The sequence below is a fragment of the Leptonotus elevatus genome, chromosome 18 (assembly GCF_054856555.1).
Source record: "Leptonotus elevatus isolate MCC_2025b chromosome 18, RoL_Lele_1.0, whole genome shotgun sequence".
NCBI lineage: Eukaryota > Metazoa > Chordata > Actinopteri > Syngnathiformes > Syngnathidae > Leptonotus > Leptonotus elevatus.
In genome coordinates this window covers 10,113,456-10,183,593 of record NC_141256.1, presented here as the reverse complement: position 1 = coordinate 10,183,593, position 70,138 = coordinate 10,113,456, and the positions used below count along the sequence as shown (strand labels likewise).

The 70,138-nt window shown below is 40.5% G+C and overlaps 5 protein-coding genes and 1 long non-coding RNA gene across 13 annotated transcripts in view; 2 read left to right on the top strand and 4 right to left on the bottom strand.

The window, feature by feature from the left end:
- gpcpd1 (glycerophosphocholine phosphodiesterase 1) overlaps window positions 1-13,679 on the bottom strand; it is a 15,699-nt gene extending 2,020 nt beyond the window's left edge. Inside the window, exons 1-19 of one of the 7 annotated variants that reach the window (XM_086061276.1) lie at window positions 13,575-13,679; window positions 10,648-10,713; window positions 10,369-10,459; window positions 10,189-10,273; window positions 8,937-9,024; window positions 8,266-8,307; window positions 7,949-8,072; window positions 7,025-7,268; window positions 6,793-6,955; window positions 6,589-6,721; window positions 5,549-5,603; window positions 5,369-5,470; window positions 5,118-5,192; window positions 4,148-4,187; window positions 3,990-4,051; window positions 3,848-3,913; window positions 3,632-3,768; window positions 2,340-2,475; window positions 2,105-2,265 (exon numbers count right to left, since the gene is read on the bottom strand). In XM_086061276.1, coding sequence (XP_085917402.1) covers window positions 2,105-2,265; window positions 2,340-2,475; window positions 3,632-3,768; window positions 3,848-3,913; window positions 3,990-4,051; window positions 4,148-4,187; window positions 5,118-5,192; window positions 5,369-5,470; window positions 5,549-5,603; window positions 6,589-6,721; window positions 6,793-6,955; window positions 7,025-7,268; window positions 7,949-8,072; window positions 8,266-8,307; window positions 8,937-9,024; window positions 10,189-10,273; window positions 10,369-10,459; window positions 10,648-10,696 — 1,853 coding nt within the window. In that variant the 5' untranslated portion in view covers window positions 10,697-10,713; window positions 13,575-13,679. Of the gene's footprint in view, window positions 1-2,104; window positions 2,266-2,339; window positions 2,476-3,631; window positions 3,769-3,847; window positions 3,914-3,989; window positions 4,052-4,147; window positions 4,188-5,117; window positions 5,193-5,368; window positions 5,471-5,548; window positions 5,604-6,588; window positions 6,722-6,792; window positions 6,956-7,024; window positions 7,269-7,948; window positions 8,073-8,265; window positions 8,308-8,936; window positions 9,025-10,188; window positions 10,274-10,368; window positions 10,460-10,647; window positions 10,714-11,917; window positions 12,203-12,394; window positions 12,469-13,574 lie in introns of those variants that run through there. The other 6 variants (XM_086061277.1, XM_086061275.1, XM_086061278.1 and 3 more) reach the window with 6 other exon arrangements.
- A 2,446-nt stretch (window positions 13,680-16,125) lies between these two features.
- Window positions 16,126-22,385, bottom strand: LOC147158541 (solute carrier family 23 member 2-like). The gene is made up of 10 exons (XM_086061774.1): window positions 22,258-22,385; window positions 19,759-19,908; window positions 19,524-19,681; window positions 19,188-19,347; window positions 18,958-19,119; window positions 18,622-18,927; window positions 18,209-18,373; window positions 18,032-18,140; window positions 17,541-17,636; window positions 16,126-17,469 (listed from the first exon to the last, which is right to left on the bottom strand). Exons 1-10 carry the CDS (start codon window positions 22,381-22,383, stop codon window positions 17,276-17,278), a joined length of 1,626 nt encoding a protein of 541 aa, XP_085917900.1. The 5' UTR covers window positions 22,384-22,385; the 3' UTR covers window positions 16,126-17,275.
- Window positions 22,386-26,070: 3,685 nt separating this feature from the next.
- On the top strand, window positions 26,071-32,521 carry chgb (chromogranin B). Its single transcript, XM_086061003.1, has 7 exons — window positions 26,071-26,208; window positions 26,333-26,379; window positions 27,780-27,870; window positions 27,948-29,736; window positions 29,841-29,937; window positions 30,036-30,137; window positions 32,158-32,521. Exons 1-7 carry the CDS (start codon window positions 26,160-26,162, stop codon window positions 32,233-32,235), a joined length of 2,253 nt encoding a protein of 750 aa, XP_085917129.1. The 5' UTR covers window positions 26,071-26,159; the 3' UTR covers window positions 32,236-32,521.
- Window positions 32,522-33,235: 714 nt separating this feature from the next.
- trmt6 (tRNA methyltransferase 6 non-catalytic subunit) lies at window positions 33,236-38,933 on the bottom strand. 2 transcript variants are annotated; one of them, XM_086061004.1, is made up of 12 exons: window positions 38,660-38,933; window positions 38,290-38,423; window positions 38,031-38,140; window positions 37,570-37,661; window positions 37,396-37,479; window positions 37,195-37,319; window positions 36,743-36,913; window positions 35,860-36,002; window positions 35,710-35,795; window positions 34,704-34,806; window positions 33,787-33,873; window positions 33,236-33,705 (listed from the first exon to the last, which is right to left on the bottom strand). In XM_086061004.1, the coding sequence occupies exons 1-12, from the start codon at window positions 38,764-38,766 to the stop codon at window positions 33,559-33,561; spliced, it is 1,389 nt and encodes a 462-aa protein (XP_085917130.1). In that variant the 5' UTR covers window positions 38,767-38,933; the 3' UTR covers window positions 33,236-33,558. The 2 variants fall into 2 exon arrangements, with proteins under 2 accessions (XP_085917130.1, XP_085917131.1); XM_086061005.1 differs by having other exon boundaries at window positions 33,237-33,705; window positions 36,749-36,913.
- A 320-nt stretch (window positions 38,934-39,253) lies between these two features.
- fermt1 (FERM domain containing kindlin 1) lies at window positions 39,254-48,988 on the bottom strand. Its single transcript, XM_086060957.1, has 16 exons — window positions 48,907-48,988; window positions 47,471-47,625; window positions 47,048-47,145; window positions 45,748-45,883; window positions 45,528-45,665; window positions 44,468-44,651; window positions 44,288-44,390; window positions 43,495-43,602; window positions 42,782-42,913; window positions 42,622-42,671; window positions 42,294-42,418; window positions 42,116-42,222; window positions 41,140-41,364; window positions 40,940-41,064; window positions 40,721-40,862; window positions 39,254-39,707 (listed from the first exon to the last, which is right to left on the bottom strand). The coding sequence occupies exons 2-16, from the start codon at window positions 47,619-47,621 to the stop codon at window positions 39,522-39,524; spliced, it is 2,010 nt and encodes a 669-aa protein (XP_085917083.1). The 5' UTR covers window positions 47,622-47,625; window positions 48,907-48,988; the 3' UTR covers window positions 39,254-39,521.
- Window positions 48,989-49,037: 49 nt separating this feature from the next.
- Window positions 49,038-55,064, top strand: LOC147158537 (uncharacterized). Its single transcript, XR_015090786.1, has 3 exons — window positions 49,038-49,192; window positions 49,328-49,388; window positions 54,525-55,064. It is a non-coding gene; the product is annotated as an uncharacterized LOC147158537 (long non-coding RNA).
- Window positions 55,065-70,138: the final 15,074 nt, after the last annotated feature.

The window sequence follows — 70,138 nt, the reverse complement described above, 5'->3', positions numbered from 1 at the left end:
AAACTATTTCCATTAGTTTAACATTTTTCCACTTTTGTTAACAACAGTATGAAAACCTAGAAAAAAAAGTTGTTATTGTACATTTATAACAGATATAAAATGTGTGATTAATTGTGAGTTAACTATTGAAGTCATGTGATTTATTACAATGAAAAAATGTAATCGCCTGACGACCTAATTTTAAATAATCTTTTCTTTTTTTATAATAATAATAAGATTATTAAAAATTAGGGCGTCAGGCGATTCAATTTGTTTAATTGTAATTAATCGCATGACTTCAACAGTTAACTCACGATTAATCACAAATTTTATATGTGGTCTAAATGTACAAAAAAAAATCCCTTAGGTTTTCATACACTTGTTAACAAAAGTGGGGGAAAAAAAGTTAAACTAATAAAAATAGTTCAAATGAAATTTTGACGTCTATGGCCGTCAATGGCAGTGAATGACTTAAAAAAACGTATTTACACGTTTTAGGGTTTGAATGAGTTAAGCTTGGGCTATTTACATTTACTGAACTGCAGACACTAGGGTTTATTTGAAGAGTCTATTTCGGAGTCCATTTCATCACTAACTCCAGCCCGAAATAAACTCCACCCTTAACCAAAAACCTAATCCTAATCCCAACCTAACCGGAACCGAAACACAATTGGGATTTTTTTTTTCTGCATGAATAGCACCAACGGAATGGCAGGTAGGATCAGAGGTCAGAATGGTGCTTATGTGCCCGAAAACTGCAGCAATTTTGTGTCTAAATAGATTAGGATATACAAGTGAACTGTATCGAGATGCGTATTTTATATCTTGGTTTATTTTTATTTTTTATTGTGACAGCTAAGTATCCCAAATGGTGAGGCCTTCTCAGAAGGCTGGTGAGCTTTTAAGCTTTCAAAGTAAAGCGAGGCTGTAATCACCTTTAAGGACTATCATGTTTAACCCCGCAGGATCACATGTTGCAGAGATCAAAGCTCAGTGTTATATATATATATATATTCATATATATATATATATATATATATATATATATATATATATATATATATATATATATATATATATTCATATATATACATATATATATATATATTCATATATATATATATATATATATATATATATATATATATATATATATATATATATACATATATATATATATATATATATATATATATATATATATATATATATATATATATATATATATATTCATATATATATATATATATATATATATATATATATATATATATATATATATATATATATATATATTCATATATATATATATATATATATATATATATATATATATATATATATATATATATATATATATATATATATATATATATATATATATATATATATATATATATATATATATATATATATATATATATATATATATGTATATATATATATATATATATATATATATATATATAGTATATATATATATATATATATATATATATATATATATATATATATATATATATATATATATGACTACTATGCATTTCAAGTTAGCGCTGGGAACTTGGAACGTTTGACAAGACTCATTCGGACGATGCAGTAACAGCTGTCTTAAAGCTTGGCATGGGTTTTAGTGGAAAACGCATTCAACACACCAAGTGCCTCATGCAAAAGCCATTCATTGACATTTGAAGCAACCCAGCCCGCAGGGAGGTTATGCCACCGTCCATAAGGCCTCGGGAAATGATAAGTCAAGGCAGTTGACCCAATATTTGATCTTCTATTGAGGGTTAACAAGTAGTGTATGACATGTCAACTGTCTTGCGTTATCATTGAGGGACACCCAAGCACTAAAATGCCAGAGAGACTTTACAGCAATCTGGCGGACTCGACTCAGGATTTGGCAGGGAGACGTCTGTAATTCTAGGGGAGGGGGGGGTGGGAAAAAAGAAGAGTTAACATGAGGCAATGCTGGATTGAAGTGGAATGTGGAAGGAGGAGTGGAGGAAAGGTCGCCCGAGGTTGCTTACAAAACAAACTTGTGAGCCTTGAAAACAGTTTCAGACATGGAGGTGAGCACTGAAAATCAGGTGCTGTTAAAAAAAAAAAAAGGGGGGGGTCGCACCTGTCATAGATGAGTCCGTTGATGCCCCACTCTCTCAACTTCCTCCTATTCTCGTGCTCGTTGTTGTCGTCTCCCCAGCTGAACACCACCAGGCCTTTGTCCTGCGCCTCCCCAATGAAGTTCACGTTGGTCAGCAGCTCCTCAGAGTGAGCGCTGATGCCCTGGGTGGGACATTTGTTGTTATCCAGATCCTGGAATAGCGCTAATTTTAAAAAGGGGGACGAGGGGCTCGTACTAGGATGTCCTCGCTCTGAGCGAAGCTCATGGCGATCTCGGTGGTCTGGCAGCGGATGTCCATCAGCTCTGGATACTTTTTAGAGATGCCCTGCGTCAGGAAAAGGATGGGGTACCTGTTTTGCTTGCGGCGCACCCTGAGGGACACGCACAGGAAGAAATATTGATATGGATCTACTGTACAAGACATCCAGCGGTTATTTAGTTAGGACATGGGTAGTCTGTGCAAGTTAAGTAGTTCATTGGGGTTAGGTTTAGTTGCAACATATAAGATAGTTAGCATTTAGTTAAGGCAGGAAGGGTGGTGACCAACCCTGTTAGTTGGGGAGTTAAATTAGTTGGGTCATACAAGTTAGATGAAGATGGGACAAATTAGTGCTGTCACTATTGAATATTTTTAGAATCGATTATTCAATTGATTAATCGGATTCATTTTAATTTTGCATTAAAGTGTATTACAAAAGCATTTTGGGAAAAAAAAGGGATTGATGTTGTACTATGTTACCGGTTCGATCATTGTTTTCCAAAGTAAAAACAGATGTTTGTGAATGTCTTACTTTGATTAAACACAAAAGATAATCCGTCTTCTTTTATGAAGGACTACAGAAATCAGTAAACAATTACTGTTAATATGGTGAAATCAGAAGATTTGGACAATTTGAAATTCCCCCCAAAAATTCCAAACGATTACTCGATTATTAAAATAGTCGTCAATTAATTTGATAATCGATTTCTTGTCGATTAATCTGGACAGCTATGAGTCAAATCCAAATAAAACTGTTAAATCAGTTGACTAGTTAAATTAATTTAAGTTAAATTAGTAAGCTAAAATACACAAAGGAACATTAAGATAGTTAACTGAAAAGTTACTATTTAACTTGTTAGTTGCTAGTTAATAGTTGCTGCTTAAAATTTTGATAAGTTCGTTAAAAAAATACTGCTGTTAAGTTTAATTTAACATGTAATTGTTTCGGTAAGATTAATGCATTGTAGTTAAGTTAGTAAATTAGTCATGCTAAATTTGAGCTAGTTTGTTACTTGGATGAAGGCGACTAAATTTAGACCAGTTAACATTAAATCAGTTGAATGAGTTGACGTTAAGCAAGTTAACTTCATGCTGGCTTAATTCATGTTTGGTTAAATAGTATAATTTTGTTTAAATTATTTGGAAGTTAGTTAACCTAAACCTAGTCACATTTAAATGTTTGCCAATTGAGTATTTCAGTAAAGTTTGTTTGTCAGTTTGACTAATCAAGCCGTTCTGTTATAGATTGAACCGCTATACGAGCTTACATGGAGCAGATATCGGGGTCGAAGCAAGAGAAGACGATACGTCGTTTGCCTCCTTCTCGCAGAACGCAGGACAAAATGATGTCTATGAACTTGTTCATATTGAAATAGGATGACATGTTGCCTTCCCATGAACCATCCTGTCGGAACAAACGAACGATTAACACTTTCCTGTACATTTAGGTTTTCGTTTCTCAGTTGTTTTTTTTAACATGCCACCTTCATCTGGCAGATCCATTTGAGCTCAATGTTGAAGCCCACTTGCTCCGGGAGAGCGTGGAAGATCTGTGGCGGGACGGAGAGGAAGGATTTCAATCAATGGAGAAGTCAAAACGAGTGATTGATGCGCACTTTTCGATACCTGCGAAAGCGACGGGAAGGGCTGATGCTCGTCAACCTCGTCAACCTCGTCCTCCATCACGTCTGAAACAAAAAAAACACTGCTCCGTCAGCTGCGTTCCGTTCATTCCGTGTCACGTGTGAATCAGCTTTTGAAAAAACAAAAACAAAAAAACAGACCTTTGAGATCGCTTTCCTTCATGGCGGTGACGTGAGCCAGCTGAGTAAACAACACAAACACACACGCACTAAACTGAAAAGCCTTGAAAACGCCACAGCAATCTCACAAGTGTGCACTAACACAGTTTTAACCATTGTGCTCCATATTATAACTGTCAACAATAAAAAATTATTAGGGCCCGACCGATATGCATTTGAGGCCGATACCGATTTTTGGCAGGAAAAAATACCGATTACAGATTAATCGGCCGATTATTTAAATATATAAAATGCTGACCTGAAAAAAACAAATACTGACTGTTTGTGAGTTTTGGCCTCTTGGGGGGGGCAGTGTGGTGCCGTGTATCTATGGTGTACACAAAGTTACGATTCAATTCTATTAAAATAATTAGTTTTTCACACATTGGGAAGAATTTGTGCCTTTGTGTAGTGTTATCTTACTTGTGTGTATGTGTTACCACAGCATTTGTGTGTGAATATTCGTTATTTGAGGGGGAAAAAAAACTCTCGAGGTTGATGCTAAGTTCCGGTTAGCATTTGAATGGGATCCTCCCTTCGCTTTTAGCATTAGAGCCACAGGCTAGCGAGGTTTTAAAAACAAAGCATGTTGTGTATTTAAATATACAGTGGGGATGTCATTAAACATCTTAAAGAACGCTTGGGGGGGGGGGGGGGGCAACAGAATAATCAGAAAACCATACGCTACACACTTGCTAGCTGCTAATGCTACGCGAGCAAAATGGTGCGTTCAGGGTACTTTCACAGCGTCGGAAACTTTGGGTTTCGTCGATAACGTTTATACAATTTTATGGGGAAAATAATCGGCCATTTGGCCCAATTGGCAGATGTTTGAAGGGCAATAATCAGCTGATTATAATCGCCGGCCAATTAATCAGTCGGGCCCTAAAAATTATTGCTATGAAAAATACATACATAAATAAAAAAATCATCTGAGGTGTGTGGTGTTTACCTTCAGAAGCTGCAGCTGATCAAATGTCAAATCTTTCACAGGCACCTCAATTAGCTCGAGAGTCTGGTCATTTTTCTGAAAAAACAAAAAAAAGACGCACAACGGACATCCAAGTCAAGCTAAAGGATTGTTTTTCACATTTGGCATGCGTATAATTCTACATGACCAAGGCTGCTTGTACGTAGAGATAGCGAATAGCTAACCTCCACCCATGCTGAATGTTACCGTGTCAAATTTATAAGCGCAATTACCTTTACCTTCTTCTTGGTAGCGATGCAGCACGTCAGGTCGTGGTACACGATGGGCACGGCGTCCTTGGAGAGGTGGACGTCGAACTCCACGTAGGCGGCCCCCTGCGTGTCCAAACACAGCGTGTGGTTTTCAACATTGCACTGTACAAAAGGTCGCGCTGCCTTGGTCATGAGACATACGTGCTTGGCGGCGCTCTTAAACGAAGCGATGGTGTTCTCTCGCACTCTGTGATGCCTGAAAGACATAAATAGCTCATTTTGAGAAGCTGGCGAATATACCTAATATGCTCTCAAAACAGTCTCCCGGTAATATACATTTCAAACACATCTTAGAGACAAGGTAAGGTGCATAACTTCAATAGACTTCCTTGACACCAATTGCCAGCTCTCTGGCGGCACCTTAAGGTGGGATAGTTATGGAGGACCAAAAATGCCAAAATAAAGAATAAATAAATAAATAAAAGTGAAAATAAAAAACGGATACAAAAATATTATTCTATATTAAAATATAAAAAAAATATATATAAATGGAAATAAAAATGGCAAAAATATATACATTTTTTTAATGGCATTTGAAAAACTACAAATATAAACAAAAATATGGAAATAAATTCCAAATTAAATATATAAATACATTTAAACGTCAATCAATAAGCAAAAACGCTCTGCTCTCGTATTTATTTATTTCATGCTGCGTACGCTGTCAGCATCAAATGCGTACTGAAATGTCATTCAAATGAGGGCTTGTCCACTGTCACCGAACTCGACAACTTCACACAAGTTCCTGTAAGCAACAACAAGGTCCATTGTTTCTTTCGTGTGTGTGTAAGTTCTCCCTTGCTGTGAGCCCCACATAGACTGAAATGTCGGTCAACCGATAGGCGAATAGTTCAACCCAGGACAAACTTAGGACCGCCCCCACATTTAAATAACAATTCCTTACACATTTAATGCTAATAGTGTCTGCAGCATGAAATACATATGAGAGCAGAGCGTTTTTATTTATTGATTGACATTTAAATCTATTTGTGTATTTATTTTTATTTTTTGAATCTCGTTTTTTTATTTTTCCATTTATATTAATTTTTTTATATTTAATGTTTTAATTATATTTGTTATATCCGTTTTTATTTTCACTTTTATTTATTTTTTATTTTGCCATTTTTTTATCTTCCAGAACAGTGAGGAACGACGACGAGGCGGGGGTTTGTTGTACATACTTGGCGGCGGTGTGCGTGCTGCCGGCTCCCCGGTGGCCCACATTCAGGGACCTTCCTTTCTTCCAGTACTTGGTGAAGGTGGCGCTCATGTCACACTGCAACCCCGGGATAGGCCTGATCACCAGGTAGTCCACTGCAATGCAACAAATGGTTAAGGCTTCTTCCTCATTGCCGTCTCATCCGCCATCTTTTCAGATTCCTTACCTCGCACTTTGCCGATGGTCTGCCTGGAGTTGCGCCCCATGATGGGCAGCGTGACCAGGCCGTGGTCCCTGCCGCTCTCCAGGAAGGTGGAGGAGAGGAGGCAGGCGGTGCCCACGTGCCCCGGGAGAACGTCGCCCTGGACCACGTGCTCGCCCAGATCCTCCTGCAAGTGGCACTATTAGGAGAAGCCTTTCAAAGTCTTCGTCACATCGACCCAGGCGGGTTTTCTTGCCTCAAAGAACTCAAAGGTGAGCTCCAGGTTGTCGGGGTCCATGCTGTGGATGCTGTACTCGGTCCACTGCGAGGGCGCCAGGGCGTAGCCGCACTCGGGTTGCGAGTGGCGGGACTTATAGCATTTGGGGCTGATCATGCTGGTCTCCAGGGTGGTGGGCACCTTGTGCGGGGATGTCGGGCTGTGTGAGTTCTCAGCCTCCTCATCATCTTCCTCCTCAACGCCCTCCAGCGTCAGTTTGATCCTGAAAAGATACAAGCTATGTTACAAGTCAGTTCTCATTTGGTTTATTTCCAGACCTTTTAACTCATGTGCTCCCAAAAAACGTATAAATACGTTCTATTTTAAATATTGGCATGGTCTCAAAAACATATTTATATGTTTTTTATGCTATAGCATAGAGCATTGTTGCAGCTTCTGGCCTGAAGAGGTCGCTTAAAGCAATGGTAGTTATTACAACAACAAAAAACGGCCAGCAGGTGGCAGCAGAGTATAAGAGATCAGCCAGGGCCATGTTGCAAAAAGCTCTTTGTGAATAATGATGAAACTTAGCTATATTCTAATGCTAACTGCTGCAAAACGATACAAATATAATACTTTTAGGTGACATGTTTTTATAGCAATAGAACACAATATTCTGTGGACCTTGCAAAATCAGTCACAATCCAGTAAAACAGCCGGGAGCAAAGGGGGTTGCTTCAGTGAAAATGGCTGGGAGTGAATGAGTTAAAAACAAAGCCAACTCCTGGGCATGATGTAAAACACATATATGCTCCATCAAGGGAGACAAACATTTCAGCCTCGGCGGGGGAACGCCTGCTCGGTGTTTGTGTTTATTACAAATGAAGGAGGAGTCGTCATGTTGTCGCTCTAGGCTGAAAATGTTCTCCCAAGAGTGTGTTGGAAATGTAAGCTTAGGCCTACCTGAAACGGGACTTCTTGAATTTCTTCTTGGTGATGGACACCGGAGACGTCTTGGAATAGTGCAGACGCAATCGAATCTCCGTCTGGCACGTGAGCCAGCCGATGTCGACACTCTTGACCCCATCTAGGGCGCGGGCGGACACAGTAAATAAGTGTGGCCACATTTGTCTGCGGCGGTTGCTGACAACGAAGATTATCGGATGGGGCTTTTTGAAATGAGGAAGGACATCTTTTATGCTTAATTTCAGTTGTCCAACATGGATGTTATATTTTCGAGCTATTTGATGACATTTTGTTATTTTGACCATTCGACTTACTGTGAATTCCAAACTGCCCGTTGTTGACACTCAGGTGAGATGCTGTAAATGAAGTAGAACAGCATTAGAAGAAGCAGAGAAAAAAATGGGCTTTTGAAAAAAACAAAAAAAAAAAAAAAACAAGTAAAACCTCTCAAACCAGAACAGCTTTCATACTGCCAAGATTTTTTCCTCCCATTTCAAACTCTGGTCACAACAAAGTTTGCTTTCCTGAAAATAGTAGTTTGTGTTGAACTGACACTACATAACTAGACTTTTCATAAGCATCAGTTGAACAGTGCACATTCCAGCATAATGGCTGTGTAGCAGCTGCATTTACATATGATGGCTGGCTGTTAAGACAACAATTGCTTAATTGCCAAAAGGCCCCGGACCAGAGTTTGAGCAGGGAAAGTAATATCGGCTCGGCAGTATAAGTGTTAATAGTTACTAACTTTATAATAATAATAATACAATTAGAATGTTAGTTAACATTGAATTGCAACTATTAAAAGGACATGCTCTGAACATGATGCCCCAAGCAACTACTGCGGCGTTTACTGTGTGACAAAGCTCGTTCCGGAAAGAATCCCTAGCTCATCGCTTTCATAAGCCAACAAGTGACTATTTTTTTTTAAGCTCTACAAGGAGTTTATTAACACGCTTAGCCCCAAGACAAGCACATGGTGCACCTGTTGTAATACCTGTCGGGCTCACGGTGCGGGGATGATGATGGCTCTCCCACACATTGACTATCACCTGACAAGGCGCGGCCGCACTCTGCAAGTACAATGTTTGTTGTTGGGGGTTTTTTCCCACAATTTTAATGCACACAGCATGAGTAAAATGCTCCTCAAGTCATCTCTGGCTCAGACCAGACCATCAGTCAGTCACCTTGGGCGGAGGGTGCATATCTGAAAAGTGGGGTTTGTTAGAGAAGATGAAAACATGGAAATACTATCCTCCCCTCAGCCCTCGCACCCCTTTTCCGCCACAGATAAAGCATTTTGACAACATTCAAATTTTGAAGTACCATCACTTATTTGTGCAAAAAAAGAAAAGAAAAGAAAAGAAGTTTATAAAAAAATATATTAATAAATACACAAAAATATGTTATCAACAGTTTAGTTTACCTGTGCACATAGTGAAACACAGCATTAGCTTATTGTGTTATTTATGGTAGTAAAGTTCACGCGGGCAGCAAAAATAGATTCCCCGAGATAATTATTCTCAGACTTCATAGGAAGAGAAGGTCAATAATTTAAAAAAAAATTGCTTTGGAGAATGATTCAGTGATTCACAGTCACAACAGGAAAAACAAGATTGCTCCTGTTTTGGAGAATGATTCAGTGATTCACAGTCACAACAGAAAAAACAAGATTGCTCCTGGGCCTGCCAAAAGACATACATGGCATCAGTTAGACAGTGCTTGGACTTGTCACAAGATGGAAAACAAGTATGCTTAGCCATGTTGGCAGAACTAAATCTTTGCTCTAGGCAAGGAACAGGGAAGGGCTGTTTACGGCATTCAAAGGCAACAGTGAATTCTTGTATTTGTCTGTAGGAACTATCAGAAATGGAAATTTGTATTACCATTCTTTCATCTGCTGCATAATAAAACGATATAAAACTACCATACTCGGCCGTTGATGACACATTGTTGGCATTGCGAAACGTTTCATTGTCCACACAGAGGCTTGGGAATTTTTTTTATGTGACTGGCAGGAGGAGTCTCTCAACAAAAAACATCACCGACATTCCTTTCCTTTCCTGTTCTAAGAGGTATACAGTAAGTACACTTTTAGACTTAACATCGCAACTTTTCCACACATTTTCTTGAAAATGTGTGACAAAAGTCTCCTTTGTGTTCACACCTGATTACAACTTCACTATGACGTGACATTTGACTTAAGGGAATCAGTGCATTAACAGAAAACAACTCACTTTTGCCTCTAGGAAGAAGCCCTTGAAGTAGCGGTACTTGACCTCGAGTCCCCTTGGAATAGCGACAGTTGTCGTCCATGTATTCCTGAAGAAGTAACGTTGCAGTCACGATGAAAATCAAAACAAACATGATCTTTTCAACCTTTGTGGAATTGTAGAACAAATCAATTTTACACAAACCCTTCATCGCTCAGGGCGTTCAAGACCACCGCTTTTTGGTGGCTCCAGCTGCCGAGGGATTCACAGCTCCCAACCACGGCAATCACCTCGCCTGAAAAAACATTCAGGAGTGTAAATTTTGAAAAATAAAGATGACACAGCGCAAAAAACAGCAGTCAACCGCCCTCGCTGTAGCAAATATATTTGGTTAAAACCCGAAATGAGAGTAGGCGATTTTGCAAATCTGACAGGGTTGAGTGTATTTGTGCTTTTGTGTTGAGTCGACCGGGTTGCACAAACCTGGACACGTTTCTCCTCTGACAGTCAAGGTCACTTGGGAGTCCTCCATTGTTGACAGTCTGACAACTGGCACACGCCAACGAGGGAAAATACAGCACATTATTTCGTGTACATACGTCACTCAAATAGTCACATGCAATGTAAATGTTGTCAATAGCACACATTTAGAAATTACGGTGACGAGGTTATTTGAAACAAATACATTTGACCCAAATGAACTCTATGCACAAATAGCCGTGACATATTTCCAGGAAAATCTCATAAGCACCGCCTTTTCCGGTAATGCCATCTCAGTTGGTTTTCCTTCAGAGAACCTCGACCAGTTGTCAGCGTTTTGGAGTATTTTTTCGTCATTTTTTAGACAGTTTGTTGTAACTTGTTAACATTCTTAGGGATAACTAGTTGTCGACCACACGGGCACCGTTTGTTAACAACAGAGCTGTATTTTGAAGCTTTAACTTTGATGTGTTGTTACTCTGTTTACAAAATTTTCTAAGGTTTTCTGCCTTTCTGGCGTTTTGACTTTTCATGTGCCCGTGTGTATATTATTCATATGCTGCCATTTGATTGTATTAAAAAACATGGAAATATTTATATGAGTCATTCTTGCACCGCTGACAACGTCGAATTTCAAAGCAACCGCTTTTCAGCAAGGCATTAAGAGAAATGTCACCATGGGCTGACATAAAACAAAAAAACAGTAAAAGGCATTACATCTGCTTCGAAATATTGACGAGGCAGAGATCGTCGGACTCAGAGCTCAAGCCGTTAAATTTACGCCTCTGGGTGATCTAATTAGTAGTTTTAAAATTTTGATAGACATAGTGTTAAAGCAAGGAGCGACTCCTGTTCTTCGTGGGTTAAAGATGTCGGCTTAGAGTTTTACATCACAACAACAGTACACGCCGCACTGCACCGGAAGGTTGGGAGCACTCATACGTAAATGCGGAAGTGATTTGTGCATATAGTCCATTCCCGTTTGCACTGAAAGTCATTTTAAAGTGCTATACCGTTACTCTGGACAGGTTATTGAATAACGGGACATGTTCATTATTTCGAGTAAGTGTGTACATCATGTAAATGCTATCGAAAACACGCATTTACATCAATGCTGATCGGATTTTTTTTTTGTAAATAAAATGCCAACGTGTATTAATGTCACGCAAATCCCCGGATGTATGGTCGGTGACCGGTATAACAAATGGACAAATTGCACATTATTTCCAGTACAGTACTTACAACGTGTAAACCTAGTATGATCCTTAATTACCTTCTTAAGCGGCGATGGAAAGGTTCAGGATGGAGGCGAGGACAGTTGGTTAGGTTACAAAGGCATCTTTATGCGCGGTCACGAACCTCGCCACGAGCCTTCCTTCCGCAAGCCATTACCGTCCAGGCGACCACCACCGAACAATACCGCCGACATTAACTCGGATTAATCAAAATTATTAAAAATAAAAATAAAAAAAAGAAACGCCGTAACGCCCAGGGCGTGATACAAACCGCAGCGAAGTGAACAAATCGAACAACAGTGCAGCAGAGTGAGCAGACGAGACGAAAGAGACAATATAACGGATATGCTTTCAAAGTAAAATATATGCCACGTTGAAATGGATATTTTATGTAATTTATTGTCAAAACTCTTGACATTACAAGTACACTATTTTAATCAAAAATAATAAACTTGACTTTTTAATCATTTTCTCTTGCAAACAACACATCTGTGTCTTTTATTTTGATAGCCCACCTTGTCGTTAGTTGCTTTGTTTTTTCCGGTTCCCCCTCGCCACCCCATCTGTAAACAAGCTGCAACCGCCTCGCGCTGGATAGCAGTTCATCATCTATAGTTTCGATAACAAGGCCGGGCCACAACTTTTGCGTTTTAGTACTCGTGCTCACGTGTTTAGCGGGGCAAAGTCTCGTGTTTTCTCTCAAGTGTCAAACAAATCGCAGTGACTGTGATGCGTTTGGGTTTTTCTGTGGTGATCGTAAAACAGTTTCATTTCGTCCGAATCAAAAGAGTGATCACACTTTGAACTTAGTTAACGTAATAATGCTGAGTTGGCTTTAGCCACGCAACAAGTAATCGTTATCACGGCTAAAAGTGAACCTGAGACTCAGCTTTCCAGGGATACTTTAAAGATGAACGAGTCCTTGAGGTTTTAAACCAGTTTCAGTTAGCAATTTGACAACTTTATTCTACCAATAAGTACCTTGGATTTGTGGAAAAAAGGGACACCTGATCAAGGGACTTAAGAGTCAAGCCTGACATCACTCATACCCCCGGCAAAATTTGAATATGTGGACATTTTAGCATGACAAAATCCCAAAACACATTGTAAAAGTGTGGTTAAGAAGTGGTTTGCGGACAATAATATTAACGTTTTGCAGTGGCCCAGACAGTCCAGACTTGAATTCAGTTGAAAATCTGTGGAGGGAACTAATGATCAGAGTGATAAGAAGAGCTCATCGCTAAAGATGAATAGCAATATCAGCCGAGTCATGCAAAAAGCTGCTCAGCAACTATAGGATGTGTTTTATTTCCTGTAATAGCCAATAAAGGCTTTTCTATAGATTTTTTTAGGCGAAAAGGTATGAATAATTTTGGACGTACCACTTTTTGTTCAAACGTATATAAAAGGTGAGATTGTTTTTATACAGAGAGAGAGAAAGAGACTGTAATGCAATGCATGTCCCTCATCACAAAACAAACTGAACTTAGTGTAATGTTCATTATTCAGCTAGTCACACACACTGTGAACTACAAACAGACATACACTCTAAAAAACAATAAGATACAAACAAGACGTGGCAACATGTAACTATTCTAGTAAAACGTCACCCACAATTACATACGTACTGCAAAGTTACAGACTTGCTAGGTTACATAAAAAGCCACCATGTGATACAAGTGCCGATGTACATACCTTCTTGTTAAATTTTTTTGTTCAATTTCATGTAGAAATGTCTAAAAATCTCGCTGTTTTTCTCTGCACTTTTTCGTCGTGATTTACTGACTTCCATGACTAAAATTACCGTAATGGCAGTAATGTGCTTTCTGTAAAGCACAAGGGTTTAGCTTTCAGACACTATTGGAATTTTTCACAACACAAACTGTGCCGGAGTTACGGTAATCCAAAGTGCGTTTATGGAAGTGTGCCGGCGGTGGCACGCTTTGTAACAAAGCGTTCCACAGTAGCGCAGGGGACATTTTTAGACTACAGAATTAAGGAAATCAAATTAGCTTTTGGAATTCTTCCTAAAATACGGGACAAATTGTGTCCTGGGAGAGATTTATATTTTCCTGTGAACAAACGGCCCCGCGTTGGGGGTGGTCCCTATCAACTTGTGATGGCCCAAGGTATGAGATAACAGGAAATAATAGTCACACCCAAAAAAAGTAACAAAAAAAAAACATCCCGAGGAGTGGACCTCTCGGCCTAAGAGATTTTATTGTGTATTGTATTGTATTGTGTAAGTTTATTGTGATTTTATTGTGTAAGCCGGTTTCATTTAGCAACTTTAATTTTGTAGACATGTCCTCCATGAGTAGACCCACGAAAAAAATCTCAATATACAACATCTGGCATTTTGGTTCCAAGTGGACATTTTAGAGTCGCTTCCAGGGGTCCTTCACAAACTCGTTCAAGAAATGTTGTTCGATTGCGACACTAAAACCAAACTAAGGTATTTTACGTCATCTAGTGTTGAAAAATAATACTGCAACATCCTTCATGCTGGCTACACCTGCATGCCCGCCTGCAAGCCTCGTTAATTCTAATTAGGAATTGAGGCTCGATAAAACAATTATTTAATTTTAGAGGGGGCAGGTTTTTTTTCAACTCCATACTCGAGTACAAGTCTGTTAATGACCACTGACTGGATTTAAGTGTGCTGTCGTGTTATCCTTAGGGGGAAGGCATGGATTTGTAATGTACTAAAATATGGACTCCTGTTGCATTGGTGTGTGTAAAGAGAAATACAGAAAGAAAGTCAAAGAAGTAGGATCGGAGGGGAGTGAGAAGACTGCAGCATGCATATGAATATTTGAGTATATTTCTCAAGTTCTGACACCAGGGAGCTCTTACACTTGTTACAACCCTACACTTTAACATGTGCAGAAAAAAATGAGATTAGGTGATCTTCTGTGGATTCATCGAATGAGCTGGTCTGCTTCTGTAATGCCCGCCAAAGCCTAAAATAATTTTTCTTATGATAATAATTTTTGCGTGCTTGTATTTGTCATGTTATTTCCGTGAAATGGAGCAGCAGACTTTCCAGCATCATAATAGTATGGCTTTAAAAAATAATAATAATATAGAACCGAAGAAGCTCATACATCAATATGCCAACAGCAACGTGTTGTGAAAATGTCAAGTCACATACTTAGGAGAAATATGTGGCATGTTCACGCATTCCGTCCCGACTGATAACATTAGGCGTGTTGTAGCGATAATCAAAAGATGGCAATTTGTCTTCTCCCTCGCACACATTTTCCATCTGAGTTCACGCATTTTGTCTCTTAACTTCATTTTCGTTAATGTTGACATGCCAAAGAAAAACTCGCCGTTAGAAAGCTTCCAGGAGGACCCGTAGATCTTACGAATGGCTCAATATAGCCGTGTGATGAAATGTAGATTTGGAAATAAAAGAGGATTTGTCGAGCCCATGGACGCCCATAATTTACAGAGAATTGATGTGCAATCATGACCTTTGTTTCAAATTAGGGTTTCAAGCCAGCGTTAAATTACAAGCCTGGGTTAAGGGTAAACTATAGATTTAAGTCTAGGGTGGAATTTAAAACAAAAAGTTAGGGCTTCAAGCTAATGTTATGAGTAGGGAGGTCCGATACCACTTTTTTCACACAGATACCAGTGCAAGTACTCAACTCTTGAGTAGTCACAGATACTAAGTCCCAATACCATTTGTACTTTTGATATATATAATTCCCCTCCAAAAAGCAATGATAGATGATTTTTAACGAATTATCTATATATCCCAATAAAGCATTTGGGGGTTTCAAATTAGGGTTGAGGTTTCAAAATAGGATGCCATGCCTTGTTATGGTTTCAAATAACTGTTTTTAATTAAGGGTTCAAGCCAAGGTTAGGGTTTAACAAAATGGTTTCAAGCTAGGGCTATGGTTTGCATTTCCGATTCAGTTACGAAATTTGGATTAGGATTTCAAATTAGGGATTCAAGTTAGGGTTAACTTAACCTCCGAGTTAGTGTTTAAGTCCTTAGTTAGGTTTTCAAAGTCACGTTATAGATACAGCCACTGGACCTTGTGAGCATAGCAAACAATCAAGAAGGTTCATCCTGGGTCACTCCTAAATGTGTTTCCAATTTACGCATTACTCTGTTAGAATCTGACAACATTCTGAGTTATTTCCTTTCACACAGACTGTTATCGCTCAAGGAATCATAACCAGGCAATAGAATAAAGATTGAGTTAATGCAGTGATAATTTTTTTATTGCTAGCCACATATTCTGTTGCCCAGTACAGACAAATAGATGGATGGTTATGTAAAAGAAGCACCAATAGTACAAAGGGACAAAAAAAGTACATTCCCAATATGCAAAAGTGTCAGGTACAAAAGTGGGACTTGTCTCCATATTTGTTGAACTCCAAGGTTACAGTTTCCAGGACCAAATAAAAGGTACCAGTATGTTACAAAAGGGATTGAAAGCAGAAACGTTGAGGGTAGCGCCGCAAACCCACCACCCTAGTGACAAGCCATGGTAACCAAACAGTATTTATCGTCTTCTGGTTACATGTATATGCCCACCTTGGTAAAGTATTTAAACCTCTAGAGTTTGTTGTTGGACTTAAGTGTTTATGCCTCTTCCAGGACCAAAAAAGGTACTGTTATAGTTATGTTCCAAAGAAAGGTCAAAGGTAGAACATCATACCCTTGTTTGTACCTTTTCCACTGCCAAATGGTACAGACATGTTCCAAAGAAGAGAGAAAATCGTAGTTCTTGTATGCTCTGAAGAAAAGTCAAGCGTAGATATATACAGAAGCTTTCAGGGTATAATTTTTGAAAACCAAACAGTTACAGGTATGTTAAAAAAAAAACAGTCTATGATAGAACCGTAACACTTTGAGTACCACCCAATGTCTGTACCTTTTTCCGGGGTTAAAATGGTCCAGGTATGTTCCAAAAGAGGCAATGACGGAACCACCCTGGTGACAAACCATAGGTACGCTTATTCCGAGTTAAGGTTGTCCCCTTAACTCTTCAGCGAAACCTTTAAGAGTAACAGTCTATTTTTGTACCTCTTCCAGAGACAAAAAGGTACAGGTATGGTCTAAAGGAGAATATAAGTTAAAGCAGTAGAACCAATGTAGGTACCAGCCTAACAACCGGGCATGTTAATAGCCCTTTTCCTGCGAGTGATAAGGGGTAGAGGCATGTTGCACGCACAACATTTGAGGCCACATCCCCGTTTTTGCAGCTTTTCCAAGATCAAAAAGGAACAGGCTAAACTGTAGAAGTCAAGTCAAGGGTACAAAAGCAGAACCCTTAAAGGTACCGCCAGCCTCACTGACAAGTATCTCGAAAAGTACTGCACATGATGGCAAACCCGAAGGTGAAAGTCCAAGAAGTTCTTGTTCTTGTCTTCTACACCGTGCCTTTGCCTGACTTGCGCCGACACTCTTGCCCCGGGCAGAACGGGATGTAGCGAACCCAAGGCAAGGACGACAGCCACTTTGTAATACCAAAGGGGAGGTTGTAAATGTCCTCAGTTTCCAAAGTACCAGAGGCCTCCAGGTGCGTTTCATCCTGGGTGAACAGTCCCCGCTCGCGTTCGGAACCTGTATCCCAAGAAAAACTCTTTAGAAGACGAGCAAGATGATAGCTGAGGCTAAAATAGCCTAAAACCTACCAGGGATGGTGTTGTCCAAGACAAACCCCAGGAAGCCTCCGACAAACATGTGAGTTGTAAAAAGGATTTGCAACACTGCGTCCACCTCACTTCGACCTACGGAAAAACGTTTAGAGATATTTTTATAAGGTTATTAGGTCTGGGGTTCTCAGAATGGGGTCTGGGTACTAAATGTGCACTAGGACTATGAATGAGTCCTTGGAAAAGGACAGAACCAATACGTTTGAGAACTCATGGCTTAAGCCAGAGGTGGGCAATCTCGGTCCTCGAGGGCCGGAGTCCTGCAGGTTTTGGAGGTCTCTCACTTCCAACACAAGCTGATTCCAATCAACAGGATCGTTATCAGGTTTATGCAGAGCTTGCTGATGAGCTGATCATATATCAGCTGTGTTGGAGAAGGGCAACATGCAAAACCTGCAGGACTCCGGCCCTTGATGCCCACCTCTGCCTTAAGCTGTAGTTTCATGGCAGCAGAAACATGTAACTCATACCTGTGACCAATATATTCGGGTTCTTGGCAACCCAATTGGGAATGACCAACCCAGAAAACAAGGAGAAACCAAAAACAAAGATGTTTCTGGAGGAATTCATATCTGTTGACTAAAAAACAAAAAAGTAAGGTCATGACTACAGGATAAAAAAGAAAAGTCACTCCGGTTTCGGTTCACCTGCAGGGTAGAGATGCCCGTCGCAGCGATGACCCCGAACATGATCAGGAACATCCCTCCGATCACGGGGTTGGGGATGGTGGAGAAGATGGCTCCGATTTTACCCAGGACCCCCATCAGTAACATGACGACTCCGCTGAGAAGAATTACCATGCGACTTCCCACCTGTATCACGGACACACCACCACACGTTCAAGAAGTTGGAGATCCTTGAACAAAAGGACATCTATGTTCCCAAGATGCTAAAGTCTCAGAACCATCATGTCAACTGTCAAATTCTGCGCTGGTCTGACGCAGCTTTGCTTCTTCAGGACCTGGACAACTTCCGACGGTTCGTGCTCTTAAACACAAGCGCTCTTGGTCATAAGGAGGGACAATAACCCGAAAAATAGCAAGTACGCTCTCATTCAAACCTTGGTGATGCCCAGGGCGGCCACGTTCTCGCTGAACGAAGTGGTGCCGTTACCGGTGCCGAAGGCCCCCGCCAACATGCTGCCAATCCCTTCCATGCCGATTCCCCGGTTGATGGCGTGCTTGGGCGGAGGCGGCGCACCCGACAGCTTTGCGCATGCGTGGTAGTCGCCCACCGATTCGGCCATGGAGCACACGATCCCCGCCATCATGCCGATAACGCCTGCCAGGCTCACTGTCGGGGTGCCCCACTGGCCTGCAGAAAAAGACGGTTCTCGATTAGGAGTTCTCAAACTCGGGTCGGGGGTCTGTGATCCTTACCTTGGGTGTCCCTCGACCCAAAAGTTTGAAAATTCTAGATGAACTGATTCAATTTGAGGACCAACAGAAATCGTCGGCGCGATGGTGAGAGGGCCGACGAAGCGCATGAGGAAGCCAACCAGGCCGGAGAACCCCACCAGGATCTGCAGGAGGGAGGCCACCATGATGGAGCCCTGCAGCTAGGGGCAGGAGAATAGAACCTGATAGATTTATGCCACCAAATTTGAGAATGTTTGCAACGGCTTACAGTTCTCAGTCTGGTCTGCCACACTTCGATGAAGAAGGGTGAGGATGTGTTCACCACGCTCGCGTTTTGGATCCAAGAGGGACACTGGAATTCGGGTACGGATAACATGGCCAATGCCGGGGTGAGTAAGGCAAACGTACCCCCCTGCAGGATGGGCAGCCTAACAAGAACAGGAACCAATGGTCATAATTTTTGGCTACAAATTTAACATTATTTTGTGAGTTTTTTTCCCCTTGTCATTTCATTCTTAAAATGACTAATTAGCATTAGCTTAAATCACAGTAAGGATTTTCCTTTGATGCAAATGTTACAGCCCTCTTTTTAGCATGCTCACACCTGATGCCGAAAGTGACCTGCAAAATGGTGCACAGCCCCGAAACGAAGAAGATAGTGTTGATGAGGTGACTTTGGGTCAAGCTGTCGTGCTGCAAACACAGGCCATCCGCTAAGATAAGCGGGATGGCTATGTTGCTGCCAAACGCCGTCAGGTAATGCTGCGGAGCGGAGGAGACGCGGTGGTTAATTAGACGGGGGCGTCGCAATAAGACACTGGGACAAGTTTTTAAGTCACCTGAAAGGCCAGGAAGACTGACAGGTACCAGGGTGGTGTCTCTGTCACACTGTACACTGTCACACGGTTGTTACGGTCCACTTCACTACCGCTTTCACCAATGAACGGCTCAAGGGGCTCTCCCCTGGGCTGCACTTTGTCCTCATCCATCTAAATGTGTGTACAAATACATGCAAAGAGCACTCAGAAAGACAAAAAAAAAAACATTCCCCAAGGTATCACTTACTTAGTCCCTAATCTTGACATCAAAACGCTTACTAAATGGTAATTACACAGTTGTTACCTGGTAATAACATGGGGTGAGGAAGTAACATTTATCATGAATTATATACAAAATTGAAAAAGGTCACTACTTTTTCCAGTGTTATATGGGAATAGTAATCACATGTTTCTGTCTGAAAGTCACATATATAAGTATTTGAGTATTTGTATATTTTTATTATAACAACAATAGTGTGCAACTATGTGGCTCAACACTCAGCTGATTTATGGTCTCCAGACGCCTCTTTGCATAATAACACGTATAGGCTGCTGGGCCGCTAATGATTTTTCGGGTTTAATTTTTCATGTTGGGAGATTAGAGAGGCAATTCGTGCATAAAGCCTTTTTATTATGAGAGGAAAAATACCCCGACAGTCTCACATACTTGTATAAGAACTCGTAACTGTTCTTTGTTGTTTCAGCATGTGCCTGATGTGGCTAAGAAAATACAGGTGTGACTAAATATAGCCAAAAGGTTTTTAATGTCAAGTGTATTATTGTGTTACCTTGCATAGCCCTGTATTGGTGCGTCTTATTACCTTGGATGAAACTGATTTTATTACAATCGATTAGCATGCAGTGGAACGGTGATTTACAAATGTCAAATTAACGACCTAACTAGCAAACTATCTAATGCTCTAACCATCTAACCAAGAAACTAGAAAACTTATCAACAGACTTGATAATTGACTAGCTCACTAATCAACAGACTTGATAATTGACTAGCTCACTAACCAACATACTAGCCAACTAGAAAACTAACCTACCCAACTAACTAACTTGATCAATGTGGAGCAGTTTGAAAGTCTTTTCTAGTGTGATATAAACAAAATTGCATTTACTTATTTATATTGTATGTATATAACTAACAAAATAATTATCTACCAAAATAACTAACATAAGAATTATTATGAACCAATAAATAAGATGTACAACTAGCTAAGTAACCAAAATACCAATTCCCTAACTAGTAGCTAATCAACAAACCAACTACCTAACTAATTATTAACTAGTAAACATGAAACGTTGTATACATTCGTTATTTAGTTTTTGTGACTAAAATACTAACTTAAAACTAAAACTAACAACTACAAACTACGGAAACTAATGAGCCAACAACTCTAGAAAATCAGATGTAACTTTGCAATGTCCTTTCCTCCCCTGTGTAATTATACTAACCAACTAGATAACTGACAACAAGCTAACTAACAACTTACTAGTCAGCTGCTAAATTACCACCTTACATACCAACACATAAACGACCTCATCTGTCTAGCAAGGTAACTAAATAACTTACTAAATAAAATTGCACGGAATAAGTTATGTTGCTTTCCTTCGCATAATCTTACTAACAAGTTAACTTATTTATTAACAAAGTAACTAACTAACCGACTAAAAAACTCCATAATTTCTAGCTTAATAACCAACAAGCATAGCTTATATATTGATAATTAACTACAAACACATCCCTAACTAGCCAACCAACCAACCAACCAACTAACTAATTAACTAACTAACTAGCTGAGTATAGAAATAAGATCTGTCTTTCAAAACACATTATCATCAAAAAAATAAAGTGCCCATTTTGATCAGGGTTTTGAATATACAAAGGAAAAAAAAGTTTTTAAAAAAGTACAAAAAATTCAGCACACTCAGTCCTAATCTAGTTTAATAATTGATCTAAACAACAAGATTATCCATTGAAATAAAGGTCGATGCCCTCGTTTATTGAACATCAGCAATAAGAACAGACCTGGATTTGATTGACACCTGTCACCTGAGGCCGAACACGATCGAAAATAATTTGATCGCATCTTGCTGACCTTCCGTCCGTGTGACAATTAGCATGTTGCATTCAGCAAAAAGGTTACAAAATGGAGGACAGATTAAAGAAGTCACATAAAATGACTTATAATTGACATTGACATCAAGCGAATGCACACATAAGGTGTCGTGATTTTATTCGATTTTATTCTCTTTAGTGCAACAAGGAGACAAAATGAGACATAATATTCACAAAATGCTCCTTAATTATTTATACAAAAACATTTTGGCTCAGTGGTACTTATCCGCCACCATTTTTTACTTCCCCAAAGAGCTCATTAAGGTCCTTAACTTATTTTTTTTGCCTTTCTAGCTCGCCTACATATATATGAAAATAAATAAATAAATACAAGTTTGGTAGGCGAACTCATACACTGAAATATAATCAACCATTGTTTTCGCAGCTTTACCTACCCAAATCAACTCGTGGCAGTGTGAAGAGCTGTCCAGTATCCGGGTCAAATTCGCTTGTCCGAACGTTCCTGCGGCAGCAGAAGAAGAAAAAGATAAAGTAGACGTTTGAGCATTGCCGCTAATCATGGTTGCCAAGTTTGCCATTGTTAGCAGCTAATGATTGAAAGGACAGAACCCCATCAAATGTTTACTCTGGCAGGTCCAAGTTTCAGTCATCACATCTGCATCACGTGGCTATTGCAGTAAAGGGAATGCAGTAGATACAGTACAGTGGAGCCCCGCTATTCGCAGGGCTTGGGCACGAAGACCTGCTCAGAATAGTTCCCCCCCGTCAGCCCAATAATATTAATGGCCTATATCAGCAGTTCTCAAGATTTTTACACCATACAACCTCATATTAAAAAATACTTAGCTGTCCAAATTAAACATTAAAATACATTAGTCTTACTACAATACATGAACTTTATTTGGGGTTTATCAGAGGCACTATAAATGGGCTGATAAACACCAGTTTGACTGAGATTGGTTAATCATGAATACAGCCACGTTCCTAGTATTAAATGGGTGTGCACACTTGTGCAACCACATTATTTAATTGAGTTGTTCGGTTATAGAACACATGAATGGTGGAAAATAATGTGAAATCTTCATTTTTTTATATGACAAAAAAACTGGCATTGGAACTGGGGTGTGTAGACTTTTGATATGCACTACCCAACAAACGTCAAAAATTATATGAACAAATATATTTGTTTTAAATGCGCTGTGCAAATATTTTAATATCATGACCCTTATTTTCAAATAACCCTAAATGATTTAATGTTAATATTTAAATAACAATTTCATATGTAAACAATATTTAAAAAAAATATGAGTATAATCCAAAATACAGTGGATCACAGCAGCATACTCGCATATTTTAATTATATTTTTTTGGGGAGAGTTTGCCACCGATTTTTGTGGTGAAAGTTTATTGATGGTAGCCCCATTTTTTTCAATAATTCGAGGATATAATTTTCTGTGTGTATATATATTAGAGGTGACAAAATTAGTGCATTAATTTTGAGTTAATAGTTCCTTTAACGCCACTAATTTAAATTGCAGTAATAAATTGAATAATAATGTATATATATCCACTGTGTATACATAATGATATATGCTATAACAAACCCTGGAAAACTTTTTGTTTATTTCTTGTAAGAAAAGGCGAAATTGCATAATAACAGAATGCAGTATCCAAGACTGTTTGTCACACCCACAGCCCAAAAGCGCAAGCGTAAACATCCCATTTTTGACAGCAACAAAAAAACATTGTGCAGCAGCCGGCGCTGGTAAACACCTATTACAGAGCACATCATGTTTTATCTGTTGCCTGTGAACTTTTTATTACATTGGAGGATAAAGCATGATTTAGTGTAGTGCTTCTCTCTGCACTTTTTCTCCCCTTTCTCCTTTCATATAAAAAAAAAAGGCCACAGAGCATCATCACAGGGCGTCACATGTGAGCGCACACTGTTGATGAGAACGTGGCGGGCGCGGATGATTGAATGCCGCCGGCTGCAGCCCCACTTCTTTATCCTCCTCCTCTTTACCCGGGCTACTTGCATGCACGATTCCCCTAACGCACACGGACGTCGGCTCACCCGGGGCCGTCGACGGCTGCCATATTAGGCCCTGCGGGACACAGTGCTAGTTTCTGAAAGTGAGTGCAGTCTATAACGTAAAGGTCGCCTAATGTAAAATGTGTATACGGAGGATTATTAGAAGGATAAAGGCGACATCAAATTTCCTGTAAAATAATAAAATATAAATACATTTTAAATAAATAAATAATGTAAAAAAATTCCTGTCAAGTGAAAATAAATGACAATGTCAAACTGTGCTCAGTTAGGACAGTTTCACTTCAGGGTGTACTCACTTTTGTTGCCACCTCAACCCGCTCAACTCTCAGCTGTAAATCACTACAATATATTAAAATGGATGCTACTTAGCCTAGCATTTTCTATTACGTCTGCACGCAACTGCATGTTTTGGCCGCAAAACTAAATCCACTTAAATCCTCAACAACGAGGCACTCTAAAGTGACCGTGCCAATGCAAAGCTCCTGTCGACATGCTGGATGTCGTGTCAGAATTTCATCCTCCACTCTTCTTCTTCTATCTTTTAGGTGTGTGCACTCTAAAGCCGCCACTCCAGCATGTAATCATAACAAAATGCATAACTAAAATATATAAAAATGTAACTACTCACCCTTGGATGATGTGCAATGTGGCGTTCAGAATCTCACCAGCAAGTGTGTGCGTAACGGGGCTGCAGCTTGCAGAGCCGTCTCAAAAAGAAAACAAACATTTGGTATAAAATTGACTTTTGACTCCCTGTGAGTGTTCTCATTTTGAATTTGTGTGTTTGACTTTCACGTTGAATACTGTGGCTCTCCTTGCCCACATGCGAGGCAGTAAACATATTAATTGGTTTCACACAGTATAAGCGCTAACTATTGATCCCGATATCTTTAATCCGTTTTTTTTTTTACTTCAGGAGGACTGCCAGTTGAAGCTCTAGCATCGGAGAGAGAACGTGTGATGTGTTGAAAAGCCCAGATGAATTATTGACGAGGAGGCTAACGTTTGGTTTACAATCACTGGACACTTCATTAGGTACACCTGTGCCTGTCAATATGAGAGCTGTTTTATTATTGTAGCTGGGTTGTTTAGAGCTACGCGGGAGATTGGACTGCAAACATGGCATCATGAAATGAGAGGAAATTTGCATTTAAAATATATAACAATATTTTCAGAAGCTTAATGATGAGTGTTTTGGAGCATTTTATTTGTAAAATAATCTTTTTTTTATCAATATAGTAGCACCTGTGTATTAAGTATATTGCTGTTTTTTTAAATACAAATTCAATTTAAACATGATTAGTCTCTCATAATATATTTTATGTTTAAAACAAAGGGATAAAACATAGGAACTAAAATTTGTATTTAGATTTTAATAATACATGAAATACATTGTATTGCATTTTTTTTAAATATATATTTTAATACAGTATGTACAAATGAAAAACATCATACTGTACTTAGAAAATATTTTATTTTTTACATATGTGTATAAAAATATTGACATAAAATAAATATATACATACAAATATATATAAAGTATGTTTTTAGGTTTATACAGTACATATACAGTTTACACATGCAACCGGGTATCAGCCTTATACGGCTACCAGCCTGGTATTGGTACTTTTATTATTTAATAATCATACTGTATATTTAAAATGTACAGTATCTATGAAACTATAAAAAAAAAATATTCTGCCCTTATCTATTGTTTTGCCTTTGTAAACAAGTGATTGTGTTATTTGAAGGTAAAAAGTGTCCTTAAAGCTGCATTAAAAAAAAGTGAATTTGCCACTGTAAGGTTAACAATGCATTTAATCCTTCCGTTTTGAAACGCTATCTCAGGACCTTCGCTAAAAACGTGCGTCTGATAATGAAGTTTGCAGGGTGTGTGATTGCCTTTGGGCGCCTCGCAGCATTAAGTCCCCTCCCCCGCGGACAGCCCTCCTGCTCCTCTCAATAATGTTTAAACCATCACCTGTGTGATGGCTAATTATGTTTACGGGAACGGAGGGGGGGGGGGGGGGAAAGAAAGAAAACGAGTTGTTGCTGCTTCTCGCGGCAGGTCTAATGAGTCATGACACGAGCGTCCCCTCCCACGCTCCTTCACTCTCTCTCTCTCTCTCTCTCTCTCTCTCTCTCTCTCTCTCTCTCTCTCTCTCTCTCTCTCTCTCTCCTTCCTCCTCCACTCCCAACGCCTTTATATTGGAGGTGCTGCTCCTTCTCTTGCAGGAGCATCTCCCCCGCCGCATTGGGAGGCACTCCGGACTCCATAAGATGACTACTACTACTCTTTGTCTGCTACTTGGGTTCGCTTTACTGAAAGGTGAGTTCAGCACCACGGACAGTGACTCTTGACAGTTTTTCTACATCTTTATTTTGCTGCTTTTCTTGTTTTGTTTTGTTTTTAATGTATGTTTAAAAGCCGGGAATGTTTGTCTTCCGTGCAGGGAATCAAGCACTTCCAGTGGGGAAGGATGGCCAAAGAGAAGATGTGGTAAGTCGCATGCTTAACATTCCGTATTACGCGTGCAGAACTTGCGTGCAAACACAACGCATGAAAAAAAAAAAAAAAAGCACACGTAATCCTAAACATACATGCATACAATCATTACTGTGCATGAAGGAACTCACACTGGATGCAATTATCCATATAGAAAGGAATACATCTGTGGGAATGAATGTAATTATAGAAAGTGTTGTGAAACGAAAACAAACGTTCATGCTCGTACAAGTGCGAAAATAATGAGATGACATTCACTACACAGCGTGAATTCCGTTCTTATGATCATTGATGTTAATCGTTTGATCCCTTAATACTGAAGAAATTCATTTGCATATCATCCTCGTAAAAATAAGTGCATTGTTCTTAAGATCGGCAGTTACTCCTTCAGTTTCAATATTGGGACTCTTTATTTCAGCAATTAGAACACACTTGAGACATTAGAATCATATCAATAACAATATCCGCTGTAAAATGACTATGCAGCGATCACATGAGGTCCATGTAAAACAAAATGAAAAACAATTAAAACTAATTAGTAACCCGGAGAATTTTTATTTTATTTTATTAATTGTTTTATTGTACGTATTTTTACTATGTCTGCTATGTGTGCACTTTATGACGGAGCTTCAAATCTCATTGTACTTTGTATAATGATAATAAAGGCAATCTAATCAAATCGAATCTAAAATGTATATTATTTTACATTGTAAAATTAGCGTCACAATTTTGAGAACAAAAATGTATGTTGTATTGTTGTTTTGGGGTTTAAAAAAACTGGATCATTATTACGACTTTCTTTAAAAAATACAATTAATTTAAATATAAAAGAAATACAAATAATCTCGGAATTAGTATATATATATATTTTTATATAATACTTCCTTCCTTCCATTTTCTTCATAACTTTATTGTTGAAAACCATTCATATAATCACTATTGTAAATTGGTTTATTTGCCCAATTTTTGACAATCTTGTAACTCTTATTTTCTAACTTACACTTCCTGTTGGAAAGACATGAAATGACAAAGCATATCGAGATGTTTGAATTGGTAAACCAGATTCGCAGATGACAAGTTCCGCAGTTAAAAGATACTGAGCCAGGTTGAAATCACACTTTTCTATATGGAGGGTAACTCAGCTCTTACCGTGTGAAAGGTTTATGTACAAGCCGAAGAAAAAGGGAATTAAAAGAAAACTTCAGACCACAGCTAAAGCTTTCATCATTTCAACCAACGCTACAACTATAATGACAGTTTAAAATGAATGGAGAAAAAAAAACTTCTTTCTTGGCCAATACGCAAATTCTACTAAAAGGTTTCATGGAATCTTGCCAACAATTGGCTAACAAGTACTTAGCATAAAATCAACACAAGCCTTATTTCTTAATCAGGTGACAAGATGTTTGGTGGAGGTTCTGTCCAAAGCGCTCTCCCAACCAGATGCCCAACTAGACCAAGAGTGCAAGGAGATTCTCCGAGCAGGTTTGTGTCGCATTCCGTTCCGGTTAGTTCTGGAAAAAGATAGCCAACGGTAGATGACCTATTTTGTCCTGTTGCAGGAATTACACATACTCCACCGGACAAGAAGAGCAATGAGGCGGCCAGTGAAGATCAGGCCAAAGATCACGTAGACGAGCCCGAGGCCAAGGATGCGCAAGACATTCAAGAACTCCTGCGATCTGTGGAGCCCAATCAGGAGACCCCAAAGGGTCAACACAATCAGGAATCCTGGAGTCTAGAAAAAAGACACCAAGAAAACCATGGCGAGAAAGAGGAGGAGGAGCGGGAAAAGAGAAGTAGCTGGAGGCCAGGAAGGTTCCACCAGAAGAAGCCCAAACGCGACAAGGAGCCTTTTGGAGGACAGTCCACAGAGGAAGAGGAGGGGGATGAAGAGCGCAGTCAGGAGTCCTGGGATTTGGGACGAAGGAGTGACGACGACCAAGACGAGCCAAACAAGCGCATTTGGAACCCCTCACATCAAGACTACCACAAAAAGAAGTTCCCCAAGCGTGGTGACAAGGAGGAGGACTACGAACGCAGCCAGGAGTCGTGGGGGCTTGATGACGAGAGGGACAAGAGGGAATGGAGATACCACCAGGGAAGACACAAGAGCGACGAAGAACTATCTGAAGAACCCAGGGAGGAACCAGATGAAGAACGCAGTCAGGAATCCTGGGATTTTGGCACTGAGAGGGATAAGAAGGCCTGGAGGAAGCCTGGGAAATATCACCAGAGGAGACACAAACGGGATGAGGAACTGTCAGAGGAACCCAGAGAGGAACCAGATGATGAACGCAGCCAGGAATCATGGGGGCTTGACGACGAGAGGGACAAGAGGGAATGGAGGACCGGGAGATACCACCAGAGGAGGCACAAGAGGGACGAGGAACTATCTGAAGAACCCAGAGAGGAACCAGATGAAGAACGCAGTCAAGAATCCTGGGATTTTGGCACTGAGAGGGATAAGAAGGCCTGGAGGAAGCCTGGGAAATATCACCAAAGGAGACACAAACGGGATGAGGAACTCTCAGAGGATGCAGATGGCGAACGTAGCCAGGAATCTTGGGATTTTGACACCGAGAAATACAAGAGAGGCTGGAGGCCTGGGAGATACCACCAGAGGAGACACAAGCGGGACGAAGAAGTCTCAGAGGAACCAGATGAGGAACGCAGTCAGGAATCCTGGGATTTTGACACTGAGATCGATAAGAAGGCCTGGAGACCTGGAAGATACCACCAGAGGAGACACAAGCGAGATGAGGAATTGTCAGATGATCCGGATGAGGAACGTAGCCAGGAATCTTGGGATTTTGACAGCGACAGAGACAAGAGGGCCCGCAGACCAGGGAGATACCATCAAAGGAGACACAAGCGCGACGAAGAACTTTCAGAGGATCCGGATGAGGAACGCAGCCAGGAATCCTGGGATTTTGACAGCGACAGATACAAGAGGGACTGGAGACCAGGAAGATACCACCAGAGGAGACACAAACGTAACGAGGAACTGCCAGCAGAAGCAGATGAGGAGCGTAGCCAGGAATCCTGGGACTTCAACAGCGAGAAGAAAGCCTGGAGACCTTGGAGATACTACCAGAAGAATCCCAAGCGCGATGAAGAACTCTTAGACAAGAGGGAGGAGTCAGATGGAGAGCGCAGTCAGGAGTACTGGAACTTTGACAAGAGACACGACGAAGACGATGATAAAGACTTCGAAAAGCACATTTGGAAGCCTTCGCATCAGTACCACCATAAGAAGAAATACCACACACTTGAAGGGGAGGAGTTGTCTGACGATGAAGACCCGAGTGATGATTCCGACAACCCGGAAGACAGAGAAGAAACCCTGAGGTATTTAATTCTTCTGCCAGACCCACAAGACCAAGTTTTTAGAAGGTGCAGACCTGAAGACTTCCAGGTCCTGCTCAGGTCTAACCGAGTGGTTGTCTTTGCAGGTACCTGGCTGAGAAACGGAACCCGTGGATCTACAGAGGCTACTACCATCCCGCCTGGTTCAAAAGGAATCCAGAAGACCATTCTGCCCCAAACAAGGTAGACCAGCAGTTCCCGGAGAAGCGTCAGTGTCGTTCAGTTGCAGATGTCGCGCATACGGACTTATGAATGTGGTTCTGACTTTTGAATATGTGCAGATGGACGAGGCAGCCAAGTTGCTGAGTCAGAAAATAAACCAGCTCGCCAACCAGGAGGCGTCAGAGGGAGCCGCGCGACCGAGGGCACTCACGCCGCACGAGGTTCACCGAGCTACTTTTTTTTTTTTTTTTTAACGGCATTCCTCAATCCTATAATTCGATGACATCAGCGCCAGCGTCTGACGTAACATATCAAGTAGTTCTTCACAGCCATGTGACGCGTCATCCCGCTTGAGCAAAACCCGCGATGTAAAACTGACACATAAAACACTATCTCAGCACGTGGAAAATGATCGGGTTGATTTCACCCAACCTTGATTCCGCGAACGTACCCTTTTATACCGAACGCCGAAATATGAATGCCGTCTTTTTGAAGCGTTGGCGGTCAGTCGGACAGAAGAGCAGAAACAGTTTGATAACGTGATGCTCTGCGGGGTAAACCGTGTTCCGTCTCGTGCTCGCTGACCCGCTAAAGCCGCGGAGCACATCCAGTCGCTCCTCCACAAACTCGCTTGGGGTGGCTGGGGGGGGGGGGGGGGGGCAGCTCATTATGGAAATGTCCATTCCACACAGACATGCTGGCTACTTGCCATATGAGTGCACATCAACTTGGTCCATGACGAATGACGACGGTAATATTCCACAGCAGAACTTTGGCACTGCCTACCATCTTTCTTTCTTTTTTTTTCTCTCTCTGCAAAATTTTCCTTCCATGCCTGCCGGGTTTTAGTGGTGTTTCTTATCTGCTGCAGCTTTTTCCGTGCCAAGCTCGGCGCACCGTAAACGACCTCCCGGGGGCCGTCAAAGTCATCACGTCTCCTTTAAAGCGGCAAGCTGTGGCTCCCGTGCAAAAATGCGGAACTAAACGTACATTTAAAAACCAGAGGAAATGGCTCGTACGACCATATGGCCAACATAGTACGCTTGATTTTATTTGCTGACTTGTGAAATTGCTTATTTTCTGTTGTTGCTGTTATTCTTAGGTTAAATTAGTCGCTACTTTGATGGCTTTTTAGTCGCTCCCCCTTGGAGTTGATCATTCAGCCCCCGAAGTAATATAAATTTGGTAGGCTTGTCTATAATGAGTAGACACACAAAAAAAAGTCTCAAGAACGTAGGTCCACAAAAACACAGAAAGTCAGCCATTTTGTTTTGAAGCCAACATTAGTCATATGCAGTAATTCCACACTTTGATCGTAATCAACGACAAAGCTGCTCGCCCTCACAATGAACTTCCAGGTGATTCCTTTTCCTGAGAAAAACTCAAAATAGTCCTGGTCAGCTCTCTTAAATGTTATGTCTGGCAATTATGATCCGACATCTTTCTCTTACTTGCACGAGGGTGTCTCTCATCTCACTCCAGAGTGCATCCGTTTGTCGTGGCAATCTTGCATTTGTAATTCTGCAGATCTGCCCCCTGTTCGATAGAATCCAGGGGTGCTGCTCTCGGAATGTGAAGTCGGAATGGTGGAATCTTCTGCCTCGTATTGACTCCCAAAACTCTTGCCATAAACTAACAACTCCAATCATATTGATTTATGATCAAGTTCGGCAACTTTACCAATGTTTTCTGTCCACAAATATTTGATTGTGAGAGTCACTTACCCGTTGCTGTGACGTCATCTGACTGGCACTAAACAATTTAATTCCACACTTTGTTCGTAATCGACGGCAAAGACAGGATCTCAGCTTTTCTGTTCGTCGTCTTGTATTGTCGTTTCATTCTTTAGTCAGCCTCATTTACACGCGCGTTCTGGTCTACGTTAGTCAGCAGGTGCACGTCTCAAGTCAAAACCGAAACTAGTAATAGTTCTTGCTTCCGGAATTAAGAATTACGGGAAGTGTAGTTAAACTACTATAAACTTAGTATGTACATTTATCTACAATATCTATTAATATGCATGACCAAATACACAATAACTACTAACCATGCAATACAATATAACACAATACTTCTCTAAGGAAGTTACAACCTATAGACTGTCTAATTGCAATCGGATTCCAATTTGTATCTGTTGACCAAAACACCTCGTGTGATGAAGGCCCTGCTCTGGTGAGACTCGTAGAGAAATTTATAAATGCAATAACTCCACTCTGCTTCAAACTGTATGTCTTTCCGCAGGAGAAAGCACTGGAAAGCCTGGCAGCAATGGACGAGGAGATGAAGAAAATCGCCGCCAAGTTGCATGAGAAAGAATGAGCTACGCTTGCAACGTTTACATGGAAAAACAAAACGCCGTTTGTCACGTCTGCAAAGTTAAAGTGCATCAAAAAATACAAAAATCCCAAATGTTGGGCCTTGCTTAAAAACAACTATTTACCTTGATATTATTGTACTGTATTTGTGCTATTTTGATGTGACATCTTGAACGTGTGCATGGGAAAGTTTTTTTGATGTTTATATATAGTAATCGTCCAATATTGACTGACGTCATTGTCCTTTCAAGTGTTTGTGCTTAATAAAAGAGTTATTCTGGGAACAAACACTTATTTATTTTTTTTGTCTTGTGCAGTCACGTTTCAACACATTTACTAACAAAAATGATTAATTATTGTTGATTATTGTTATACTGCCAGACACAAAAACATGTTAGTATTTTAGACAAATACATTTAAAAATTAGCTTATTCCCTCCCAGCCATTTTCACTGAAGCAACCCCCTTCGCTCCTGGCTGTTTTACAGGATTTTGACAGTTTTTGCAAGGCCCACTGAATATTGTGTTCTATTGCTATAAAAACATGGAACCTACCAAAAAAGATTAGAGTCTCTTCCATCATCAGGAAAAGGGTATATTTCTATTTGTTTTAGTTTTGCAGCAATTAGAATATAGCTAAATTTCCCCATTATTCACAAATCCGTTTAAAACCGTGTGGGGGGTGCTTTTTCAACATGGCCCTGGTTGATCTTATACTCTGCTGCCAACTGCTGGCCGTTTTTGTAATAACTACTATTGCTTCAAGCATTCTCTTCAGTGTGCTCTAGCATAAAAAACGTATAAATACATCTTTGGGACCATGGTAATATTTAAAATATTTATGTTTTTGGGAGCAAACGAGTTAAACAAAAACATCTTTAAAGTCCTCGGTAGTGAAAATGTCTTGACACTTATGCTGTCACTCAAGTATTTATTTGATTTACTATGTTGCTATATTTATTGATTATCATTTTCCCAGTTTGTCAAAACCAAGTGGAGTAATTAAAGAAAAATAAAGAAATTGCTTTTTTGTGTGAATATTTTTTAAGCCCAAGATGCATGCTAATGTCATTGTTGAATCAACTAAAACAAAGTTATTCCACATCAGAATATATTTTAATTCTGTGAAGATTCAGTCATAACGTTACGGAAAATAACATTTCCAGCGTAATAAAAAGTAATTAAAACAAAAAATGCTGACCCAAATGTCAGACAAGAAAACTAGGGTGCATCTGTTTAGAGGCCTTTTCTGACGTATGCAAACAGACATTCCCGCCAGCCCTGTTGCTGAGGTGCCCTGAAACACAATTTGGGGGCTTTTAAGCCCTTCAGCTTTCTGCCAGTTTTTGCTTTTTTGGCATCGGCTCCTCAGAGTTAGTCCGGCCCGAGGACTCTGTCGACACAGTGATGCCCGAGAGGAGGTAACCGCCGCCGCCGCTCATCAGCAGCATGGGATGCGTCCTGTTGGGCAGCACCTGAGGAGACAAAACACAAGTCAGGATGCATTAAGGGTATGGCGAGGACCTGAAGGTAAGACTGAGTGGGTAGTATGTAACCTGATAATGCCTCAGCCAGGTGTCGGTGAGGCGGAGGTTGACTGTGCCGCCTTGCTCCTTCAGTTTGGTGAAGCACTCGATTAGCGGCTGCAGAGCAGACAGCAAAATGGATGGAGTAACGTTCCCAAAACTGGCTTAGCGTGCCAATACATATGTAACCCTAAACTTGTAAGAATTACATATAGTGCACATAACTTTCTCAAGACTTGGGGCAGATTGAATGGAATGATGTTCCCAAGGTTGGCAAAGTTAGCATGCTAATACATGTATATCCCTGAACTTTTAAGTATGAGATATAGTGTACATTGCTTTGACACGGTCTGGGTGAAAAGTGGATGGAGTGAGGTTCCCAAAGCTGGCAAAGTTAGCGTGTGCCAATACATACTGAATGTAACCTGAACTTGTAATGTACAATGCTTTAACACAGACTGGGGGTAAAGTGAATGGAGTAAGGTTCCCAATGCTGCCAAAAGTAGTGTGTCAAAACATATTCACTAAACCCCAACAAGTATAACATATAGCACGAAAATCTTAACACAGATTAGGGAAAGAGGATGGTGTTAGGTTCCCCAGGCTATCAGAATTGGCTTCATTACTTTCATATATTGATACATTGGTCAACAAGAAGAATTAGCCTAGACTAGACCACTTTGCTACACTTGGCTTGTGAGCATTTAATTATATAGTGCATTAGCTCTGAGCTTCAGGGTCCGCATTCTATTCTTCTTATTTTCTACTTTTAAGGCAAGGCATTCTAGTATTGAATTGCTACGATACTTGCTTCCACTTAATTTCCTTGTGGGATAAAGACATGTTTTCTTTGGTACTTTCCTGCTGCGGGAAGCTCATTTCCCACAGGGGCCTTGCAGTAATAAGACCTGCCTTAAATAATGACCCTTGTTCGGCGGAATTGTCACCTCCTTATACTGCGAGTAAACCACAAAGGGCCTGGAGGGAGACAAGAACTTGAGCAGGCACATCAGGACGGAACACGGGTGGAAGCGAGAGGCGATGACCAATCTGCGAGGAGGCAAAACATGATGAGCCAAGCAAACGATGAATTACGCCATCAATACGGTGTTATTGGAAATATCGTCATTTAGCCTAATGTGGGAAGCCGATGAATTAGGTCGCACACAATGGGAGTTGTGTGATGGTGCTTATGATATAGCCGCTATAATGAAGGAGAATCAAATAAGTCAACACCCATGTGACATTTCATCAATCAAAAGGAACCAGTGGCTTACCAGTGACTGTGTATAGTGTATATGGCTGGAATGCACACTTGGGGAAAGTGCATGGAGGTAGGTTCCAGGGGTTTGAAAAGTTAGCATACCTCTATATTCCTGTAATTGTAGTAAATCTTATTATTGTGTATATAGCCTTAAAAGACTCTAGCATATAGTGGATGGAGTGGGGTTCCTGGGGTTGGGGAAATTAGCATATATAAGTCTATATTCCTGTAACTTGGTGTCAGTTTTCCTATAGGGCATATAGTTTATAGAAGTTTAACAGACTAATGGGGAAGTGGACAGAGTTAGGTTACCAGTGCTGGCAAATTTAGCCTATGTCTAAGTTCCTGTGACTTGCTGTAAATCTTCTTAAAGTGTATATAATTCATATGGCTTTAAGAGACTACCGAAAAGTGGATTTGTTTGTTTACACTGGCTCGTATAGTAAGCGTGATAATACGTCCCTGATTTGACATGGCTTTGTCCTCATTATCACACAGCATAATTCATTTTTTCATATCTGGTGTTCTTATATATCCTTATGCTACATCGCTGTAATGCTCGTGGAAAAGAGTCAGGTTCACATGGGTAACACATGTCACTTATATGATGTAGCTTTGTCCACACAATCCAGCTTTCATTTCTGAGAATGTGTTTGAACCACAACGCACCATTTAAAAGAGACACTAACCCGTCTGCGTTCATGCCCTTTAATTGAGCCGCTGCCGCCGCGAGCTTCTTGCGCTTCTCTTCCTGCTTCACCCTCTTGAGTTCAGCCTAAGACATTCAAAACGCCATTATGATCATCAACCTGTCAATCATACCTGATCATGTGCCATACCTTTGCATCTTTGCCTCGTTCGCGTTCGTCGTCTGTGCGTTGTTCCCCGGTGGCATTAGTCTCCATGTTCTCTGCGTCTTCCGGGGTGTCACGCTGCTCTATCTTGGGCTGCTCCTTCGCGGCCATGTCGGGATGAGGTGCCTCTGAGAAGCCATATACACAGAATATTACATTAGTGAATGGAGCGAGGTTCCACAGGCTGGCAAAATTATAATTTGCAGAACTTGTTGCAAATCTTCCTTTATTGTCATCAGCTTTAACATAGACTTAAGGTATTAGCATGTGAATACAGTGACTTATAAATTGTCCTATAGTGCATACTGCTTTAAACCAGACTAAGGGAAAATGGACTGAGTGAGGTTCCCAAGGCTGGCCAAATTTTCTCTTTTAATTGTACAACTGACAAATGTAAACCAAAAAAAAATTGCGTGTCAAAATATTTGTATCCCAATGTTGACATATTCTTATAGAGTAAATGGCTTCAACAGACTGGGAGAAAAATGGATGGAGTGAGGTTCCACCAATGACGGAGTTAGTGCATTATAACATCTGTGTCCCTGTAACTTAAGTAACACGTATTAAATATTCCTATAGCGTACACAGCTTGAACAGATTATAGGAGAAAGTAAATGGAGTGAGGTTCCCTAGGTGGAAAAATTAGCATATAAATAAATCTGTAGCGCAATGCTTGTAAATATACCTATAATGTGTGTGTATGTGTAACCAAGACTGTGGGTGGGGGAGTAGATGGAGTGAGGTTACCAAGTGTGTCAAAAATATCAAAGTTATTTTGTAAAAACTTTTTGACACTGCTCTCATACTGAATCTCAATTAACTTTGTACAAGGTGTTCCTAATGATGTGTCGGCCACATGCACTTTCACCAGTACCGGGGTCCTTGAGGCTTGTTTCCAGCGTGCCTGCTAGCAAAGCATTGACATGGCAGAAGGGAAAGTCATGCAGCGTGTCGTGGAAGTGAGCGGGGAAGCCAAAGTTCTCCACTCCTGCTCGGACCGGCCCGCCCCCCGGGTACATTTGGATCACTGATCCGTAGCCTGGACGGGAGGAGCAGGAGACAAAAAAGAGGGTCATTAAACACAAAGAGAGAGTCATAAAATAAGAAGGCACTTATTCTGCATTAAGGGCCACCAGATGGCGACATTTTCATTACAATGTATCATACATCGATGCATTTGTTAAAGATGGAAAAACAATTACATGCTTTTAATTTACCCGAGGATTAAGAAATATTGTGTTGGCAGTGGTGTGTGGTGAAATGTTATCTAACAAAGTATGTGCCTTGAGACACACTGTGTAAGATGAAAAACACACTCACCTCCCATTCTTTCCATGACGGCCCCCAGCACGAGGCCAGCGCACGTCTCAAACACCAACACTTTGCTGCCGGCGTGGATGTTGGCCAAGGTCAGCATCTGCGCCAATGTGTCGTAACGCAAGTGACTGTAACACACACGCACACACATTACTCACACTATTGTGCGTTTCCTGCTGGACGGAGGCAATTATTTTTTTTTACCATATCTTTCCTGGCTCTCGTCCGTGGTACATAAGCGCCATGATGCGGCAGGTCGGTTTGAGAATAGTCACGGTGTTCTCATACCTGAAAAAACATTAGATACCACTTACAATGTTTTATTTTTTTATTATTATTATTTTTAAATAGCGTGGGAGTGTTGTGGCTCAAGCTCACTTCTTCTTTTTCTTCTTAATGTACTTGTCCTGGGCGTATTCTGTCTTATCCCTGAAGGTGGAGCTATTGTCTATTAACTGCTGGATGATTTCCTGCAGAGCAAACAACCAACATACTGAAATACAGTAGTCGATACCATACATTAAAAGTGAGAGACCCCTGTTTGGGACAATAGCATTTCTAAACTTGCTTGCGTCAAGTTTATTACTACTTTTCCCAAAACATATCTGCAAAAGAAAAAAAACTAGTTGATGCAAGCTGGTACTGGGAAAAATAAACTAAATCCCAAAATAGTTACAGATAAAATCTTCAATCTGATTTTGTAGCAAGGTTTGAGACTTTAATTTTAAGGCTATATGGCTCAGTCCTACAACTTCAAGAAAACCAATCAGGCTCAAAATAACAAGGTCATAAAACATGAACAAAGCAAGTCGAACAAACTGAAAAGCTTCCATCCTTACCTGACCCTTCAGACCTTGCTCTTTGAGTGTCTCAATGTCGTCCCGGGTCAGCTTCTGTGACTTGCCATCGTCCACGATGTTCCGGTTGTCCGAGCCCGCTTCCTTCGTGTCTGTCGGAGGAAGTGTTGTGGTGAAGCAGCATATACTGTACATTCTTTGCTGTCCAAGCTCTCCTCCTTCAGACAACACTCTGCATTTCCAGTGTTTACTATACTATTTGTGTCCCTGCCAACAAAACAACAACAACAAAAATACCCACCAGGTAGAGCACTTGGCACATCTTTTGGTTTCACAGGTTGCAACTGTCCTCCGGATACAATTTCAAAAGCGGTGCTGTACAATTGTCCCACAGCGTTGTCCAGGAAAAACCACTGCTTCTCAAACACTACCTTCCTGTTGTCACAAGATGAAGAAATGTTAACAACTTATGTTGGAACAGCACTCAACTTAGTCCCTTGTTAACACAAACATGACGTTTCACATTGAAAACCCAAATAGGAAACGGCCAGATTGCGTTAAACCACCACTTAAATCCAGTTTGCCTTATCACACAAGCTCGAAACTAACACCCGTCACGTGATCTTGACATCTGAACAAAACTATGCGTATTAAAAATAAAATAGACTTACTTCTTCGATTGTATTTGCACAGCTTTGTAGATGTCCCCACGCTTCAACATAACGTTGTCTCCCTCGTTGATCTTATACAGGGAGTCGTCGTCCCTGGCTTCCGCCATTATTGGTCAAATTAGAGGACGAATGGCTCAATATCGAGAACAGTTCTATAAACGAGACACGGTGGTCCGTAAAATTAGCCGTAAGGTGCGTTAAAATTGCGTCCCCACGTGTTATCTTTCACTTTCAGTCTCAGGGCGACCGGTAGAAAGCAGAAATAAGCTACTTCCGCGTTTTTCTCATTGTCAGCGGTGATTGGTGCGAATTCTTTAGTCAGCCAATAGCGCAACTGTAGCTGATTGATGATGCCGATTTCAGAATCATCGATTTAATATTTGTTTTTCTTAAATACATGTCTGGAATACGTACATATCTCCATTGTGTGCTTCATCTAAATAAAATAATTGAATATTTATTTTAAATAAAACATTAAAAGGTTCAAATGTGCATAAACAAGCCAATTACACTGCTACATTTTATGTAGATACTAGATATAGTAAACACTGCCGGGTGGCAGCTAAAGACAACAAAGAAGTCACAAGGAGGTAATAAAGATATAAAAAAGCATTTATTCGTACAAAGTTCAATTAATACACAGTTTAAGACCACGATTATTTACACAAACAACACAAGGTCGTTGCTTGCCTGTAGATCAAAACGTTGAAAATGTTTACAAAAAAAGATAAATAATAACAATTAATGACAATGTTGCTCTGTTGAGTTCTTTGATTGTAAAACAACAGGACTTTCTCCCTGGCAAGGATTAAATGTGTTTTGTAAAGAAAAGAGTATCAATGTGTGATTCCGTGGCACATTATTAGATGGCAGTATTGTCTTGGCCTCCGGTCAGTTTGTGGAACAGTTCTTCATCTAGGGTCTCGTTCTGGTCCTTGGATCGCGTTGATAGGAAGATGTAGCCGCCGATGAACTCGTGTACCACCTTGCAGTCACAGCTCAGGCAGCAGAAAGCTATGGTCACGTTCTGGTCAAACTCAATGGTCACCTGCAATCACCCACAATACGGCAGTGATTCCCAACCAGCGAGAGACCATCAGGGAAACGGCATCTATAAATTGCATTCACTTAAAGAAAAAAAAAACACTCCTGCTTTTCTTACTATTTTTTTGTTTTGTTTTTTGTAATTTTTTTTAATTCAACATTTGTCCGTCATTAAAAAAACAAATCTGAAAAACAGGGGGGTTACAAAAAAATAAAATAAAATACTGTATTCCAAAAAACAAAAGCAGAATATTTTTTTTCTGTTTTTTTTAATTTTAATTATTATATATATTTTTTATCCTCTAAACTCCAAGTGACTTGTTGCAGACTCGCTAATAGCAGAAGCGGACACTTTCCCCCATACCTCCTGGCTCAGTTAAGGTAAGGCATGTACCATAATTAGTAACACACACAGTATTATTAACGTTTTAGTGCAAGGTATTCAGAAAAACATAAAAAAATATATTCAGAATATTTTTTTATTTTATAAAACAGGGAAAAATTACTCAGAAAAACAGAAAACAAGTATTCAAAAAAACTGGGGTTTTTTTTTTTAAACAGAAAGAACAAATTTAAATAAAATAAAAAAAAGAATAAAAAAAAAAAGCTCCCCACCAAAATTTGTCAGAAAAACAGGAGGTTTTTTTTCCAAGTGAATGCAATACGCTTCCGTAGGGAAACTGACATAATCTCTGTTTGTTTTTAAAGGACACCTGCAAATCACATTGACCATAAAATGGCCTCTATGAATACCAACTTCAGACTTCCTGTTGTTTTTAAGGTTCTTGATACTTTTTTTGTGGTTCTACTCGTGATAGACATCTACCAAATTCCATGCTGCTGAGTGAAACTGGGTTCAAGAGTTGAGTTTTTTAACTAATTTTATTAGAGTTTGGCACAAAATCTCTGGAAGAAGTTCCTCTTTGAGGACCCTTAGAAATGTCAAACTTCACACTAAAACAAAAAACAAAATTGCAGGCTTCCAGCACCTTTCCCGACTTTTTTGTCAAAACTTACTTGTCTTATCTCCCAATTTACGTTCCACTGCTTCATGTTGGCGAACCTCCACGTGGTGACGGGCAGGTAGGTGGACATGTCGAGACGGATCAGGCGATTGTACGAGATGCCGAGGATCTCGTCCTTCTTGCTGCCCCTGAACCTGATACAACAAAGTGGATTTCCTGAATGATGGCTCACAAATGACATTCCTTTTTCTTTTTTTTCTTTTTACACTACCTGACGATGTAGTAGTTGATGCCAAACTCCGGTAGCGACTGCCACGCCTGGATGAACCGCATCTTGGCATCCACAAGTGACAGGCGTGCTATGTTCTGATGGGCCTCCAGGATACGTGCTGTGAGCTTGACATAAGAACAATCAGTGACAACCAGTGATGAGAAGTGTGAGTGTGAGTACTATCCCCCCTTGCCACCAACCTGCTTCGCCTTGTGCTTTTTGGCGTAGCGTGGCGACACAAAACACTCGGCGTTCATCTCCATGGCGTCCAGGTCGGGCGCTGCCTGGCCCGGAGGGGGCGCCAGGCTCTTCATTTGCAAGAAGGACTGAATGCTGCGGACCTCTGACTTATATGAGCTGTACGCCATGGTCTTGCCCTTTGATGCCAGGATGCACGCCGCCTTCCATTTGGCGTACTGCGTCTCCTGCGGCACCACAAAACCATCAATCATGATTCACTTTTTATCATGGTAGAAAAGGGATGAGCACAATCTGGTAATCATTTTAGTATACATTAGGGGTGTCAAAATTACTGTGTTAATATCGAGTTAATTTAAAGTTCCTTTAACGATACTAATTTTTTGAACACTCGATTAACGCCCACCCCTTCCACTGTGTTGTCACCAATGCCCAACATTAAACGCTTATGCCATCTGCTGGCAGAAAAATGACCTCAAAATTATCCTTTTTTTTTTTTTTTTTACAGTACAGTATATCTATAACTTCAAATAACCTCATGAATTACTATGAAAATATTGTATCAATGAACTAAAAGATAGAACCATATTTGTATTAGGTTAGGTCCACTTTTATGTTAGCAAGAGTATGAAAAAGTGGGAAAAATATTTTATTATACATTTATTTGCTCTTTTAAATCAGGCCTGAAAACCTTTTTATTTAGAAAGGCCTATGACATTTAATCATGAACATGATTTATTTTTATTTTTATTTTTTCTTTCTCCGTAGCACTTTGAGATTGTGTTGATGAAAAGTGCATTACAAATTGAATTTATTATTATTTTATTGTATATTTAGAACAGATATCAAATGTGTGTTTAGTTAGATTAGCGATGAATCAAGAGTTACACATACATAATGTATGATTGAATATATCAAAATATGACAATACAAATAATATTTGACATGTGCAGTATGACGCAAAGGAGCGCAACTTACATTATCACATCGGATGTACACCTCGTTCATGCCATCCGCCACCGGAAGTAGGAGCTTGATGCCGAACTTCTTGTCCGTGACGTTGACGTCAGGGACGATCTCACAGCCTGAGGATAATATGGCGACGTTAATGTACTCACATATTGCGATGGAATGAATTCTTGAAGTCACACAATACCTCGTAAGTGAAACTGCTCTATAGGTTCTCCCACGGCGGTTTCCTTGTTCTTGTAGTAGGAGATGGTGGTGTCCTTGAATACGAACCAGTACTCTTTGTAAGGTCGGAATGTCAGTCTTTTAGGTCTGAGTGGAAGAAAGTTTTTTCACATTGGTTAAATTATGATATAACTTTACACTGCTTAACTTTTTGTCTCACTTGTATGACAACTAAAAATGTCAATAGTCCAATCTGTAGGAGTCCATTTGTGTTGTTTGCAGTAGTCGGTGGAATTTTGACAGTTGCAACAGACTAAAGACAATAGAATTGTATTGAGCTGGGTATTTACCTGAAAAGGCGGAGGTAATCTGCCAGCTCTGGAATGTCTGTAATGTCTTCCTGGTGGTTGGAACAAACAAGTGTCAATTATCCTATATTCTGGCCAAGTTGAGACACGCAATCAATGGAGGCCCACCGATAATACCCTCAAAAGATGACTATACGTTTACCAGAATTCTGTCCGAGACGCCGCATTCCAGCGTCACCTCCAGGTTGGAGAGGGCGGCTTCGACTTCATCAATTTCCTGCTCGTTGGAGTGGTCCATTGGCTCACTGGACAAGGTCAGTTTACAGATGTGATACTGCAAAGACAAGACGAAAACTGAAGTCCAGTGAACATAGACAAGGAGTAACTGTGCGTTTTCCTTAACATTTTCCAGACATACGTAAAGTACAGTCAATAAAGTTTAATTGATAGCATTCGGTTTATTTCTAATTGATGTGCCCTGTAAGGCATGAAGGAATTGAGTGCGCAAGTGTGTCCAGCTGAGAAGGTTGGATTCTTTTTCTTCTTCTTCTACACGTATCATCAGTTTTAAGAGCGCTGAGGTGGCAGCTTTTGGCAGATCATACACTTTATTGTGATTGAGATACGCAAGGATAATTCACACTGATGCGGTTTGTCTTGAGGAGGTGCAAAGGTTGCAAAAGACCAGGAAGTGGATAACATTTTTTGGGGGAAATTTCCCACAGAAAATGTTCATGCTGTCTGATTTTAGCCAGACATAAAACAATAGTCGCTTTTTTAAAAACATAGTTACTCAAGAATGCATAAAAGTCGCTTAATATAGCGACCAAACGGCTAATTTGTCAATGCTGACTTTTGTTTTTTTCACACTACATTCATGTTGTTAGTAAAAGAAGTGCTATATGTCATACTAACCTGTAGCGACGCAAACATGAGCATCTCCTCCTCGGTGCAATCGATCTCCTCCAGCAGGATTGACCAGCGAGCCTGCTCGTACAGCTGAGTGATCCTCACGGCGTCGTACTGAAACGCAACAAACAGAATGTTCAAACTGTTACAACAGGGGTGTCAAACATGTGGCCCGTGGGCCAGAACCGGCCCGTCAAGGGGGTCCAATCTGGCCCGTGAAGACAGACACAAACGTCAGTTTTACACTCAAATGAACTGTTTTTGCTAATCTTGTCCACTGGAGGTCACACTGACGACCACTTAAATGACATTTTGAAATTTGGCTTTTACTCAGGATTTGATGCAAATATCGTGCACTTATTTTTGTTAAGACAATTCCGATTACTCTGCAATAATAATAATTTTTAAAAAAGGTACAATTTCAGAATGCAATTATTTGCAGCAAAGAAAAATTGAAATATTTTTCACCTGCTGGTTTTTTACAGCTTATTATGGCCACTTGAATTAAAATGAGTTTGACACCCGTGTTACACTGTGATTACATTTTAAACGCCAATAAAACACAAAGATAAGTCCTTTTTTTTTTTTTTTGCATTTTGTTCCTTAATTGAGCTGATGTGAATGAAACCATGACCTGAAAACCAAAGTGTGTACCAAACCATGATTTTTGGCATACTGTTTCAGCCCTATAGTGATTTATGACATCATTAGCGCCCCGAAGCTAACCATATACAATGATGTGGCAATGGTGTGAAAACACGTTTGATACCCCAAGTCGACTGCATTGCATCTGACTTACTTTTGGATTGAGGTCAAAGAAGACATTGTACTTAAAGCGCAGCAACAGCTTGTCATTGTCTTGAACGTCCTGCTCCATGAGGGAGCGCGAAGAGTCCAGCCACCTGTCGATTACATGCCAAGTAGTTGAAAATGCGTAATGAAGAGGAATCATATATTGTCACACTATGAAGTCTTCTACCCGGCATTTCTGATCGCTTTGTCCTCCAGGGATAAAGGCTCGTAGAGCTTGGCCAGCTCGGCAGGCGGCAGATTGGGCTGGCTGTCGGCGAGGGGGTTCTCCCCGAACCACAGGCTGGTGGCCGACACCGGCATCCCGTTTTCTGGGTCGTAGGTGGCCGTCATGGTCTTGCTGTACATGGGACCTTGTTTTTAGGGAGGATATTCGATGTTAATACATTGGGCGGATTAGGATAGAAGGGTTAAGTGTAGGATTAGAAGGTTTGAGTTTACAATGGGGACATTAAGGAGATAGGGTACAAGATTAGGGGGTTATTTCGGATATGGTTTCAGGTTTTAGGGCAGTGGTTTTGAACCTGGGTTCGATCGAACCCCAGGGTTCGGCGGAGGTAAAGACACACACCTGACTCAAATGTTTCAAGTTGATACGCCCCACTTGGCTCTCATTGGCTGCTGAAGATCACACTACATTGCTTGGCCTATCTGTGTAACGGGGAATTTGGTGCACTCAGTAGTCGACTTTTGACTGTTGTGATGGTATGTCGTGTGATTTCTTCGTTATATATATTTATATATATTAAGCAAAGTGCGATATGAATTCATATGTATAATGGAATGTATGGTGTTCTACCGGGTTCAATTCTAGGGCCTCTACTGATTTAATTGTATCTGTTGCCATCTTAAGAAAACAGCGTTGTTTTAAAGTTCTCTACAAATATAGTGTTAAGTTGAGTGGCGGGAATCGACGTCCTAACTGCATGATTTGCAATGCCAAGTTGAGCAATTCTAGTCCAGCAGGAACACAACGCTTTCTGAATTCATGGTGAAAAGAGACAGATTTGATAAAAAGGCATTTTGTTCACCAGTAAACCCTACAACGATGTCTTGAATTTGAAAACAAAACAACAACAACAAAAAAACATTTTATTTTTGGATAAAGAAGGGTTTGATGAAAGCGCATAGGAAATTGGTGAGGTTGAGTACCTCCAACGAGGTTCAGAAACAATGTTTTAGGGTATAAAGTAAGATGGTAGGGTTTGGTGTGTGTATTTTGCCAGTACCTGAGCCCCCTGGCCCACCACTGACTAAATCAATGTCCCAGATGTCCTCCAGTGGAGAGTTTTTGCCTCTTTTTTTCTTCTTCTTGGAGGGATCATCCGGAGGCTGGAGCAGGGACAGTTCCTCAGACCGCCTGATGTCTGACAAGAAGAAAAAGGAGCAACAATCAATTGAAAACAAATCACGTTTAATTTGGGGGGGGGCAATGGAGGACACACTCACTGAGGATTTGACAGATCTCCGACACTGCCTTGAAGACCACACAGGAGAAGCTGACGGTCATTTTAATGGTTTTCATGTTGGGGAGCTGCAGCAGCACACTTTTGTGTTGGGGGGTGTAGCGCAGGTCTGCATCAGCCTGTGTGGGGGGAATAACAGAAAATACTGAAAACGAGCTAGTAATAATTGCAGAAATTGAGAAAGAAGACTAAAATAGGGATAAAAAGTAAAATTAAATATGGCAGAACGAAAAAAATCATTTTGATGTTGCACAAAATTTTTGTGAGTAAAATGAAAATAAATATTAAAAATAAAATATGAATACGGCATATTTTAAAGTAGTAGATGATATGTAAAAATATAACTTAGATGATGGGAAATAAGATAAAAAATTTAAATATAATATTAAGTAGGGATAGTAGCAAAATATTACACTATATAATATGGATGACTCACAACACAATTTTCTAATTGAATAAATTATCGATGGTTGAAAAAAATTGCAGAAATTGAGAAAGAAGAATAAAATAGGGATAAAAAGTAGAATTAAATGTGGCAGGATGAATTTTTTTTTTTGATGTTGCACAAAAATTCTGCGAGTAAAATGAAAATAAATATTAAAAATAAAATATTAATACATCCATTCATCCATCCATCATCTACCGCTTATCCGGGGTCGGGTCGCGGTTGCAGCAGCTTTAGCAGGGAAGCCCAGACTTCCCTCTCCCCAGCCACTTCAACCAGGTCCTCTGACAGAATCCCAAGGCGTAGTAAATAGTAAAGTAGTAAATATACAGTAGATGATATCTAAAAATAAAACTTAGATGGTGGGAAATAAGATTAAAAAATATATAATATTAAATATGGATGATTCGCAAAATATTACACTATATAATATGGATGTCTCATAACATTATATTTTAATTAAATAAATTATAGATGGTTGAAAAAAAATGCATATATAGTAGTTATAATGAAAAGTTCTTTGGGGGGAAAATTTCATTAAAGAATGTTTTTTGTTTTGTTTGGATGAGTCTTCCAAACACTGTTGACATCATTAAAAATAGATGCTTAAATTCCTTTTTGTCATCTATTTTATAAATTCAACTTTACTGCTTTTTCCCATAAAAACACCAATGCCAATATTCTCTTTGCTGACAAATGTGAGGCCTCGAGTCCTCCTTTGTAGTTATTACAGCACTAAGTCAAATGGAAATGCATTGCGGCTTGTGGGCACACATACACAAAAAAAAGATAACATTTCCACGCCCCCCCACCCCCCCCCCCCCCCCATTTGTCCTACCTGAATTCCATACTTGTCCAAGGTCCAGTGGGTCCTGAGCAGCCAGCAATTCCTCTGCTCCCACCATAGTGCATGATCCGACCAGTCCTGGGGAGCCTCTGCAAATAAAAACAAATAAAAACATCACACGTTAAGTAACATTTAAAGACCCTGTAAAGTGAATCCTGAGACCCCATATTTGCCCTGTCCATGGTACGCCAGTGCCTAACTCTCATCCATATGAGCTCCTCTATGTTGATGGGGTAGTGTATGATCAGATTAGATCCCTGTTGAACTTTGTGCCCCGGAGCAACCTGAGCCTTTGTGGTTCGAAACAATGGCACTTGAGTGTAGAGCAATGCAGGCCAAACAAAGGTGCGGCCTAGCAAACAGTAGGGTTAAAGAGCAGATGGCGTTTAACAGCCAAGGCAATCTGACACCTACTGATCTTCTCCACCAGCTTCAGCATGAGGCCTCCGATGTGCAGATCGCCCTTCACGCGTAGCTTAAAGCGCATGGACTCGTCACCGTCTTTTTGGTCCACGTGCACCTGCAGCTCCCATGACGTCTCCCCGTACTCGGCCGCCGTGATCATGGCTCTGTATATACAACACAGAGCAAAAAAAAAATTACAAAATCAAATAAATAAATACACATCATGAATTCGAATAAAATGTGTGATGCACATATATTCATATAAAACAAACTAAATGAGCGGATAAAAAAACATCTAAATGAAATATGGTGCATTGCAAAAAGTAATGCATAATAAATAGAATAAAATGTAAAAACTTCACATGCCTGCCTGGGGGAATTCCATTCAACTATGTTGTTTTGGTTGTTTGGAAATATTGGGCAACAGCTGGGACAAGCCTCAGACTCAGCAGATGTTTCTCAACTTCCTGTGACAGCATCAATATTAATTTGGCCATCAGTTCGTAAACATTACAACTGTGAGGCCACAATTAACAGGAAAAATAACTACAAAGGTTAAACTTTAGAAAAAGTCACCAAAAATTACCAAAACCATTTTTACGATTAATGCAGAACTAAACATCTACATTACGTCATACAATCCAATATTTATTTGATGAAATATATTCTGAAAATAGTCTCATTTATTTCCTTTTAGTATCACTGTAACCTCAAATCTGCAGCCCCCCGAAATTGTACATTCATTAGTATCATAATAAGTATGGGATGAAAGGCTTGGGGGCGGGCAGGTAATGAGGGGAGACAAGAACAGAAGGAGGAGGATCAGGGAGGGTTCCGCTGTGGAATGCATGACGAGCAGGGACACGAATATGCTGCACTGGGCACCAATCTGCTGCTGGGAAGTCAGGAAAATGCTGCAAATTCATTCATGCTCTCACAAAAGTCTAATATAATAATTGTAATTTATCTGTAATGATAACCATGGGGAACATTTGTAAAATTATTGTAGTTTTAGTTAAAATCCTATCTTATTTATTATCTATCTTATTCGTTAACCCCCCCCCCCCCCCCCCACACACACACACGCACACAAAACGAAGTCCAAAAACACCACAGGAGTGATACAATAGATTTATTATTGTAAATCCTCACAGAGTGTAAATGTGTCAATCAGACTTTCATTTACATGGAGAGGTGAACAGTTTCAGACAACTCAAGTAGAAGAATAAGCAAAACCACTATATGACGCTGACAATAACAACTGTAGGCTACTAATATATTGCATTTTAGTTTAGTTTGCATGTTGTTGTGGGGAAAAAACAACAGTAAATTCATTTTATAACTTCCTTTTGTAAAGACTCACAGAGGCCCAAAAACGAGTTACACGCAATGTAACTTTTCCTCATTAAAATACTTTAAAACAAAGTTTAAAAAAGCCTTCTTACCTGGATTTTTGAACTTGTTGTGCTCCCGGTGGAGTTCTCGTGAGAAGTGGTTGTAAAGACGCTTGTGAGAACGAGAGCTCGTTTCAGACGGAAGCCGCGCCCCCTAGCCTCCAGGTGAGTGACGTACGCGAAAGTGCTCGTCTGTCTTCTCTTTATTCAAACGTCAGAGGGAAAAAAAGAGGATTGTGTTCACAACAACCGCCATGTTTTGGGTTCAAGACGCACACCTACCTGTTTTAGGTTTGACAAAATGATGAGGAATTAACGTGGCTTAACCTAAAAGCAGGTGGTTGCATTATTCAGTTAGCATGTTAGCTCGTTTCCCTCCAATTTCTCATTGAGATTGAATACCTCATTAGGTAATTGATGAAAAAAAAATGCAGTGAAGAGACCAGGTGTTTTCCTCTGTCTTTCTTTTTAGATTCCCGCAATGAGGAACCTGAGCTGAATCGGGCTCCTGTCTCCTACCCACATCCTTTCCTGTGAGTGAATCAGGGATGACTCATTACTTTACGAGACGGTATCGCCAGTTCTGTGGAAAGTCACTTTTCCCCAAACGATGGTTTATAAATGGTTATTTCCCATGGTGACTTATTCTCAGCACGTGTGTGTAAAGTATCTGCCATGCTTTTTTTCCCTTTTTTTTTTGGTGGGTGTAAAAACATGCACTATTTACAACAAAAGGTTTTCTCTATGTGAAGACACGATTCAAATGGCTTCAATTTCAAATAAATTTGTTACATTGAAATGGGCTTTAGAAAACCCTTCAAAATAACAACATTAAGTTATTAAGAAATTCCAAACTTATAAAGCAGCATTTTTTTTTTTTTTACAATGGGCAACTAACTCATCAACTCAGCCAGCACAATTGTGCAACAGCAATCTCAAAAAAATTCGCCCCTGCGTCATTAGTGTTTCTTCACATACTGTATCTATGCTAGTACACATAGCATCTTATGTGTCATTTGACCAGGGTAGTGTGAGAGAGAAAACGGGAAATAGCTTAAATGATCATTTCAGCCTTTTTTTGTTGAATCTATTAAGTATCTGTTGAAAAGAAGATCAAGAACATATTCCAAGGGGTAATGGAACAGTGAACAGTGGCCGTCCTGTAGGCCTACATTTCTAATGAACACAAAGTGATTACAAAATACAAATGGGGAAAATTCAGACACAGTTGACATGCTGGGACTTGCTAATTGGCTTTTCTGTCGCTGGTATTAATGGCACAAAATATGTATTTTTTTTATTTATGGCAATATTTATATTAAGATACACATTTTTTTGGATGATTTACGGTAGTTATATTGTAACCCATACAAGTTTTTAACAGTTGTTGGATTTGACAGTACATGATCCCAAAATGCTTTATAGAATAATGACAGCAGCATGGTTTAGTCACTTTTATTGGGAAATTCATTTATGACTCTTTGCAGACAGTTGGCTAATTATTTACATAGCAAGAAGAGAGAATGACTTATTAGTCACTTAGTAACAGGAGCATGACTAAAATCACATGTTAACTTTTCAAACATCTAACCCGCAGAAAGAATGAACTGGAAAGCAAATTAAATTATCCAGAGAATTACTTCTTTTTAATTTATCTCCGTTTGGGCTTTCAAAATAACAGCACAGATGCTGCCACAAGATGGCGCCAGTAGACCATGTCAGAGTTGAACCCATGCTCACTTGGAGTAGGATTTGAGGAATAATACTGTACTCTGTTCTGAAAGGAAGAAAACCGGGGCTGACATTTGCTTCCTATAGTGTAACACCACCCTGGTTTTAGAGGCTGTAGGTAGTCAAGCGTATCCATTTAAAGTGAACAATCCCAGGGGGCTTATTGAGCATTTATTGGGGTCACGTCTTGCCTAAGGGAAAACTGGAGGTCCAAGCCTGGTCTCTTGACTTGTAGTGAGTGTTTGAGGGCGCTAACGGTGTGGTATCATAAGGGGTTTTAAACTAGCGGGGCGCAGCTACAGGACAGTCTTGCTGACCGTTTGGACCGCACCCTACAGATGAGATCATACCAAGGCCAGAGGAAATGTACATTTCACAGGAGAACAAAAAAACAAACAAAACAAATAAAACCAATAGTCAGACACCACAACACTGTATTACTGTTACTGTCTCTGCTTTCCCGCTGCAGCCTGTTTTCTTGCCCGACGCTGTTTCTTATCTTCCATGTTGCCCGTATTTCTCTGCAGTATTTAGTCCTTTTCACACTGCACTTTGTTTCCTTGGTGGTCACCGTGGGGCAGGCTTGCCCATATTTGGATTTGCACACTAACAGGAAGTAGCATGAATGCTTTTCCCGCTGGTTGGCCTATTGCTATTAACGCTCTGAAATCACTTGGCTTGCTAACACCTCTCCCACTGGATGCACCTCATGACATCACAGTGATGCCCCTCCCGAGTTGACCATTTTCATCTTGAGGCACAGCAAGGCGACGACCATTTTGCCCACCCTGTGCCGCGACGCTACACGGCGTTTCATCGTCGCACCCCCGCAGCATAAACAATGAATGAGTTTGTCGGCAGCGCTCTGTGCTCTTCTAAGTGCAGTGTGAAAAAGCCTTTATACACAGTCACAGTCTCTGCTCAAATTTGCCTCCTCTGCTTACCCTGTTGCTGTGTTTTAGCTCTGGATGCTATGCTATTCTACTCTAGAGTTTCTGCTCTACTGCAGCGGCCAATTTTCTTGCTGCCCTTAGTCTCCTCTTGGATAAAATTTGTTTCAAAGTGAATACACTTATCTTCTACTACTATTACTCAGATGATAGTATTTTGAAGTACAGTATTAAACCGATCACCCCGTTATAGTCCCCAGTCTCCAGGTGTCTGCAGCACCCAAAAACAAACATGCTGAGTGTGTCATGCTGGGAAATGAGATCATTGCAGTGGGCTTGTGTGAGAGGAAATGTAAATTGTACGGAGGGAACAAAAAACAAACAAATAAACGCCTGAGCTTTGGAAAACATGGAAAACAACCAGTCAGACTTGGTCCACGTCCCTAAAACACCTGCAGTGAGTCACAGTAAAGGGTGAATATTGATGATATAGTGAACTTTTTAAGGCACAATAAATGAAATGGAAGGCGGGCGGGAAACGACATCTGTGGGTGCCTTTTTTTTTTTTTTTTTTTGCAGACTTTCCGTATTTACGGAAAGGGAAAACCTCCCGGTGACCTGGGAACACGCTTACCCAATTAGCAGCCTCGCCTATGGATCAAATAGAAGTGAAAACATTCGCTGGCGTGATGGAGACGCATCACAATGACCCATTCATGCCGCAGAGGCTCGTGCTTTGGGGAAGATTTGAGGGGGGGGTGGGAAGTCGGTGGTGGGGGTTCTTCCAGAGACTTAGTGGGGCGTTGGGGATAGACGTGAGGGAGTCATGAATGCAACAAGGAACTACCTCACCGCTCGCTTTGATGGCTTGACGGAGGCCTAATTCATGACTCAATATGGGTGCGGAGGTAAACACGGTTCAAAAGTGTTGTTTTCATAATGTTACCAACCCGCCCCCAACCCCTTGGACGCTCTCACCTTTGCAACCTGGTGAGACCGCCGGGCCTGTTCCTGTGGGAATGGTGCAGAAAGGGAGACGGGGGGCAGTCGGGAGGCCTGAGAAGAAGCACGGAAAGAGAAGCTCTTGACAGCAACCGACTCTGGGGACTGGAACGGGGCGCTGCCCTATGACCCCGCCGAGTGTTAAAGCGCAGATTCATTGCTCTCCTGAAAATACATTTCCAGTCTCGGCTTCTTAATTTATTTTTTTCGGAAGCCTTCGACCTCTTTGGAGGTCATGAAATCCCTTGCCACACAACGTAACATGCACTCAAGCTTGTTTGGTTTACAAGTAAGTTGATAAAGTTTTTTTTTAAAACAAACTAATTGATTGATCATGATAACTTCAAATGGATTTGGTTTGCGCTGCAACCAGAAGCTCAGAATAAAGGTTCCTTTATTTCCAGGTTAATTGTTTATTTATATGAGTGTTGAGCCATAGGGGCTTCTATTAATGGAAACATCTAGAGGTTTCCGTTGAGCCTTATAAAAGTGTTCGGTCCATGTTATAGAAAATCCAAAGTTTTGAAAACGTTTCTGAAAGCAAAGAAACCAAAGAAGCCTTTGTTAAGTTCGCAAAAAATATTACCTGCTCTTTGATATCCTTTTTGCTGCATCAGTACTGATTTATTAGTGCCTAAAACCAACCACCCCAGGCCAAGAAGAGTAAAGTAGAGGTGCACCAATCAATCGACTGGCCGATTTATTGGCCCTGATTTCCTTAATTTTGGGTGATCGGTGATCGGCCGATCCTTTAAAAATAAACCGATCTTTTCCTCCAATCTCATCTCCCTCCTCAGAGGTCTGAAAAAGTCAGCCACTGTCCTCTTTTGCTGAGATGACTAATAGGCTTTACATTTTTATTCCAGAGAACTACTTCATGTGCAGTTAAAACAAACCGTTTGTATTATTTTACAGATATTGTTCAATGTTTTCCTTTTAAACAAGATCGGAACACTGAAGGTGGATGCTGCTTGTTATGGAAAAAAATTGCGGTGGGCAAAAATCGTGATTAGCAGGTCAGACTTTTTAAAAGATCGGTGATCGGACGGAAAATTGTGATCGGTACACCCCTAGTGTAAAGCCAAGATGGAAGTAATAAAATAAATGAATAGTCATGCTACCTTACCCCTTGGCTACACTTTAGCTCTGGATGATTCACTGTTATGCTCCACAGTCTCCACTTTGCTGTAGTTGTCCTTTTTGTTGTTGTTGCTGCCCTAAGTTTCCTCTTGTATAAAATTAGCTGAGAAGTAAATACAGGTGACCATATTTTTGATGCATTCAATGTGGGAGTCTTTTTGTAGTTTCATGCATGCGTTCTCTTTCAGCCCTCAATCTCCTCTTGGATAAAATTAGACGAGAAGTAACAGTACATATAAGATCGATGTGGTGCTGCACAGTGGAAAGTTGCACATGCGGGGTGGCCTTCTGCTTCTGTCAAGGGAGGAACAAATGCTAGCGAGATGGGGGGTGCGAGGATGATGGGAATTACATCACTGTACGCCACGGCCGCCACCCCTGATATCCGTAGTTTCTGCACAGCGTACTCCGCATGGAAACATCTGATGGAAATAAAAGTTTCATGGTACCTGCTCAGGCTGTCGTAAATAGTGCTTGTCAGCGGTGTATAAGGTTGTTCATGAGACGGGGTTTATGGCAAGGGACGTAATATGGTGCCTCTTTGGGAAATGTGGCTACCGTAAACCGCCAGTATCGCTTTACCTGTCCCTGGCAGCTCCTTTTCATTCTTCACTTCTGCCGAAAAGTAAGAGATGGCGATCGTCCACCTCAGGCGTGTTCTTGGCCGACTGCAAGACGCAAATTGTGCGTAATAACCTTCAAATTCTCTCTCTTTTGTCGTCACTGTCAGCCGGCATGAGGGGAAAGTTTGATGCCGTTTTTTTTGTCCCTGTGTGAATGTCAGGTGTGCTGAATGAAGCCATATGCGCCCCTGTGACTTTTATTAGCTTTGTCAAAGCCCTCAGAGACTAGAGAAGGAAACACTGCGCCTATAATGGCTTTAAAATACCACCTTTTCCTCTGCAGGGCCTGGATTTCAGAGGCAATGGTGTGGAAGCGATTTGATGCCGTGCCGCCGCATGCTGTGCTGCGGACGAAGACCCCTACCCCCCCCCCCCCCCCCCCAAACACCTCGGAGATGCCGTGACCGATTTTGCAGGTAAAGTGTAATAGGAAGTGGGGGCCTCACGCTGCTTCCCGCCGCACGTCCACTTTTCCAACCGGCCATGAATGGGTGCCATTTTGAATCATGTAAATGCGGCTAGCCTCTGCCTGTATCAGCTGATGCTGGTTAGTGTTGTCTTTGGCCCGACCTTAAAGGCCCAGGGGTGGAGGGGGGCCGGAGAAAGACGTACTGAGGGTTAGAAAAGGTTGCATAAACTCGAGCCGGGATAACTTTACCGACACTTTCCGTGGCCGGCTTTCTGTGAATGGAGCCATTGTGGGGGCGGAAAGCAAACCCTGACAGGATCCAGTTCATTAGCACCTAGCTGTTTGAAGTGTGTGTGTGTATGTATGTGTATATATATATATATATGTATGTATATACATATATATATATATATATATATGTATATAAATATATATATGTATGTGTGTGTATATATATATATATATATATATATGTATGTGTGTATATATATAATGGGTGTTAGAAAAAATCGATTAGATAATATATCGCGATATTACAGCTTTCGAATCGATTCAATATGCAGCCGAATCGGTTATTAGACATAAATTTTTTTATGGGAGGATTCAACAAAATGTCTTACTTAGGGTTAGGATTTACATATTAAGCATGGAAGAATGTTATATTAAGCCTTAATATTTCATTTCAGTGCTGTTCAAACATGAAACAGACTGCAACATGAATTTTCAGATAAATAAATACATTTTCATACAAATCTTACAGTGTACATGTACAAGTTTACTGATGAGTATTTTCTGAATTTGAGTTGAATCGCAATAATCAATTTATAGATTCGTATCGGGATTAATCTGTATCGAATCGAATCGTGACCTATGAATCGTGATACGAATCGAATCGTCAGGTACTAGGCAATTCACACCCCTAATATATAAATATAAATATATATATATGCTGTCAAAGTTAAAGCTTTAACTTTGACAGCACTAAATATTCTTTTATAACTGAGATGTAGGGGGCCATGTGTAACGCTTCTTATGATAGTCTGCTTTTTCATTCCATGTCTATTATTTTAATCGTTTTAATGCATTTAAAACAAAAGTAATGAGCTTGTTTTAAAAATGTATCGGATAAAAAGTACAGATACTCATGTTAAAATGTAACGGTTAAAAGTAAAAAGAAGTCTAAAAAAAAAATACTTAGGAAAGTACTGAAAAAAAATACTCAAGTACAGTAACAAAGTATTTGTACAATCCAACCAACAAATGTTAATAAAAACATAACCTCCTTGGCAAAGCCTTTATAGATGTAACTCAACTTATCTACAGTAGCTGGTCTTTTATGAGTCCGAAGAAGTTAAATCCGAAGCTATAGTTTCTTTCTGTGTGTCTGTCTTTTGGTAGCTCCATTTATCTGTTCCTTGGCTGGTCTGTCCAGCCAGCCCCTGTGTCAAACCAACCATTAAGAAAATATAACCTCCTCTGCAAACTGTGTGGATGGAGCTCAATTTCCCATAGCTGTTCTAACTAGTTGAAACCGCAGTTTATTTCTGTCTGTTTGTCCATCTGTCGCTAGTTCCGACCGTCCATCCGTCTGTCAAACCACCTACAAGCGTCAATGAAAACATAACATCTGCGTGGATGTGCTGTAGCTGGTCTTTGTAGCTCAAATTCCCGTAGCAGTCCTTCAGACCGCAAACTACTTTATGAACTTGTCAGTTGCTTTAACACACAATTACTCAACAGTCAATTCTTCACAATTGCTGAATGTTAACCCTATAAAGCCTGAACAATTAAATGAGACAATTCTGGTTCAATGTAAATAGAGTATTTATTGGTCCTTTTGAACAATTAAAAAAAAAAAGTATTTTGGGGAAATCAACTGCAGCATATGACTTTTGATTTGTGTCATATTTGATACATCCGGTCATAAGGCTTTAAATTCATACATTTATAACTGTCAAAAATATAATAATAAACAGATATATCAAACATATTAGTATTTCCAAGAACATTTCCCACTTTTTATAAGTATAGGTGTCTCTCCTTTCTCATTTTGGCCGATCTTGCAAGAGCATTGGAAAAGCCATCAGCTGGGTGATACTGCCCTCTAATGGATTATCTGTGTAATGCATGTGTCAGATTATATACATCAGGGTTTTAATGGGAAAAAAATACATTATACTCATGAAATAGAGGGCTCAAAATGTCTTGTATTTAATATAAATACGTATATATAATATGGTTAACAAGACATTTAGAATGGCACCAAAGGCCTTGAAATAACATCGGTCTTTTCTCTCTTTTTGATCTATTTAGGAGGCTTCCCTAGCATAAGTTGACCTAAGCCTCTTGTCCACTTTTATGGCACGTGTGAGTCTCCCTATTTGTACATGCTTTAGAGCAAATTAGCAAGCCAGCTGCTCATGACTGTGTCATTCCATGTTGGCTTTTCATGATAAAAATATGCCTTGGCAAACCTCCGACTTGTGTCCAGAAAAAGACGTCGCCGCCTTCCCAGGAGTGACACCTCTTCGTATTTACAATCCTTGTTCCTGGCAAAAGAAGGGAAAGAAAGTCGAGGGCAGTGGGAGTAAATAACGGGATGGGGAGGTGGGGAGACACAGACGGACCACCGCTGCAGATGTTTTCCACATGTAGGAGGAAAACAACCTTGCAGCAAGATGAGTGCGAGGAGAGGGAAGCGAGAGGGCTGCACCTGTTGTGGGCCGATCGCTGGCCAGGGGTGAGCTCACTCACTCCCTTGAATGTGTAAGGCTGCTTTTGCTATTAAGCGGCTGAAGAACAGGCAAGGTTCACTTTGAGCACATTTTGCATTCACATATCCCGGCTTTGCATTCGCATAGCTCGGGGTTTAAAATCTCAGAGCTGCATTCTTTTATCGCCGCCGGGTGTCAAACGGGGTCAACACTTGAAAAAGGTGCAAAACAGAAGTTTGATTGTGTAATCTGTAAAGTGGTTTATGATAAAAAGTGTTTCTTTTACACAGCTTTTACTGCTTTGGCTATCAAAAGGAAACAAATAATTATACAAGCCAAACACAGGCCGCACATGTAAAAAAAAAGAAGAAATGTACTAGTTTACACTAGAATGGCAGATTGGACGCTGGCCTCCATCAAAGCCAAACTATCCTAGTTTGGATCAGCACTTGTTAAATACCGTACTCCACAGGCGTAATTTAGCTAAAGTGTGGCCTGTTTTCTTCTTGAATCGTGTCTCCTCCTTGATAAAAAATTGTCAAAGTAAATACAAGAGAACTTTGTTTGGATACATTCAGTGCTACGGTGTTTAGGCAGGCGAGTATGCAGGTTAGGGGACAGGCCGATTATCGATTATATATTCAGCATTTTGACGAATGTCGACATTGGCCTTTAAAAATAATTATCTAACAGCCGTTAATAGATCTCAAAGATTTATAAACGGTGTTAACTTCAGGGAATTATTTATTTAAAAATGTAGTCAACTTTATGAGAGACACTGTCGACCTTGGAAACTCTCTGCATCTTCTGGTTTTGGTTTGAAATGAAGGTGACTACATAAAAAAAAAAAAAAAAGTTTTTTTAATAAACATGCTTAAACAAATTCGTAAAGTAGATTGATTTTTTTTTTTTATGCTTATATTTTCCATTTTAGTGAAAGTGAATAGTGGCTCCAAATATTGATTAATGGCTTCCTTGGCTATTAACTTATTCACTCCTGGCCATTTTCACTGAAACCAATCCCCTTCGCTCCCGGCTTTTTTTTTTTTTACTGGATTTTGACTGATTTTGCAAGGCCCACAGAATATTGTCTTCTATTGCTATAAGAACATGGAACCTACACTCTAAAAACACAACTATGGGTAAAAAATGGACCGATCCTCTACTTGGGTCAATTTGACCCAACTTTGTGTCAAGAATATATATATTTTTTATGTAAAACAATTCATAAATATTGGTCAGATATTTTACTTGGGTCAAAAAATTGGGTCATTTTGTATAAAACAACCTAGAAAGTTGACCCATAAAGTGGATCGGTCCGTTTTTGATCTATAATTGGGTTACTTTTGACCCAACTGTTTTTAGAGTGTACCAAAAGAAAAAAATAGAGTCTCTTCTTTCATCAGGAAAAAAAGCACATCTGTATCTGTTTCTGTTTGCAGCAATTAGCATTAGATTATAGCAAAATATTCACAAATCAGTTTAAAACACTGGGGAAAACGGCCTTTTTTGCAACATGGCCCTGGTTGATTGCTTATACTCTGCTGCCACCTGCTGGCCGTTTTTGTAATAACTAGCACTGCTTCAAGCATTCTCTTCAGTTCAGAGGCTGCATCAAAGCTTTCTGTATGCTCTAGCATTAAAAAAATAACATTAAAAAAGGTATAAATACGTCTTTAGGAGCATGGTAATATTTAAAATAGAACATATTGATACATTTTTGGGAGCAAATGAGTTAATAATCGGTACTGGTATCGGCCCTGAAAAACACATATTGGTCTATCTCTATTAAAAAGTTTTGAAATTATACTCCACTTTGTTGCATCAACCCATGTTCTTTCAGTCATTACTTTCCTCTTGGCTGAAATTTGTCTAAAAGTAGATCCATGACTCCCTTGTTTGTTTCATTGAGTGTCCTGGGGCCTGTTTTCTTGCTGCCCTCAGTCTCCTGTTGGATTAAATTAGCCGGAAAGTAAATACATGACACCGTGGGTCCTCCGCCAAGGTCAAACAATACAAATTTAGATCTGTGAGTTGGCAAATAAAATCCAGAGTCTGTAAATTTGCGTATAACATTTCCTGGGTTTCCTCTGCAAAGTTAATCTGTTTGTCCATCCATTCTACTGTTCATCGCGTCAATCAACCACCACAATGAAAACTTCCTTGACATATGTATATAAAAAAAAAAACTTTCTTAAAGTGAAGTGAAACTCAACATGAGGGCCATCTGTGTTTTGATGTTGTGGAGAGCGGGTGGGGGTCCTTAAAAATATTTAAGTCAACATTGCACACCTGCCCGATTTCCATCGATCACTCAAGACTCTCTTTATTTCTCACTACACTTCGGAAAAGTGGTAAGTAAATATCATTTCTGACAAGGTGACAGGAACAAGGCCCGGTCCAGCCTCGGAATGGAGTTCTTGGGCTAATCATGCATGATTGCAGCCCTCGTGTGCCAAAACACACTCGGTGTGAGAGAGGCTGTTTTCAACTGCTTGTTGCCGCAACACCGCTGGACGACAGCTCACTCTTCTCCCGAGGGCTCACACTCATAAACCCATCTTGACCGGACCCGTTTCGTAGCGGGTACCAAGGGCCTGTCCGCGCACTGTCCTGTGGGACCCGGGAAAGGTTGGCAGCAGTTGGCAATGCAGAGAGCAGCGGACACAACGGCATCTCTTGTTGTTGCAAACTGTTTGTGGCACTGCTCTTGTGTGGAAAGTAAAGGCCAGCCAATGTCCAGTGCCAGACAGCTCTTACTCCAGCTCACCTGTGCCGTGACTGTGGAACCAAGTGACCCAGATCTGGATGGAAACCATTGCAAATATTTCCCCACGCAGTCTGTGGTAGAAGCATTTGCTGGGCCTCTCTGCGGGGAACTGCACAAACTGTAAATGATTCTGACTCTCTAGTTTGTGTCATCTGTTCCGAAGAATTGGTAAACAAGAGCCATCCATGCTGTGATGCAAGGTGCTGATTTAAGTGGAAGAAAACGTCAGTCGAGTGCTTGAAAAAGATGTATATCTTTACTTGAAGAATTATTTCTTGTATAACAAGAACAGAAACTGTAATTAGAAGCAGAGGAGTTGGATAAGAAGGGAATCTGTATCTAATTTCCTTGTCTGCGCAGTGCTCCTGGCTAGGACCAACCTCTTTTGCCCAAACTACTGCTCAGTTTAGAAGCACAGGCCATGCTGCAAATATTTGGCTTGGCTGTGGATGTTGAATTATATTGGCACAGAGAGCAAAGATATAAAAAACAGCAACTAGGGAACAATTATGAAAAAAAGTGAAAAGCAGTCAAACGAAAGTGCTACTAGTGGTGCATGTGTTTTTCTTTTTCTGTCCTTTTCTGTCCTGTAAACTTTTGTACTGAATAGTGACATCCAAACATCTCAAAAGAAAAGAAAACAGACTACTATGAATTTAACAAACAAGTACCACAGAGACACTGGAAAAACTAGTGTATAATTCCTTTGGCTGACGACAAAGACGGAACAATGACGACAACGTATACAACAAATGATAGACTACAATCCTTTATATTTAACTCAGTATTTGCCAGTGTTGTAAGACTGGAGGATTGATTTTAAGACTACTTTCAAGGTCTGTAGATTGTAAGGGTCTGCTTTGAATGAGTCACTTCAAAGTCTTGGACTCACTAAAGTATTGGTCTTGACATAGTCTCAAGGCCTCAAAGTCCTGGTCTTGACCTGGTCTCTGTGTATGCGATCTTGACTTAAATATTAGTATGTGGGTTTGAAAGGTTTAGTGAAAATATGAAGCTCGATCGGACGAATCACAGAACCACTGCGGATTCAAATTGGATCTCACCAGACCAGGGGTCGGCAACCATTACTGTCAAAAGAACCATCTTAGGTCAAATAAATAACCAAAAATCTGCCTGGAGCCACAAAACATTTGAAGATTATGATGAAGGAAACAGTGTGTTAGTGTTAGTCTAATGGACAGAAGGCCCCAGACCGTGCTAATTTGAGCTACACCATAACAGACAAATATGCAGCATCCAATACTTTGAGTGTCATTTTCTTCTATCTTTAATCGTTTTGGGGATGTTTTTGTGTGTAATTTTTCAGACCTAATTTTTTTCTTTTTTTAAGACTTTTCTGCTTTTTTGTAAAATTTCTGACATTTTTGACAATTTGATGGACATACGGTAATTTTGTTCCTTTTCTTCCTTTTTTTGGGCATTTTATGGCTATTTTTTTCTGCCTTTATTTGCTATACATTTTCTGACATTTTTAGGGGCAATTTTGTGGACATTTCATGGTAATTTTAAGGATTCCTTCTTGGTTTTGGACAGTTTATAGTTACTTTGTGAGCATTCTCTTTCTTGACTCGTTAAATAAATTTTCAGAGGTTTTATTGTGGCAATGCTGTGGACATTTTATGGTAATTTTCCACTTTTTCTCTTCCTTTTTGGACATTTTTAGGTAATTTGAAAAAGTTCTTCATCTACCTTTCGTCTCTCTTTTTCTGACAACTTCAAAATTTGAACCCTGACAGTTTTGAATAATCAGTTATTCATTTAAAAAAAATCTAAATCATTAATTCATTTAAATAATATTTTATCTAAAAAATATGTAAAAAAAAAATTCTACTTAGTGTTTTTTAGAGATCCACAGGGAGCCATAGGAGAGAAACTAAAGAGCCACATGTGGCTCCAGAGCCGCAGGTTGCAGACCCATGCGCTAGACTTTATAGATTTGTGCTCCTCTATTGTACTCACCTTTAAAACAAAAACGGCCTCATCAACAGGCCATTGACTGTGTCCTCTCTCATGCGCCATTGAAGCCCCACCTGCAAGCCACGGCAAACACAAACACATCATTCCTCTCATGGACACAGGCACCAAGGCAGCTAGCCAGCTACCTAGCTAACCATCATGCAAACCTTTTTAGCCAGCTTTGTTTGTTCACAGCTGAGGCTCAAAAGAAAGGCAGCACCGGTGCACTAACGGGCCAGCTTTGACAATTTTCACACAAAGGCAGCACTGTTGGCTAACAGTGAGCGGCCTGTTTCTGGGAGGTTTGCACTGTTCCTGGGGCCCATTTCATGGAACAGTTAGCAAGGCCAAAGGCAACCCGTGGACTGGAGTGATATAGTTAAGGCCTTCGAGGCAAAACCTGGGTCTGGGCTTACAGCTCTCCCCTCATACCCCCACCACCCCTCACCCCTCGGTTCAGATGCTTTCACAAAGCCAAGTGGGAACTCTGGGTGCTGCAGGTGTCCTCTCATAAAGGACCACATCACATGGACTGGCTGGTGAAGTGAGCTGGCATGTTTTCCCTCACCGCAGGTGTTGGAAAATCTGGACAGAAATGAATTGGCCTAGCAGGATTTGGAGTATTAGTAAACATAATTTTCATATTGTGAGTTTGTAAATAAACCGCTGCAAATACTGTTGAGATTTTATGATTATCTTGGACGTGGTGTTTGAGGGTGTGTTCACACCTTGGTTCTCTGGTTTGGATCAAACCCCACAAAATAAGACATGGCATGTTTTTCATCGCACATTGGGTCCTGGTTCTGTCTTGAAGCAAAACTATATCTTATTAGATATCATTTTAGAATTAGAAAACTGATTGAAATGCAATTTAGGATTGGATTTGTGTTTACCAGTCCATGGTGGTATTTTAAAAATATGATTACAAAGAAGCAAAGATGAAGTTTCTATAACGTATCCTACAATTGTAGTTGCTTTAACTGTTCCATATTAGTGATTACTCAATTATTTTCCATGTCATTTTAACACATATCCTTGTCTTTTGTTTGAATTGATCTGAACCCAGCATAGTTTGTTTGTGTGAGAACAAACATCTTCAGTTAGTTAGAATCGCAGACTTGATAAATCCCACTAGTTTGTTTCAACCGAATCAAACCTGTTGTTAATCAGTCAACCATTTCAAACGGCATCCATATGCACCGTATCTTAAAAGGCCATAAAAATTCAAAATCCAGCTGGTTCTCAGCAGATCGATTACCACCAGAATTAGAATGTATGTAATCCGTGCATCACTTCAAATTCGGTTTAAGACAAATTATCCATTCATAGATTGTGGATTGTGTTAGATTTGAGGCTTCACCAGCTGGCATTATTATTTTTTTGTGTAACAGTAGTTAAGCGTTAATTTGATTTTGCCTCACTGGGTTGGAGGAACAGGAAGAAAGCGTGAAAGAAAAAGACGGCATGGATTAATATCTAGCCTTCTCTCCTTCCCTGACCACAGGGTGGGCTTAAAGAGACCACTTCCTCCTTGATGTCAACCCTTAGCTGTGCCTGTCCTGTAGTTTTCAGTTTGGTTTGGACAGAAGAGGCAGCTTGGCCTACAGGGGCTGGGAGGACAGGACCCAGGCTTTCCCACATCACTCACAGCTCTTTGATAGGCGGTCGCACAGGCGGGTAATGACAGGGGCAGACATTTAGTATTAAAGTCTCCTCTGCTTCTGTCTGACATCAGTCTGTTAAATACGGGGGATGAGAGAGTGGCATGGCCCTTTGGGGAAGAGAGCTAGACCTGTCTTAAGTACACAGACAACTCTGGTTGGGTGCCTTGGCGTATTCCTGTGAATACAAACGATATTGGGGGATTTGGGATCAGTCAGTCATTAAATGGAGTGCTTGAAGGAAGTCGAGCATTGCGATGGTTGTCACTAAATTATTTTGCATTCAATACCAGACATATGCAGTTGTCCCTATATGTTGTATAATATTTGAGTTCATGACAGATGAACTTGAAAAGCCATCAAAGCAGATTGAGACCAGTAAATGTCAAGTGTCACGAGTTAAAAGACCTCATTGTCTTTGCCGGTTTGCAACTCAACCGAATAGCCAAGCGGCTCGGCAACATTAAAGCAGGCCGGTTGCTGCACCTGCATCTACAGATCATCACACCATTGTGGCATTTAAAGAAAAGACTCCAGTCAAACACGTTCCCTGACCTTCTGCAGCTAACATAAACTAATTAGGCTGGCTTTGAAAGGAATGGCCCCACCGTTAGATTAATCAGCCTACGCAGGTCTGGACCGCGCAATCCCGCTTCAGCCAACTCGCCCCGCTAGACCCTCATTATCTCACGTTTTCAAAGGAGCGGCGTGGCAAGGAGCAGAGGGGGCTGTGTGGATGGAGGAACCAGAGGAGTGGCGGTGGTGCAGGAAGGGGCTTCCCCAGTTCAGACCCAGAAAGGAAATGTCAAGCGTGAAGCTCTGTGAGTGGTCAGTGCTGCTCAGTCCAACGGGCAGCACAGAGGGGGTCTTTGTCCGCCATCACTTAGCACCAATTACAGCCCGTCAAAATAGTTTTTCTGCTGCAGGGCGACGTGTTAATGGGCCCGGCGTTGGGTGTGAGGAGCAGCCTTGTCCACACACACCAACTAGGGGTCAAGGGTTAATAGATCCCCTCTGATGTGGCGGATGAGATTTTTGCAACCTTTAGCTGGCAAGGGAATGGCAGGACAAAGCCTGGAGAATGTGATACAATTAGGCGGACAGCTAGCCATCCTGAATGCAGCAGGCCTCGGATAGCTGCGCTAGCTAGGACCAGATGGGCAGCTGGACCGCAGCCAAAGCGGTACCAATGAAGGTCAATCCCCATCCCACATTCATTGAAAGGACCCAGGTGAGGAGCCAAAAAGCATCCCAACTGGAGGGCATCCTTTGGAGTGAGAAACAATTAACACTCCTGGGAAACAAACTTTGGAACTGCTTTGTGAAGGCGAATAAACTCGCCTTGTTCCCAGGAAAAGGTCAGAAAGCATTCAGGTTTCTGTAGGATTTCCCATCCTCAAACTACACAACTGTACTATAGCCTGTCCTCAGTCAACTTGTCTTTTGTCTCGTATGGGAAAATGAACCTGGCGTGGCTGGTGTCTGACCTGCTCGATGTTTCCTGAGTTTAAGTAATCAGTGATTATCTGATGTAAGGATGGAAAAAGTCAGTGTTCGTGAAATTGCATTGTGCTACGTGCGCTTTGGTCTGGATTCGTGAGGACAAAGCCAGGCCGTTTAAAACCATAAGTGTGGGAATGGAACCGTTGCCAAACAACCTGTGCCAGGGGACTCGGGAGATTTTTAGGAAAATACTCCACACCACACGGAGCAAATTCAACCACATGCAAGCCTGTGGGAACTAGTGGGTGACATCAATCCACTTATGAGTAGTTTCAAAATACTTTCTGGATGTACTGGTGTACAAATCTCCACCCAAACTTTGAGGAAGTGGTCATGGTGATTTGGCCCCCCCAACTTAATCAACTTAATGTCGAAATGAAGGCAGTGATTGAAGTCGGAGGCTCTGGATTGGAATTGTTTAATCTGCATCAAGTTTGAACATCTTATGTAAACACAGGAGTGTGAGCTGATGCCAGGAACGCCACTACTGGAAAACGTAAATGTCCGCGGTCGAGTTTGGCAGAGAATCACAAGAGCAGAGGCGGGAGAGAGAGGCCTGCGCAGAGATCAGCTAACCTCAATTGTTAGTGGAGGGTCAAAGACTACCGCTTCCATCTGCAAATTAGTGTCTTAAAATGGCACGTTTGGATCACGGCTCATTGAAGACCACGCGGGGATCTATTTCATCGTTTTTTTTTTGTTATATCATTGACAGATGACTCTCAGAAGTACTCTGCTTCTAAACTGATTACTGCCAGGGTTTGTTGCATGTTTTATAGACTCACAAACTCTGTAAACAGACATGGCGAGCTCATAATCTTTACACCAAGTTCTGCTTGGGCGAATGATGTGGAAACAAAATTCAACAAACACCATTAAGAGTTCATGTGTTGCTTTTCAACAGCCCGTCTTGTTGGACTCTCATTTCCTTAATGGCTTTGCAGCTGTATTTCACCCTCGCGTTAGGCCACAAATCTTTGGCAGGCGACACTTTATCCCCCACCATCCACCCCCTTTGCCTTGTTTTGCCTTGTTTTGCCTCTGTGATAAGCAAGAATATGGCATGATGGGATGGTTTCTCTGATTTAGAGCTAAAGCTGTACCTCTTGAGTCCAACTCATTAGGGAGCGTATTTTGGTGAAAGGGGGGTTAGTGACCGGGAAGTGAAGGTCATTGGAGGTTAATTCCAATCGCAGTGCTTCCTTGAAACAGCGTGACAGCGTGTCTCCTCCGCTCATAGACTGGATGAGTTCTGATGACACGTTCTTTTCTTTCTTGTACTTATGTATTTATTGTTTGGTGGTCCTGTTGTAGTTTGTCTTGCATATACTTAATTCAGATGTTTGGACTGATTCACAGGTTTTTATGTGTGCGAGAGATTTATGTCGCACACTTGTATGGCGGGGGGGTTAAGATGTTACCACACTGTTCTTGTCATTGTCTTATTATTTTGATCAGTCCAGAGTGTGTGTCTTTGACTCTTCAAAGTAAAAGAAAAGAGATGGCAGAGATGATAGAGACAAAAGACTGTTGAAGACACAACAGCAACGGAAGTGTGTGAGAGAGAATGCGAGTCAGACAGAAATGTTGGCGTAAAAGGAAGAGAAGAAAATAAAGGAAAACAAAGCCAGGCGAAAAAGGAGTGAGATGTGGGCCATTCATAAGCAGACTCCTCTAAAGGGATCCAGGGCCAGCACACCTGCTACTATTCACTTCAGAGGAAATAGACACTCTGTGGAAGAGAGGCTTTTGGCCTCAGGACAAAACCACTGCAGCGCCAAATTAGAAACAGGAAGGACTGTGGCTAAGGCTCAGATTAAAAATGCACTCTCCACATGGACTCAATATACTGCAGCCCTGATCCCGCTCTGGAAACCCAAAACCCAACAGCACTATTTTATGCTCCAGTCAACAGAACGCACCATGTTTGCACAGCGACAGTACAGAGATTCTTTCCACTGTCAACTGTATGTTGGTAAACTGCAAACCTTACAAATGCCAATTGTAAGGCGGAAAGTCAGAGTTAAAGTATACTTCATTACCTCCCAATTCTGGATAAGTATAATTAGATGGATGGATTGATCCTAGCATTTTTCACAAAACTTTGTGAGAGGTGAGGCCAAGTTATCTTTGGGTGATGATCTGGATAAATGTTCAGAAATCTTGCTCCGTAATTACCCTGGCATTTTTACAGAAGAGGATTAGGGCCAGTGAAGAGAAAAAAGGGGTTGGTAGGATTATCACTTTATTCTCAGAATTCTGAGAATAAAGTCAGAATTCTCACTTTAAAGTCAGAATTCTGAGAATAAAGTATGAATCCTGCCAACCTTTTCTTCCCTTTTCACTGGCCCTAATCCTCTTCCGTACATCTGTACAAATAAGGCCTTCAAAAAAACAACAACCCTCGTACGCTACAGGTAAGAAAATAAATGAAAACGTGAATAAGATACTTGTGAATGGTATTTTATATCCATAGAATCTAGATAGCCATGCTCACATGGAAAAGTAGAGTATAGAAAAGCAATTGTTATTTGTCGTCTAGGGCAAGGTAATCAATCAATCAATCAATCAATCAATCAATCAATCAATCAATCAATCAATCAATCAATCAATCAATCAATCAATCAATCACTACCTCTCATTGGTTTCTTGTCTGCTGACAGTTGCCTAAAAGTATTTCCTGGCCATTGACGTACAAACTCTCAAAAAATATTTGAAAAAACCCATGAAATAGGAAAGCGGAAAAAACTATGTACCTTACTCGTGCTTAAACAATATTTCCATTTGGTCATGGGGCCCAAGTAGTGTAGTGCGCACTTCTCAATCTATCATTTCACTGTGGTCACTGATGGTATAAAGGCCCACTGTAATTATTTCTCCATATATTGAGGGCATCTAGAGTTTGTTCCTCCTCCTCACCGGAAAACAGAACCCACCCTCAAGGTCACTTTTTCATTATGCAGAGCTCAGTCAAGATTTGCAGAAAGACTAACTTTGAAGGCACAGTTCTGACGTCTTCTACACATCTCTTTGAGGTGACGCTCTTCTCAACAAAGCCTTCGCCTCGCCAAAGAGGTCCTCCTCTCTTGAAGCCATAAAGAGTCACATTCATTGTGTGGACCCTTTGACTGATGTTTGAGCTGGAGCCTGCTGGTGGATGTTCACACATTATGCCATGGCTGGAGGAGAGGAAAAACCTGCCATGACATCACCCACAAGTTGGAGTGCAGGTGCAGGTGCAGGGCGGGGACAGGAAGTGAGTAACGGGAAGCCCGGTGAGGCAGACTTTACCACGCTGCTGTCAGCCTGTCGGTCAGCAGGTTGAAGGAGTGGCAAATACACCTTGCAGCTGAGTTGGCGCCGGGACTTCAAGAGAGAACAGCAGCTCATTAGCATGCACTAGTGAAACATAGAGAATATTATTGTAGTCTGTCTTAGTCATTAGGGGTGGGAATCATAGAGTACACTATTATCGTGATATGTTACCAATTATATTATCACGATTAAGCAATTAGATAATCGGAAAACATAAAGGATTCATTGGCAAGTATAATACAATACAGCACAAACACCAGTTTTTAGATTTTTAATCAGAAATACAAACACGTCTTCACTTATAAACATATGTTGTACGTTTGTTTTTAAGACTTATTAGTGGACATCTGGCAATATTTTACGCTTAGGAAAGCATAATACTGTACGTTTTGTTTTTAATGTTGAATTCACCCACCTATTCTTTTATCTTGATCTCAGTCAGAATCGATTTAGTGACTTTTATTGTCAAATCAAAGGTTCAACGTTATCTAAGGCATTCGATTTATTAAAGCAAAGTAACGGCAATCATCTTTTGTCTTAACTTGAATCATGGGTCCTAACAAAAGTAACATTATTTTATCTAATCTTAAACTTGTACGTATGAGTCTGATTATTTAGTGTACTGGTAATTAATTTTTTTGTGTCAATCATAAACTCAAAACATGTTCTCAGAGGCATTTGTCTAATTAAAGCAAAGTAACAGAGATCTGCTCTTATCAGGTCTTTATCATGACAAGTTGTTTGGTATGTAACATAATATGTTTAAACCGAATTTTGAAATTTAACTTTTATTGAACATCATCATGTTATGCATTACATTTGCTGATTATGAGATAAGTAGTTTGGCTAATGAATGAATGAATAACACAAACCAAAGTTAATCGTGAATCTTTTACAGGTTTTGGACGAAATCAAATCTGCATGATTCCCACTCGATTTACCAAATCAGATATTTACTTTGTATTGTCAATGGTTAGCTCAAAATGTTACATTATCCAAGGCAGTTGGTTTGTTAAGACAAAGTAACAATGACCGGTTCTTGTCTTGATGTTGTAATGAATCTTGTGTGGCACATAATTACGTTAATAACCTATTTTCACCTGCCATTTAGATACTCTATGTTGATCTAGATAATAGCGCGAATAGCGTTGACCGGCAGCTCGATGTGGATGATCTGATGCCTGTGTCCTTGACGATGGATGTTGTACAAAGTGTATTAGGCTAATAAGAAAAGTGTGGTGGAGTAAAATTCTGCCATACCACCCAAGCAAATGAGAGCCTGTCACCCCCTTGGCGCTCTGCATCTGGAAGCGGCCTTCTGGTAATCTGCACTAAGTACAAAAAGTTCGGCACCAGCTTGTTCTCATAGACCACCAAGTGAGCCCCTCCAACTCCTCAACAGGTCTCCTTTCATAGCTTAGGATCAACGGGTGCTCTGCGAAGCCAGTTCCAGGCCTAGAGCCCCACAAGGTGCTGCATCGACATTGCACTAACTCCTGACAATATTATCATTGGTCTTATGTGATAATCATACCTCAGCAAAGGGCT

Bases quoted from the DNA above. Each gene is read 5' to 3' on its own strand.
- LOC147158541 (XM_086061774.1), bottom strand. From the start codon at position 22,383: ATGATTAGCGGCAATGCTCAAACGTCTACTTTATCTTTTTCTTCTTCT. The intron at 18,141-18,208 runs GTGAACCGAAAC...TTTGTTTTTTAG, and splicing joins CGGGCATCTCTACCCTGCAG to TCAACAGATATGAATTCCTC. The intron at 17,470-17,540 runs GTAGGTTTTAGG...CTTGGGATACAG, and splicing joins CTTGGACAACACCATCCCTG to GTTCCGAACGCGAGCGGGGA.
- chgb (XM_086061003.1), top strand. From the start codon at position 26,160: ATGACTACTACTACTCTTTGTCTGCTACTTGGGTTCGCTTTACTGAAA. The intron at 27,871-27,947 runs GTTTGTGTCGCA...GTCCTGTTGCAG, and splicing joins CAAGGAGATTCTCCGAGCAG to GAATTACACATACTCCACCG. The intron at 30,138-32,157 runs GTTCACCGAGCT...GTCTTTCCGCAG, and splicing joins GGGCACTCACGCCGCACGAG to GAGAAAGCACTGGAAAGCCT.
- trmt6 (XM_086061004.1), bottom strand. From the start codon at position 38,766: ATGGCGGAAGCCAGGGACGACGACTCCCTGTATAAGATCAACGAGGGA. The intron at 38,424-38,659 runs GTAAGTCTATTT...TTGTGACAACAG, and splicing joins GTGCAAATACAATCGAAGAA to GAAGGTAGTGTTTGAGAAGC. The intron at 38,141-38,289 runs GTGGGTATTTTT...TTCCTCCGACAG, and splicing joins TGTGCCAAGTGCTCTACCTG to ACACGAAGGAAGCGGGCTCG.
- fermt1 (XM_086060957.1), bottom strand. From the start codon at position 47,621: ATGATCACGGCGGCCGAGTACGGGGAGACGTCATGGGAGCTGCAGGTG. The intron at 43,603-44,287 runs GTAAGTCAGATG...GTTGCGTTTCAG, and splicing joins TCTTTGACCTCAATCCAAAA to TACGACGCCGTGAGGATCAC. The intron at 41,065-41,139 runs GTTGGTGGCAAG...TCTTATGTCAAG, and splicing joins AAAAGCACAAGGCGAAGCAG to CTCACAGCACGTATCCTGGA.